This window comes from Rhyacophila brunnea, unplaced genomic scaffold (genome assembly GCF_057557595.1).
Source record: "Rhyacophila brunnea isolate RB1 unplaced genomic scaffold, BYU_Rbru_1.0 scaffold_1, whole genome shotgun sequence".
NCBI lineage: Eukaryota > Metazoa > Arthropoda > Insecta > Trichoptera > Rhyacophilidae > Rhyacophila > Rhyacophila brunnea.
Window position 1 is genome coordinate 49,356,601 of NW_028232751.1, and position 72,089 is coordinate 49,428,689.

The window sequence follows — 72,089 nt, forward strand, 5'->3', positions numbered from 1 at the left end:
AGCACATCAGTCGGAATCCAGTGTATACAGATTCTAGTCCTGTCTGGCGTCATATTTTTTCAAGCGCCAATGTCTCCGAGGTGTTTTCAAATAATATAAGTAGGTAGGTATATTTCATCAGCTGAATGCAGAGCTACATCAAGTCTTATGTCGGTGTTATAATCATATCTTAAGATTCAGTTTAGACGGTGTCCTACCTAGTTATCTTCGTGGAGCTCACGTGGCACAGGTCCTGGTGGTTATCGACATAGGATAATGACGTAATCGTGACATTAGTATCATACAGTTACCTATGTCCCTAGGTGCTGGGAAAATTCTGAGGGCAATTATCCACTTTAGTTGCTTCAACAGGGATGTGGCATTTATAAATAAATTTGTATTAAATAGGATATCCAGTTCCAATAATTAAGTAATTAATTACAAAACAAAATTTAAATATTTTTATTATTTTTGGCGGTGACAACTGACATTGCAGTTAATCCCTTCAAACCAAAATCAGCCACGCATTACACTCGGTCTTAATCGAGCGTATCACGTGGCCCTACATTGGCGATGTGAAGCATCTTGTTTAGTTCAGGCCGGGAATGCCATGGGAGAAGAAACCCAGGACTAAGGTCGCTACGCTCAAAGTGAGCTCTGACTGAGTTTAAAGAAGTTACTTTGAAATGCAAACTGCCGGGGAGAGAAGGGCACAAGGAAATTATAAAAATAAAATTGATTCTAGTGTATAAATAACAAAAATAATGAAACTAATCATACGGACAGCAAAAAATATGTTAAGAGTCTGTCACGTCTGTAGTAAGACGCTGCAAATTTTTAAAATGCAAGATAATTGGCCTTAGAGCAACCAAGTTGGACGGCCCGATGGGCCCAATAGCTGGTTCGACCGACCTGAGCATCTCCTCTCGTTCGGAGCGCATTCTGACAACTGATAGATGATTTTGACGTTAGCTGGTACCTACGTAGAAAAGAACAACCTCTATGTTAAGATATATTCATAGACTCTATATTATTATATTGCCGGCTGAAAAAACACATTAAATTATTTTTATTTATAGCTCAAATAGACTCTGACGATCGGTCATATAAGTGCCGAAAAACCCGTCCCTTATGTTGGCGTCCTGTGTCACAGGTTGTCACAAAGTGTAAATACAATGTCATAGCTGTCATACAATATGTATGTATAATATGTCGGAATGGCATAGATATGATCATAGACACTAAATCGCTCTTAGCATATATGTGCCCGATCGTCATATAGTCTATTTGAACCTTTACCTTTGAAAGGTTAAAATGAAAAATAAGTAGGTACCTAATAATTTTGTTTATAGCTTGTTTTGATATTGAACGTAGTAAAATTGGGGTTTTTAAAGTTTACTAGCGTTGAATATCAGCTTGCTCGTTATAAATTAATTTACAAACGAAACATTTATGCACACAGGATATCTAACGATACAGTGAAGGCCGTCAAAATTTATTCAAATATATAGGTAATATTATAAATGTTGTATTTTTTTTAGTGCGTTCGTTTGTGTGTCGCTATTGCACGTTTGTGCACGCACATAGAGGGGGGACATGCTAAGCGTAGGTCAAAATGAAGCTTTTGTTCTATTTTCAAAGCATGATCCTGGACATATCTTAAACGTCGTAGATAATCTATTTATATAATTTTGAAGCCTTATTATCCTTTATATTTATTTTAAACATTTGATGACTACATAAAGTATTTTTATTACATAAAATAGTATTAACCTCTCGGTCTAATGTTTTAGAATATAGTCATATTTCAGTACATGCATGTGCAGTGGTGTTAAGATTTCTTACATTTATTAATTTTTAAACGCATTTATAAAAGCATCCTTATAATTTATATCGACATTATTATAGTTAAATATTTACGATAAAAAATTATATTGATAATCTCTGTGATCCCAAATTTGACAAGAATTAGGGATTTTATTATTCAAAAATGGGCAAGATTAACACATTTGAAGATAATTCTAAAGATACTCATTATAAGCTATGTCATTGACCATTCAAGTGTGATAAACATTCTACGAATAATGATTGCTTTATAATAATTATTGGCCTAAGAATAAGGTAGTTTTTTTGAAATACGCCATTTCTTTTGGCATTCCCCAGTGGTTAAGCTACAACATACGGCCGTAGCCATATATTGACAAACTATAATTAAAGTAGGAAGTAAAATAATGTTAACGCGCGTGTTTGAACATGTACCTAAGCGAATTTTTTTTTTCGTTTTTGTAGCACCGCTGTGCAGAGTGAGCGAGGACCAGTCACGGCGTAGTTCTGGTGAACCCATACAACAAACTGATAACTTTTGGGAAATCTTTGGAAATAAGGGATGCATCTCAAGTCATAAATTTAATTTCACACTACTAATATATCTTGGCCCAAAATATGTTTATTCATCGATTCCATTTGATAATTATGAATTGGATCAATATCATCATCAGCCAGGGCCAATCCACTGCTGGAAGAAGGCCTCCCCAAGCTTCTTCCAATTCTCTCGGTCCTGTGTCGTTTGCTGCCACGTATTTCCCCCGAACTTATAAAGCCGATCAATATAAAGAAGCAAAAAATAAAACATCGGGTAGATCGTGCTTACTAATGAATATGAAAAGGTATTTTACTGCTACAATTATTTAAACTTTTAATAGTATGGCGGTGGGTTGATCAATGAATTTAAAGGCAACAATCTGTCAATCGAATATAATACATAAACAGTTCTAATTACGTTTTATAATAGGTACTAAGTTTATAAAAAGCGTTCTTAATAATAAGAAAAACACGTCACATTTCCTTTCCGTCATCCACTTGTGCTTCTAATAAGAATAATATATGTTTTTCTCACTGAACTTAGGTCGTCGAAATCGGACCCATAAAATTAAGCGCCTAAATATGGTTCTGCGTCGCGTTCTTAGATTATTTGGATGGGCACAGCATCTTCGGTCCTTTCTGCGAGATTTTTTTACAACTAAAACTTTGCATGCAGTTATATTTGCTGTATCAGTTTTTTTTATGGAATATTACATCTTTATTTATCTTGCGGTACTTTTTGACTCGCATGTGGAATCATCAGTGAGGTTGAGGGTTATGCGACATTCTAATTATTACAGCTACGTATCCTGTTAGTTTTTGTTTGGGAATCTGTATCTCAATATATTGGTAGCTAGGTATCATGTTGTATGCTAGATCGGAAGCAAGTCTAACGATTTTGGTTAACTGGTTTTTCACCAGTATGTATCATTTTATGTCTTTTGAGATTACCAGTTGTCAGGAATTTCTTCAAACAAACATCGCATTGATGTGGTTTTTCACCAGTATGTATCATTTTATGTATTTTCAGTGCACTATTTGTAATAAACTTTTTAAAACACACATCGCATTGATGTGGTTTTTCACCAGTATGTGTCATTTTATGGTTTTTGAGATTATCAATGTTAACAAATTTTTTAAAACACACATCGCATTGATGTGGTTTTTCACCAGTATGTGTCATTTTATGTATTTTAAGATCAAAAATTTGCTGGAAATTCTTTAAACAGACATCGCATTGATGTGGTTTTTCACCAGTATGTGTCATTTTATGTCTTTTGAGATTACCAGTTGCCAGGAATTTCTTCAAACAAACATCGCATTGATGTGGTTTTTCACCAGTATGTGTCATTTTATGTATTTTGAGAATACGAATTAGCTGGAAATTCTTAAAACAAACATCGCATTGATGTGGTTTTTCACCAGTATGTGTCATTTTATGGTTTTTGAGATTACCAGTGTTAACAAATTTTTTTAAACAAACATCGCATTGATGTGGTTTTTCACCAGTATGTGTCATTTTATGTATTTTCAGTGCACTATTTGTAATAAACTTTTTAAAACACACATCGCATTGATGTGGTTTTTCACCAGTATGTGTCATTTTATGGTTTTTGAGATTATCAATATTAACAAATTTTTTAAAACACACATCGCATTGATGTGGTTTTTCACCAGTATGTGTCATTTTATGTATTTTAAGATCAAAAATTCGCTGGAAATTCTTTAAACAGACATCGCATTGATGTGGTTTTTCACCAGTATGTGTCATTTTATGTATTTTGAGAACACTAATTAGTTGGAAATTCTTAAAACAAACATCGCATTGATGTGGTTTTTCACCAGTATGTGTCATTTTATGTATTTTGAGAACACTAATTAGCTGGAAATTCTTAAAACAAACATCGCATTGATGTGGTTTTTCACCAGTATGTATCATTTTATGTATTTTCAGTGCACTATTTTTAATAAACTTTTTAAAACACACATCGCATTGATGTGGTTTTTCACCAGTATGTGTCATTTTATGTATTTTGAGAACACTAATTAGCTGGAAATTCTTAAAACAAACATCGCATTGATGTGGTTTTTCACCAGTATGTATCATTTTATGTATTTTCAGTTCACTATTTGTAATAAACTTTTTAAAACACACATCGCATTGATGTGGTTTTTCACCAGTATGTGTTATTTTATGTATTTTGAGACCACTAATTAGCTGGAAATTCTTAAAACAAACATCGCATTGATGTGGTTTTTCACCAGTATGTATCATTTTATGTATTTTCAGTGCACTATTTTTAATAAACTTTTTAAAACACACATCGCATTGATGTGGTTTTTCACCAGTATGTGTCATTTTATGTATTTTGAGAACACTACTTAGCTGGAAATTCTTAAAACACACATCGCACTGATGTGGTTTTTCATCAGTATGTGTCATTTTATGTACTTTGAGATTACCAATTCGCTGGAATTTTTTTAAACAAACATCGCATTGATGTGGTTTTTCACCAGTATGTATCATTATATGTATTTTCAGTGCAGAAATTTTAACGAACTTTTTAAAACACACATCGCACTTATGTGGTTTTTTACCAGTATGTGTCATTTTATGTATTTTGAGTTCATTATTTGTAATGAACTTTTTAAAACACACATCGCACTGTTGTGGTTTTTCACCAGTATGTGTCGTTTTATGTACTTTGAGATTACCAATTCGCTGGAATTTTTTTAAACAAACATGGCATTGATGTGGTTTTTCACCAGTATGTGTCATTTTATGTTTTTTGAGAGTACTAATGTAAATGAATTTTTTAAAACACACATCGCATTGATGTGGTTTTTCACCAATAATACGAGTTTTGTATAACTCAAGATGGTGAGACTTCGTACATAAAATATTGTGACTATTTAGATGATCTAGAGATTCAAACACTCCACAACATTCATTGCAAATAAAGTTACGTGGAAAATATGTAACCCTTTTCAACACAATTCGAACCACTTTTGGCAAGTATAATTTATAAACCTCCTTTTTGATGTTTTGTTCATCTATAGTAATCTCTGAATGCTGTATCATATTTTTGATTTTATCGGTTGCTTCTGCTATGTTGATGTTTTCGAGGTTCTTTTTTCTCACGATGTTTAGTTGTTCATATGTGATACATTGATCGGATGAACCCTACAAAAAGAATAGGCTTGGTATATATTCAATTCAATATTAAAATAAATAAAATTTCATAATGTACCTTAATGTTGCATAAAAATATGTGTTTGCTAGTTATTTGTTATAAGTAACAGATGGATTTCTTTCCTTGGATAGAACGTACGGAAGGGTTAACAGCCAAACTGATATGTGATTCTGTGCTCACTTTTCACAACAGATTACCAAATTGTCCAAATTAATATGAAAATAAGTCATATACAGTCAGCATTGCTCGAATAATTGTGGCCTAAATTGAACTACTATGGCTACTATGACCTATGTGTCAACGTTGACGAGACCAAAACCATTGCATTGAATGTCTTCGAGAGAAGGGTGCTGAGTAGGATATGCAGCCCTAAATTAGGCCCTTCTAAAAGATTGTATTACCAAAAGGCCAATCTTTGTACCTATATAAATATATAACGTATTTTACTGCATACAGGAAATGAGGCGTGTACTTTCAAAAACAACTTATTCCACTACTTGACGAAAATGAGTTTTGAATGCCAAAATCTAAAGGAGACAATATTGAACAAGTATTTTTTGTAACAACCTAATAGCATGCAATCTAGTAGAAAAATCAATTTCAAAATCGCTATTGGTTACAAAAGACACTTATTCCAGGAGTGTCGCAAACCATTTTCACTTATTCCAAAATTGACCAATAGGAAGACTTTCAGTTCAACAGTAAACACCATACGAAATTGCTCGCCCAATTTTAGATGAAACAACAGTGTTACAAGCCAATTATTATAATTATTAGTTGTTTAATATCAACATGGATGTTCAAGCTTCACGTGTAATACCAGAAAATGCTAGAAAACGAATACGTCACACAGAAAAATGGAAAAGAAATATCGCCAAAATTTGACAGTAAGTTCCTTATGTTACTGTCAATGTACTCTTAATGAATAAGTGAGAGAAAACACATAATTTCCAAAAAGTGAACGAATTATTGTTGATTCCAGCTATCCGAAGGACTAATATTCCTTCCCCAGGCTTTAGCCTCGCCTGAAAGTTGCTTCAGGGCCCTTTCGGTCAAATTTTCCCGCGGGTAATTAACCGCTTCAAAATAATCTTGACAATGTTTTAGAAAAACATCGGCACGTTGCCTTAGATTACCATCATATGTGGCGAAGAGTTCCGGCTTAGAATTGCAATGTATGTCCATCTTTTTATCCGGGGTCGCCGTCGGGCGTCTTATATGTGTTACGCCGAATGTGCGAAATTGAATATTACATGAAATGGGCAAAATTTTGCCTAAATCATGAAAAATGCAAGCCCGTTGTCTTATTCATGAATTAGACAAAATATCTGGAGAGTGCGTGAAATTGGCAGTAATTTTTCTGCCTACTTCATGTCTTGGACAAATTAGATACTAGCGCTACGGTGGTATTTTTTGCAACTAAACTAAATGTGTGAAATGCTCGTCGATTGGTCAAAATATACGTATATTGTCTATGGTCGAAATAGGTGGTCGCGATCCGGTGGTATTTTTTGCAACTAACCAAATTTGTGTCAAATGTCATTGATTATAATATAAAAATATACCAATCAATAACTAAAATGACGTTCATGTCCATTTACTATGCGCAAAAAAACTAGAACTATAATATGATAACGGATGAATTTTATTTAAAGGTATTTTCGCGATTTGATTCGTGCTTGGGTATCGTACATGCAATGGTCGATTGTATTGTTGACACTTGTTAGCTAACCTCAAAATGGACATTCAGTTGAATAATTCAGAATTTCAAAACCTAATCTAACCTAACCTAACCTAACCTAAGCCAACCTAACCTAATAATATTATATTATGTCCAATTATAACTAATAAAATCATCCGTATTATATTTACTTTTTCTGCTGTCATGTTGACAGTTTAAGAATTCCATGCCCTGGCGACTTCATGTACTCGGCAGAAAATTTACCTTATTCATAAATAAGGCAACAGGCTTGACTATTACATGAATTAGCCAAAATTTAGCCCATTTCATGTAATAGTCAATTTCGCACATTCGGTGTAACATATGTATAGCACTTATGTCCGTGCGAGGTGTCGCAAAGGGGAAAAATGTCGGGTGATGGCCCACATTTTATGGCCGTGTCAGTAACTAACATTGAAATGAGTTGTTGGTTCATATGGTGTGGATGGGGTACTGGCGAAATGGTGGTCGTGTATGTACATCACTTATAATAAGCACCGCACTATTTATATTTTGCAAAGATAAAACCACAATAATAATGCACAAAACGCGCGCGGCAAGCTCATACTGGTTTGAGATCCCCGCACACTGCCGAGCACATTGATAAGGGCATTATCATCGCAATGAATTTGAAATTGTATTGTCTAAGATCAGTGACACCTTTATCGTCACGACTGATTTGTTACCTACAATTGGGTCTACAAAACTGTTCAGAAAACAATCCTAAATCAGTCAGTTAACTAATAGTATGAATCTATTAATAATTTATTATGTTTTAAAAACTAACCTCAAAATTGCATTTGACATCGTCGTCATTTTCTTGTTTTATATAAATGTTGGCGTCCGGACTGTCACCACACGAATGTTGCCAATTTGCATCAGTTTCTAGTTCAGATGGTTCACAATTTATATCCATTTTACGTCTTTAATAAAAGCAAAAATAATGCGACAAAGTATTTAAGCCACGTGCCGGTATAGCCGTGAGTAGTATTATAATGTTAAGTGCAGGGGGGTGTATCAGGCATACACCTAAGAGGTATTAAATGATTTGTATGCAGTCCAGACCGTAGAAATCTGTTGGATCGACTGCTTAACAAAATGGCGGTATGTCATGTGACTGGATATTGTAGAAATCTACTAGAACTACTGTTACAAAATGGCGGTGATAAATGTGACCAGCTATCATAGATGTTATCCAGCTATATTGTACATTTATATTTGCCATGTGTAATAAATATTTTTTTTTATTCAACGAATAATAAAATTACAAGATTTAGAAATGTCATACTTACGTAATTTTAAAACACTTCTGAAAAATATATAACTACTAGAAAAAATCTTTTTGAAACAAATACGACACCCAGCAGGATCGTGAAGGATTAAATAATCATTATGTTTATTATCTCTTCATTCTTTATTAATGTTTCTTTATAAAATAAATATATTCTTTGAACCTTGTGTTTATCAAGTTGAGAAATCTTATTTCAATTATTTCCAGTTATTTAATTATCCTCTAGATAATTTATTAATAATATTTCATATTACAGAGTTTTTATTGTGCAGCATGTTTATTAGGTATATTGTTATAATTTATAATAAATTGTGACATATTATTTAATTTGTGATATATGGATGTTAGTATTGTTGCAAAAAAATACAATACCTACTATAAGTGATATTATATTTATATACATATTCATATCGTTATCATCATCATCATCAACTAGGATCAATCCACTGCTGGATGAAGGGTTCCGCAACCTGATTCTACTACTAGCGGTTAAACGAATTTGTGATAGTATACCTATTTCTATCATCCTTATCGACATCGACCTGAACCAATCCACTGTTGGATAAAGGCCTCCCTACCCTGATTCTACTCCTTTCTGTCATTTGAATTGCTATATTCGGTTGTATAAATGATATATCGGTTGAGTGGATTTTGCGTTAAAATCAAACGGATAGACAGATAGAGATTACAAGTTTATATCATGGGCCAAACATAAATATACGTCAGTAAATTTGTACCTTAATCTCGATTCAATTTACTCTGTGACCATATCGTGCTTATTGATTTAATAAGTGTTTGTCGTACTGTATATTTTTATCTTTTAACATTTTTGATGCACCATTTTTTTTGATCTAGCCTTTCTATTTTAAATAATAATGTGTAAATTGGCGAAGTCTTCACTGAGCCTTTTTTAAAGAGGCACCTAGCGGAAAAATACGAAGCTTGCAATTTGAGACATTTTTTTGATAATTTACAATTTCAACTGTATTAATGAATAAATATGTATCTGTGGGTCTATTCTATGCTTATCGACCGCTAAAGTGATAAAGTGAAAAATATTATCAAACTTAGGGTAGGTTTGTATCAAAATATTAGCACTTATTGTAACAATTACACGAAGCCGGTTTTTATTGTTGCAATAAGTGCTATATTTTAACAGCACCTATCTTGCTGCTGTTAAAATATCGCACTTATTGCAACAATAAAAACCGGCTTCGTGTAATTGTTACAATAAGTGCTAATATTTTGATACAAACCTACCCTAAGTTTGATACTATTTATCAATTTAGTGTTCGATAAGTATAGAATAGACCCACTGAAAACATTAAAAATAAAAATATTTTTTATTTTAAGTCGAAGACAAACTTACAATTGTAAAAAATGTAATAAAATGTGAATTTGTTCTATCGGTCCGCACCCTATTATTACATATATTTTAAGGTCATATTTATTATTAAAATTTAGTTTATTAAGTTTTCTAAGCATCACCTAAGCGATTTTTGACAATTTCATAGTTTTAATATTTTTTATATCTATTTTAAAAAACATCGATTTTTATAAAAAATATAAATGTGTATAACTTGAAATCCTTTTTATTTATATCAAATCAATTATTTTTATAAATATAAATAAAATATTTATATTAATATAAATAAAAAGGATTTCTAGTTATACACAATTATATATTTTTATAAAAATCGATGTTTTTTAAAATAGATATGAAAAATATTAAAACTATGAATTTGTCAAAAATCGCTTAGGTGATGCTTAGAAAACTTAATAAACTAAATTTTAATAATAAATATGACCATAAAATATATGCAATAATAGGGTGCGGACCGATAGAACAAATTCACATTTTATTACATTTTTTACAATTGTAAGTTTGTCTTTGACTTAAAATAAAAAATATTTTTATTTTTAATGTTTTCAGATACATATTTATTCATTAATACAGTTGAAATTGTAAATTATCAAAAAAATGTCTCAAATTGCAAGCTTCGTATTTTTCCGCTAGGTGCCTCTTTAAAAAAGGCTCAGTGAAGACTTCGCCTTAACTGACTTACAAATAAATAATTATTCATCATTCGCTTAACTCCAGATCATATCCAAAATGAAAACACCCATGAATCCATGAGGTATTACAAAAAAAAAAAAAACAGTGTGACTTTCAACAGATGGCACACCGATCAGGAATCAAACGTATTAACCATACGTACTCTGCTCTGAGACATTCGCAGCAGAGAGGTTAAAATGGAATATAATACATCATAATATTTATCCTATGAAAATAAGTTTATTAGGTCGAGAGTTCTTATTTTGAATATTTATATTTTGTTTACTGGATTTTTCAAATGTCAAATGAATATGAAACAAAACACAACCGGATTGGTGAAAAACACATTGAAATCTACTAAAATGTGTGTGAAATTAAATATTTTTCGTAATAATTGACTAGTAATAATTAATATTAGATAAAATTTATTAAATAATGTCAAAGGATAGGTGTGCAGTAAAAGGGTGTGATAATTTACCAACCACGAGTAAGAAGAGTTAATAAAACATGAAACGGTGGTGAAATTCTGTCGATCCCAAAGACTAAGGTGGGCTGGACACGTTGAGAGAATGCCTGAGCACAGGACGCCAAAAATCATGACCAAGTGGATCCCACAGCGGAAACGGTCTAGGGGCAGACCAAAGAAGAGGTGGGCTGACTGTATCGAAGAGGACTGGAGAAAGATGGGGAGGGCTGGAGACTGGAGAGGGACAGCCAGGGAAAGGAGCGTGTGGAGGACAATTGTAGAGGAGGCCAAATCCCGCCCCGGGATGTAGTGCCGAGAAAGAAGAAGAAGGTACCTACCTATTTATACATAAGGATAAAAATTCTCATGATTTTTGATAAATTTGATATTTTAAGGGGTACTTTATCATAATATAATACTCTTTAAGAGTAAATGACATTTTATCATTTTGAACCTTGAATATATAAAATAAAACTACATGAATTAATTTGTGTAAGTATTTAAATTAACATGGCGTTAATCGTCTATAATGAAAATGTACCTATTTATTTTTGCAATGTTTTCCGCTCATTTATCAGTGTACATAGTTTCAATATTGCATTGCAAATGGAATTCTTCCAATTAAATGCTATCTCATTTAATATAAATTGAAGATCTTGGCATAAAAACAGCAAATGTCACAAAACACTTTTTTTTCAGGAGAGGGTTAAAACATAATATCTTGGTTGTCAAAAGAAATTTTATTAATTTGACAATGAGAAATTATAGAGAAACCGTATATGCACTATATGAATGTAAAAAAAATATTAAATTTATTTCGGTTAAATAGATATTTAAAAAAGAATGAGTGTGACATTTGCTGTTTTTACACAATTTTTGGACATTTGTTGTTTTTATTGCAAAATTGAAAAGATCGAAATGTAAATAGTATGACTAAAACTATAATTGTATTAAATAAAATAAAAAAATATATATTTCTGTTATTTTTTGATCATAATACAACTTTTAATAAGGTTTGGACATATTATTTACCTATTAACAAACGACTTCAATGTTTCTAAAAAATCAAGAATTAAATATTTGATGTTTTAATCATGTGCGGGTTAATACTGATTAGTTTCATATTATTATTATTGATTTAATTTAATAAAACACATTTTTTAGTATCTACTTATTCCACTTTTAATAAATAAATCTGGACCGGTTTCGTCCGCCTCTGTTTTTCTGCCAACTGTTTTCAACAGTTGAAAATGTCCCTATAAGGTGGACGAAACCTATCCAGATTTATTTATTAAAAGTGGAATAAGTACTAAAAAAATGTGTTTTATTAAATTAAATCATTAACATAATGGATTTCTACCATGAATTGATAGTTAACACGAAAAAATAAAACCGATGAGTCTCGTCTGACACCTTCACTATCAGCAAATTAAACGATACATTTATTGGGTTTTGTAAATATTTAGCTAATTTTAAAATATTTTTTTATTTATCTCCTTTCAATGGAACTAATCCACCATATATGTTGTTTTAAATGCAATCGTGACTTGCATTTGATTTTTATTCACTACATTGAATCTATCCCACAGCCTAGAGAGAAACTGAAATGTTCGCAAAGCAATTCTCCCTTACTAGCCTGGTCTATTTTGTACATTATAACTAGCCTACAAATTTTTACAGAAAAATGTCAAAGTTTTAACCTATATTTCATATTAAAAAAATCTTTTTCTCCGGTCTCTTTAGATTTTATAATGAAGGGCCCAGAATTTTCCTTATTGCATCCAACTGAACAATAATAAATGTCACCGTTATTTGGTAAAAACGTTGCATAGTTTTGTTAATTTTTCTCTTTCGAGACGTTTCAGATGTCTATGCTAGTAATATTCATGATAAAATATAAAAACAATCATTAGAAAACGTTATAAAAAGCAATAATTAAACGAATCAAGGATAATTTACAGCTCAGACACTAAATTGTATGGAATGTATACTAACATTACTAACGCCGCCTGGTGATAAAAGTGTAGAACTACTGGACCTTTGCTGTTTTCACACAAAAATGCCTGGACTATTGCTGTTTTTAGAAAAGTGGCATATTTTTGAAAGCAGATTTGAGGGACTTATGATTTTTTTTTTAAATTTATCTTTGCACAGTTGTATGTAATCATACACAGGGAATATAGAAATGCAATAAAATGAAAATGGAAAAAAGTGGACATTTGATGTTTTTATGCCAAGATCTTCAATTATATATGCCTTCAGTAAAATTTCTTGTGATTAATTGAAAAATGTTAAACCTTACTTTGATTTAAGATTTTATTGAATTTGTCATATTACATTCTGTTTTCGATAATCTGATGATATTTTGTTGTAATATTATGTATTTATATTTTTATTGTATATGCTGTTCTGTGTATTTCAAAAAATAAAATGTCAAACATATAATATTTTTTTGTTTTTAATTACCGCCTAAGTCCCAGTCCAAGATTCAAGCCACTTTTTAAAACAAAGACCTCCAGTTCAAGATTCGAGCCATTTTTTAAAACGAAGACCTCCAGTCCAAATTAGAGAGAGATATATAGAGAATGATTTTGAACCACTTCTACACATTGATGTGGCTTATCTATAGTATATAGTATATTAGTCTATGGTTAAGTGGTATTTATTAGTCTATTGCAGTCAGGATCAGTGCTGCCAACGGTCGTTGACAGAAACATGCCTGCCGGCTACGAAAACAAGCTAATAGGCAAGAAAGACGTTTTGATTAGGTACCTAGTACCTATGTGATTTTGTGAAAATAAAATTGCAAGTAAATTTACTTTATTTAATATGAATGGATAAAATTCATTAGGTAACTACCTACCTACCGTTCCTTTCGCGTATCGAAAAAAGTGCAAACATGTCTATCTATACGTCTAAAAATCATCCATTTTAAGAAAAATATTATGTGATACATAATTCTATTACATTTAGTTTAGATTAAATGCATCTTTCGTAGTAAAGCCTCCCCAAACCAAAGCGAATATTCGCAGCGAATTATTCGCCAATCAAGCTCGTATTGGCTTACGGGACAGAGCACGCTTGCGCGACCGCCTTGCGTCTTCAGTGCGAATTTGCAGCGAATATTCGTTGCGATTTTCGGGAACTCTGTCGACAGCGAATTTATTCGCGGCGGACAGATTTCGCCACGGAATTAGTAAAATCAAAATGGCGAAGATATTGAGCAGCTGATCGAGTTGGTCCGGAAAATAATATCCAATCCTTTATGATTTCTCTGACAGTGACTCATAGATAAGATACTTATAGTGACTACAAAACATAAGAAAGAAAGATAAGATATGGGATGAAATTGGCAGGGAAATTGTTGAAAATGGTATGAAGGTCGTCATATAATATTATGTAGGTATCTTTGTCTAACCAAAGTATGTAAAGTTTTTTGACAGGATGAATACGCTATTATAAATAAATAACTTTAATCTAAGGTCCCGATATTTAAAAAATACATATTATTAATTTGCGTCATGCACAGCCTTTAATAACAGAAACTTTATAACTTTGATTGTTAGTGCACTGACAGTTCTAACTTATTGCGATCGTTTGACGTTTTGGTTTCGACTTTCGAGCAGTCATATCAATAATGTTATAATTAGGTATCATTTACAATACCTACTTCAATCATATTCGGTATCGGTCACGTAAATACCCATTTTATATTCGTCGATAATATCTTGATAATATTTTTTTAGGTTAGGTAGGTAGTCTTTAAGATTATTTTTTTGCATCTAACATTATGAAGCATTGCATTTCTATTGTGGCTAAAGATATAATATACATATAGGTAGATAAGTAGGTACTCCATGTCGTCATGGTAGTATTTTGTAAGGTTTTAGACCAAAAACCTTACACATCCTACTTACTATTGGGTTACCTACAGTACGACGTACCTAGGTTGTGTTTGTTTTTTGATCTCAAAAGACCTCAATCACAAAAACGATATGTACCTAGATACCTACTATATATTTCCTTCATTATGTATAGGTATATTGAGCTAATAAACTGGTTTTGCCCAGTTACGACCGCGAACCAAGATAACATCTACATGTTCCACGTACCTACTTAACATAACCAATGTTTTCTGTTTCACATTAATTTGTATACCTACAAACATTTTAAACTTAATTGAGATGTTCTTAAACTTATGTTCATGTAATATTATGTAGGTAGGTATATCTTGGTCTGCATTAGGCAATACGATTAATAATTTTATGAGCATGTAAATATAAAGGTCAGCTACCTCCTCTAAGTACATAATAATATATTACCATCATGGATACCTACCTGAATAATGTTGGAGATATACTAATGCTTTGTGATGAATTTAATTTTAGCAAAGATCTTCAACCTTTCAACGTACAAAGCACCAGAAGAAATTAAAAATGAAACCCCCCCCCGGCATTACCAGGATTAAAATAATATTTCATCATCAACATCAGTCGGGGTCATTCCACTGTTAGATGAAAGCCTCTTCTAGCTCCTTCCACTATTTTCGGTCTCTAGTTCTTCGCTGCTACATACTTTTATTGTACTTCACGGGAACAAAGAGATCAACTAAGTGAAGTGTCAATCAACAAAAGTGGCATTTGTGCACGATTTTAATGAATTTTCCAAAACAATAAGTGTGATAATATAATATACAAAGATGAATAAGACGTGGGCGAGGGCCAAGGTCCATTTTATGATTCCTCTATTGATGTACCTATTTTTATTAAGAAAAATGTTTGCCGTAGAATGGGGTGAATACTGAATAGACACTTTTTAAAATTTCTATTTTTCTGCTACACATTATTCGGACAAACATGAATGACTTAAAACCTGTTTCTATGGACATAATCATACTCTAAAATATTTTTCAACTACCATTTATTATCAAACAGCTAATTTTGTGTGATGTCTCTTTCTATCCAGCGTTGGGGTGATTATAGACATGGCGGGTGGATAGAATCGAATAATGGTAATTTCTTAATGTTAAAAATGTAATTAAGTACCTACTGTACATTACAAATTTATGTAGGTACATTTAAGTATGTAAATCAAAATCAAAAATATAAATTTAAATGTTATACAACACAGTATCATGTAAGTATTTAAAAAAACATATACTCACATAAACATCTATTTATCCAAGAATTATTTGATACTTGAATCTGTATTTTATATACCATATTCGATGGATGTATGTGGTGTATTTTGTAAAATATTTGGTACGTATTTATTATTTAACTAAGCGTATTTAATTTGCTACGTGACCTGTAGCTCTTTTATAATCACAAATTATTGTTGAATGTTCCGAAAATGAATTTATGTGCCGAAACAGCTGTCAAGGTAAATGACTCAGTTAAAGTAGAATTAACAAAAATAACTATATTTCAAAACCATTATAATCCATCTACCATGTAAACACCATTTCAAGTAATAAAGAAATAAAAAGTCACCTAATTAAATAATATTATACTAGAAAAAATATACTATCTATATACCCACTTAATTTTCATTTAAAGTTGTAAAACGCCCGGTTACTAAATAGAGGAAGGACAGATTCTTCTGGCACGACCGAATCACATTGGACCGGTGTTATTGTCATTTGAAAGTAACAATACTGACACCTAAATGAGTCGCCTACTCTGCCAGAATCATCTGAACCCTGCCTACCTATCTATATACAATTTATTGTTATTTTTTTTCATATTTGTCCATTTTATTACAATATCGTGTTACTTTTAAAGCTCATTGTAATTCTAATAATTATATAAATATTTTTCTTGTATTCTGTGCAAAAATGATTATTAAAACTTTCTTAACTTAAACCAAGTATTTTTTATTGAATGGTCCTGCAAAAATATTCAAGTACAGTTAAGTGACATATTTTGTTTTGGTGTATAAGCCATAAATAAATATACATAAATTATATTTAATATATACATGTATACTGTATGTATAGCCACGGTTGGTCTTGCACTTGTTGCTGTAGCTATGCGATCTGGTGTGGTCCATTATCCAAAAACACTCAATCACATCCCTGGTCAAACAGCGGGCAGCCGTGTAGTGAGTCTGGCTGGCTTATGGTGGCACTAGAATGATTTCAATATACACAATCTGTTAATTTGAATATGTTTTCGACTGAAAGTTGTAAAAATATTAGAAATCAGGATTTAAATAATTAAAAAACTGTTTCATTACATATCATATTCATACCTATGCAAAATTTTGATTCCTTTGAAGTACCTATACAAAATACGGATGAATATAAACAAAAAAAAAATATTTGTTACTGGTACTGCCATAGTAAAGTAAAGTTTAACATACTTCCCTAATAGAACAAAATTCCCAATTCTTGTCGTTCTGTAGATGTTTCATTTCAGTTTTTACCAACGATCCACTAAATATGAATTGGTCATAAACACTCAAAGGAAATCTGGCACTCACTGCCAGAATGTCCATGTCAGATACCTGCATAAAAATAAATGTCATGTTATGATATTATACGTAATGAAAATGAATGTATCAGAAACAACATAGATTTTATTACGAATTTCACATTTACAGAAAATTTTCTGCGCTCATTTTTGAAAGTCTCCAAGTATGACGGGTATATTCGCACATGGGTGCAGTTAATGCACCCAATGATTTTCGGGAAACCTGCCCTTTCTTGAAGTCTGAAATTAAAAAATATTTTTACCGACACAAAATAATATTCCCGTTAAATTCTTATTGAGTAGGTAATTTACTTGTTGTGTCTATGCGCAGTTACTCTAGTTACATGACATGTACATTGTAATATTGTATAAATTGATCAGAGGGTATCAACACAACACTAAAGACTGTCAGCGCTGTATGGCGACTGTATGTACCTAAGTATTACTAAGCACTGCTATTATAGCATCGAACACGTTTCCTATGCATCTGCTTACTGATGCCTGGCTCATTGCGCAGAAGACTTGGCCTACCCGTTTTTGGTACGCTCCCTCTGCGTAGAAACGCAAAATAGTCAAAACCTACAATTCAAATAAAGGAGACATGTTATTTCAATAGCATATTACCTTCAAATCCTGTTAACTCTTCATGGTAAATGCTTATTTATAATATGTGCAGTTATGAAACTGAGTAAATCTATCTTACCTATGAGCCATGGCAATCTTGCCCGGTCATAAAGTAAGGTTATATTAAATGTTGATGTAATTTGTCGCACGCCATCTCATTATATCTTCAGCGTGTAATAAGCATTCAGAAGACGTGTACATTTTGTCAACAAACAACTGTCACTTTGACATTCGTATATGTATTTAGTCTATGGCTGCATCCAATGCTGCCACCTTGTTTCAGATAATTAAAATACACTTTACGCGAAGTGGGTAAAAGTTGTAGCAATTCTGAAAGCGCTATAGTGTAAGTGTATTTTTTATATTTAATTCATAAAAACTATAGAATAATTGGCGTAAATTATTAACGATATTTACAATTTTAAATCTGGCGCGTAAATAAAATTATTTAGTCTATGGCTGCGTCGCTGACGCTTTGGTGTGGGGCCAAACGCGAAATTCGCATCAAACCCAAGCGGTAGCGATAGCGACAGCGAGGGCGTTGCGAATTCGCTGCGAATATTCGCTTTGGTTTGGGGAGGCTTTAACGTCATGTAAGGTTGCATTAATTTTTGTTTTCTATCTTTTGTCTATGGCACAAGCAATCATTGTCTACTATCACGGCTGCCAGATACCGCATTTTAAGGATTGCTACATACAGTTTATTATTAATTGTGACACGATAATCTTTCAGAAGTGAGCGATTTACAAACGGAAAATGAACGTAAAACGTAAAGCGGGTCATTTCGAATCTGATGCAGTGAACAAAATCGGTTCGATGTGTCCTCACAGGGAAGTCACCAGGAATTAAATACTTTCATCAAACAAGAGTGTGATATCTATCCCAGCAATGCTGTCGAGGTTAGTTTTTCATAGGTTATTTATTATTTTCATAGGATAAAAAATCTCCAAAGAATCAACAAATATCGTTGCCAACAATATAAGTAAACGGGAATAATAGTATATTTTTGTATGACCTATTTTGTATGACCCCAGATTTTATTTGAGCAAGCATCGCATTCTTATGGTTGTTAACCTGTATATTTTGCTTTATGCAATTTTGAGGTTTCTGGACAGCGAGAATTTAGATGAGCAAGCATCGCATTCATATGGTAGTTTACCTGTATGTTTTCCTTTATGGAATTTTGAGGTTTCTGGACTGCTAGAATTTGGATGAGCAAGCATCGCATTCATATGGTATTTTACCAGTATGTTTTCCTTTATGCATTTTGAGGTGTGTGGTCTGTCAGATTTTATTTGAGCAAGCATCGCATTCATATGGTTGTTAACCTGTATATTTTCTTTTATGCATTTCGAGGTGTGTGCACTGTCAGATTTTATTTGAGCAAGCATCGCATTCATACGGTAGTTTACCTGTATGTTTTCCTTAATGCAATTTTGAGGTTTCTGGACTGCGAGAATTTGGATGAGCAAGCGTCGCATTCATATGGTATTTCACCAGTATGTTTTCCTTTATGCATTTTGAGGTGTATGGACTGTGAGATTTTATTTGAGCAAGCATCGCATTCATATGGTAGTTTACCTGTATGTTTTCCTTAATGCAATTTTGAGGTTTCTGGACTGCGAGAATTTGGATGAGCAAGCATCGCATTCATATGGTATTTCACCAGTATGTTTTCCTTTACGCATTTTGAGGTGTGTGGACTGTGAGATTTTATTTGAGAAAACATCGCATTCATATGATTTTTCACCTGTATGTTTTCCTTTATGCAATTTTGAGGTTTCTGGATTGCGAGAATTTGGATGAGCAAGTATCGCATTCATATGGTATTTCACCATTATGTTTTATTTTATGCATTTTGAAGTCACCAGACTGCGAGAATTTGGATGAGCAAGCATCGCATTTATATGGTATTTCACCAGTATGTTTTCCTGTATGTATTTTGAGATGTAAGGACTGTTAGATTATATTTGAGCAAGCATCACATTCATATGGTTTTTTACCTGTATGTTTTCCTTTGTGCAATTTTGAGGTTCCTGGACTACGAGAATTTGGATGAGCAAGCATCGCATTCGTATTTCACCAGTATGTTTTCCTTTATGCATTTTGAGGTGTGTGGACTCTGAGATTTTATTTGAGCAAGCATCGCAGTCATATGGTATTTCACCATTATGTTTTCCTTTATGCTTTTTGAGGTGTGTGGACTGTGAGATTTTATTTGAGCAAACATCGCATTCATATGGCTTTTCACCTGTATGTTTTCCTTAATGCAATTTTGAGGTTTATGTACTGCGAGAATTTGGATGAGCAAGCGTCGCATTCATATGGTATTTCACCAGTATGTTTTCCCTTATGCATTTTGAGGTGTGTGGACTGTGAGATTTTATTTGAGCAAACATCGCATTCATATGGCTTTTCACCTGTATGTTTTCTTTTATGCAATTTTGAGGTTTCTGGACTGCGAGAATTTGGATGAGCAAGCGTCGCATTCATATGGATTTCACCAGTATGTTTTCCCTTATGCATTTTGAGGTGTGGACTGTGAGATTTTATTTGAGCAACCATCGCATTCACATGGTATTTCACCAGTATGTTTTCCTTTATGCATTTTGAGGTGCGTGGACTGTGAGATTTTAATTGAGAAAACATCGCATTAATATGGCTTTTCACCTGTATGTTTTCCATTATGCAATTTTGAGGTTTATGGACTGCGAGAATTTGGATGAGCAAGCGTCGCATTCATATGGTATTTCACCAGTATGTTTTCCTGTATGTATTTTGAGATGTGTGGACTGTCAGACTTTATTTGAGCAAGCATCGCATTCATATGGTAGTTTACCTGTTTGTATTCCTTTATGCAATTTTGAGGTTTCTGGACGGCGAGAATTTGGATGAGCAAGTATCGCATTCATATGGTATTTCACTATTATGTTTTATTTTATGCATTTTGAGGTCACCAGACTGCAAGAATTTGGATGAGCAAGCATCGCATTCATATGGTTATTCACCTGTATGTTTTCTTTTATGCAATTTTGAGGTTTCTGGACTCTGAGAATTTGGATGAGCAAGCATCGCATTCATATGGTATTTCATCAGTATGTTTTCCTTTATGCATTTTGAGGTGTGTTGACTGTCAGATTTTATTTGAGCAAGCATCGCATTCACATGGTATTTCATCAGTATGTTTTCCTTTATGCATTTTGAGGTGTGTGGACTGTCAGATTTTATTTGAGCAAGCATCGCATTCATATGGTATTTCAACAGTTTGTTTTATGTTATGCATTTCGAGGTGTCAGGAATGCGAGAATTTTTATGAGCAAGCATCGCATTCATATGGTTTTTCAACAGTTTGTTTTATTTTATGCATTTTTATGTGTCAGGACTGCAAAAATTTAGAAGAGCATGCCTTCATTCAAATGGTTTTTCACCAGTTTGTTTTCTTTTATGCATTTTTAGGTGTCTGCACTGCTAGAATTAGGATGAACAAGCATCGCATTTAAATGGTTTTTCACCAGTTTGTTTTCTTCCATGCATTTCAAGGTGTCAGGACTGCGAAAATTTTTATGAGCAAGCATCGCATTCATATGGCTTTTCAACAGTTTGTTTTCTTTTATGCATTTTTAGGTGTCTGCACTGCTAGAATTTGGATGAGCAAGCATCGCATTCATATGGTTTTTCAACAGTTTCATTAATTTTATGCATTTTTATGTGTCAGGACTACGAGAATTTGGATGAGCAAGCCTCGCATTCAAATGGTTATTCACCAGTTTGTTTTTTTTCATGCATTTCGAGGTATCTGGACTGCTAGAATTTGGATGAGCAAGCATTGCATTCATATGGTTTTTCATCAGTTTGTTTTCTTATATGCATTTTTAGGTGTCTGGACTGCGAGAATTTGGAAGAGCAAGCTTCGCATTTAAACGGTTTTTCTCAAGTTTGTTTTCTTTTATGCATTTTTAGGTGTCAGCACTGCGAGAATAAGGATGAACAAGCATCGCATTCAAATGGTTTTTCACCAGTGTAACGAAGAGGAATCTAAAGTTGTTATAATTTAATAAAATAAATAAGGCTGAAAGATGGTTATTAATACTTACGCCGGTCTTATAACATCAATGATGTGTATGCCGACCACACTCTCACATCCACCCACCTTTTTGCCACCTTTCGGTGTAGAACATGAGGTGATCTTTCTCAGGGAGGTGGATCTGGGCGCTGTTCAAAGCAATGTCTTCCATGGCGTGGACTCCCAGACTCTGATGGAGTCTGGAATGAGGGTTGCATGTCTCACTAAACCTTTAGGCGACCTCCATCCCACCAGGATGGACGCCAGCAAGCTTTTCTTTGTGAGGGAAACAGCTGCAAAAGACCATGTATTTATAGGGGACTCTAGGTGGTTAATTGAAAGATAGATTTGCAATATAGGTCGCTGTACAATACAACATATAATTCAAATAATAATACAGCGACGGTTACAATCTGTTACAGGGGAAAATAAACGGGACGGAGATCGCCCTACGCGCATCTCCGTCGCCAACCATTAAACTAACTTTTAGCAATACATAATGAGAACAAAGACAACATATGATACATGCTGAAGCATTGCGGACCTAACCAAGTCCTTCAAATCGGTTTGCACATCACATCTAGAACATCTGAGGATTTACGTACTAACACACTTTTATCGAAAACACTTTCCACACCTAGCACGTGTCCGAGTAGCGAGACGCCTCTCCCGCGGCGCGGACAGCCCGCCGGCACGTCTGTCTCGCACCACTGTAGAAAGAAGAAGAAGGAAAGGGATCCGCTTCGCATCTCACTGCCGCTCGCCTCCGCCCGCGACCCCTTCCACCTAACTGATTCGGTTGTCGTTGCTCGCGGACAGTGACGTTTATCGACGGGTGATGCCACCAGAGAAACTAATATCATGATTCTCTGTTGCAACGGTTACTCGTTACATTACCCGCCTGGTCAGGAGAAATTGAAACACAGTTATCAATTTTCCGCTGGGGTCATCCTTTGCTGCAATTTACGGCAAGGAGTTGGTTCCTTCCGACGCTTTGGGGTTGTTCAGTCGCACGGTGGGTTGGACGGGGCATGTGGCGGAGTTGCTGATGGCGATCCGGTGCAGACCCTGGAGTGTGTGGTGGATCCGCTTGCTGATGTCGCCTCGGCGCTCCTTGCTCCCTTCAACCATCCTTCTGGGGGGGGGGGGGGGGGGTACCTTGTATCACAGTTTTTTTTAAACAATGAACTAATTGCACATGTGTATCTATAGAATGACATACATTGCTGACTACTTTACTCCCAACTCTCACTATTGAGAAGCTGTTTTCTTCGTTATACAGACAGTTTGACCTGTCTCCCTACGCCGGCCTTGCATTCAGAGATTCTCCAATCTCATATTATTAACAATTGAAATTTAAAACAAGAATGGTTTTCTAAACCATCTCCACGCTTATCGCGGCTATTAGGCGGTGACGATAAGTGCAAGTTTTCTGAAAGACATGTTACGAAGTGATGCAATCTGAAGGGGTACTGTGCGCGGCGGGCCCGGACCTCTCACTGAAAAAGAATTTAGTGTACAAGAGAAATACCAGTTATTGCCACGTCTGCCTACTAAGTTACGTATATCTAAAATGATTCTTCTGATTAGGCGCGCAGAAGTTTTATTTTTATCATGAATCTATAATCTATAAACTTCTATCAGCGTTGTCTAGCTGTGGCGTTGACAAAAACTAGAGCTCTATCTTCATCAGTACTCTATCCTTGTGTGTGGTGTGTGCTTACAAACTAGATTATATTTATACTCCACTCCGGTTCCCACCAGACCACACCAGACAATCCGAGAGTTACTGATGTCCCTCTGAGGCATATGCCCCCCTTGACGCTGCTTAAAACTAAGGTGATCTTACGCTAGTGCGCCAAGGTCACAGATGTATCAGAGCAACAAGATGCTGTAAGGAATTTACCCAGCGATCAGCCAGATCCCCCACATCACAGTCCATCCTCAAACTTGCATCTGACTCTAATGTTAAATTTTGTGATGTGCTGAGTGACACATCTTTTTGACCGGTCTTTATGCTGAGTCGTTTTTCCAAAATTTACTAATTCTAGATGCTTCCAGCTTATAAGGAATAAGATATGAACAATACGAATTTTAATAAGCTAGTAAGAGTTAGTTCTTTGGGTCCCCACTTGGGTTAACTTGGTCGTGCACCCTCAAAATTGATAGATCGGACTTTTCCAGTTCCTTTCTATCACCAGTCAGATCACAACGCACAGTAGGAGAAAAGCCCAAAAACGTGGCCAAAACCCCAGAAATGAATTTTCGAAATGGGGATACTTGAGTAGCCAGTCAGGTAGAGGAGTAATGACTGCATATCATTGTGAAAGGGAAAGCGTTTTGACCGTATACTTTCTTCGCTGCGACAGTTGGAAGTTAGCCTTCGCGGAGAGTGTACGCGTCGCGTGCTAAACAGACGAAAATAACGGTGATTTCGAAAACCCATAACTTTCAAGCGAAGTGTTCAATTTCAATTCTGCGACTTGAATACGACTTTTGGAGATATTTAGACAATATTTTTACATTGGTTGAATCTAAACTTAATGTATAAATTATTGAAATGTAGTATAAATATCTGCATAAATAAAATTGAATAATTTTGAAAACTTGCATTTTCAACTATTTGAAAAGTTATATATTTTGTCACATTTTGCAAAGCTCATAGTCTAGGCCTTTAGTTTATTGTATAACCTTGCGAAATTTACAAAGTTAGCTGCGGAATAGGTGCGTTTTGGGCTTGATAGGCCATTTTGTTTACTATAATTTAGCTTTTGAATGCGTAATCAGTGACCTTCAAAACCCGCATATACCAATTTCTGTCATGATCTGATACTTTTTTAACATCCATGTCCGCCATTTTGGATCGGCCATTTTGTTTACAATAGTTTAGATTTCGGATTCGTAATCAGCGATCTTAAAAACCCGTATATATCAATTTTTGTCAAGAACTGGTACCTTTTTAACATCCATGTCCGCCATATTGGATCGGCCATTTTGTTTACGATCATTTAGATTTCGGATTCGTAATCAGTGACCTTGAAAACCCGTATATACCAATTTTTGTCAAGATCTGGCACCTTTTTAACATCCATGTCCGCCTTATTGGATCGGCCATTTTGTTTACGATAATTTGGCTTTTGGATTCGTAATTAGCGACCTTCAAAGCCTCTATATGCCAATTTTTATTCAAATCAGGGGCCATTTCAGGTTTTGGCCACGATTTTGGGCTTTTCTCCTACTGTGCAACGCCAGGACACACTGCTTTTCCCAGCTGGATTGACCCTCAACCAATTACACGACTCATAGCACAGAGTCCGGTGTGCAATTGGAGAATTTACCAAACAAAACAGAGCAACTGAGCTTAGACCTCTCAGTTGTCTTTCTCACAGCTGCCAAGCTCTTATCTTAAATGCTTTAATTAAACTAATTTACAAATTTTTGACATCTCTGTGGCATCCATATCGATTTCATCTGTATCGTGAGATCGGGTGTACATCTCTGGTACAGATCTCGTTGCGTGTTCGCAACATCAAGGTTCCTTTGTGGAAGAAACACACTCTTTTTACGGAGTAATGTCGTAAAAACCATTTGCATGCCTTACATGCAAGCTCAACGTTTACAATATTTGGGAAACATTACAAAGAGGTCAACTTAACTTTCATCTGGGATTCACAGCACAGGCTGTGACGTGCACGTCTCAGATCAGCAGGAGTTCAAGCGCATTTCATGGCTTCAATGCCGCACATGTCGCACAATGTCCGCCCGTATGCCACACATATCGTCGCTATAGGATTTGTTTCCCGAATATCCATTTTTGTCGAAATCGACATTTTAATGCAGTTCAATTTCTTTTATCGAACTCTACCGAAATCATTTATAAAAACAATATATTTTTATCTAGGAACAGAGATATTTAAAAAAAAAACCCGAATACGCCATGTTAAGTTACAATTACTCCGTGGTGTTCTCCCGAATGTCCAACTATTCGTACCTGAATATCCAAGTAAATTTCGGTCAAAATATATCTCTGGCTGAGTGTTTATTTCCCGAATATGACTTTAGCCAATCAAACCGCGCTTACGCCGTGCATCTCGCTCCCATATTCACGCTGTCTAGCTCTAAAACAATCACGCCCACTCTCATATATTTCGGCCGTCGGGAGACTTCTTTCAAATTTCGTCTTATTGATATTGTTTTTAACGTTACTATTGTTTTAATAGTGAATTCATCAAATTTGAAGAGATCATTCATAGCTGATACATCACCAGTTTGCCCTGTACTTACAGTAGAGTTGTGGAAGTGAGTATTTTAACCTAAATAACTGCATTATGTTTTGATAAATGACACAAAATCCCAACGGTTATATGAATTCTACAGTATGACCCGGCAACTACTATGACGTAAAAAATAATTATTATTTCAAATTATTATTAATCAAACATTGTTTGTCTTATCTTTTTAATCGAGGTATTTCTATGAAAATAAAGGCGATGCTATTATTTATTTTTGAATGCGCTGATAGTTAATTTAATTTAATATGTATGTTAATAACTATTTATATGGTGGATATTATATACTTAGGATATTGGTACCTACCTAATATTAGCAGCCAATGGTAATTAATTTATACATGCTATTATTTTGTGTTGTTATTCCTTACAATAGTAAATATATAATATTTATTTGGTGGTTTGTAATAAGTTTAATTGTCAATTATAGAAATATATAGATATAATAATATACAGATATATATTAAAAGATTTTTTTTTTTTTGGAAAAAGTATTAATATAAAATTGTTAGCAAGTACGAGTAAGTACCATCATAAAATATTGGAGAAATGACCGTGACGTCGGTTAGTAATTGAAGTAGTAGATACCTTATAATATATTTTCTCAGAAGTGATTTAAAAAAAATATGTAAGTATGTTTAATTATTAGAATGGTACATTCTTAAATCTTGTGAATTATTCGTTCAATAAAAAAATAGTTAATTACTTAAAAACTATTTTATTACTTAATCCGAAAAAAACCGAAAAAGCGATTGCCGCATGTTATTATTACATACGAACTTGGGTAATTACGATCATTAAGTATTTAAATAGTAGAGGTAATTATTAACAATTATCGTGTAAATAAATATAACATTTGAGGCACGTACTTTTTGACCACTCAGTAATCTGTGGGCCGTGCAGCAATACGCTACGGTCTTAAATCCCGAACGTCCATGTTTTTTCCCGAATATCCATTGTTCTGAGAGAGCGCTAAAAATTTCCCGAATATCCACAGTGAGTACTTGTAAATAAAACGCATTTTTTGTGCATTTAATGATTTATACCAGTATATTATTCTTGGAATCTATTTTTAGATACTGTTGCAATCATACAGTATAGAAAGAATGATTGATACATCTACTGATATTAAAATATACGACAGTGAAATTTGTTTTTCGTCTCCTGTAAAATTGACATTTGGTCTATTCGGGAAACAAATCCTATAGCGACGATATTTCAATTTATTTATTTTACATATTGTGGACATTACAAATTATAAGTTTAAGACGTTCACAACATGACATTTAGAAACAAATTTAAAACAGTTTTATGTACATAACTCAAGAGATAGATCAGTATTAAGTTATTCTACAGTATAAATGTGTAAATACAAAAAATATTAAGTATATAGGTACAAGGAAGTACACCGGATGAGTTAAGCAGAACCTATTTTAAGAATTTAAAAAACAACATCCACCTAAATTCACCCTCACGTAAGTGGAATATATCAATATCCGAAGCGATTTCATTAAACATGGTCATTGCCCTCCCAATTGGCATTACTAATGGCAGGTTAGTTCTGCACCGTGGGAGAACAAACAACGGATGCCCTCGATTCCTAAGGTAATTATCAGAGACACACAAGCCAACACAAACAAGAATGGCAGAGTTCACATTTACGCCGCGTATAAGTCTGAAAAAATATGTAGCTAAATAAAGATCCCTTCTAAATTTTAAGCTACAGTAATATGTAAGCATCCCTAAGAGAAAATCAGTCGGAAAATAAAGGAGTCTTAAAAATTTCTTTTGGACTCTCTCCACCATAAGGCCGTATTTCAACTGATGCGGGGCCCGAACGACAGACCCACTCTCAAGTTTGCTTCTAACTAAGGTGTTAAATTTTTAGTACAGTAACATCCGAAAAGACCCGGGAAGTACGCAAGACAAAGCCCAACATCTTTAGCTTCTTTTTACAAATGGTATCTATATGACCACTAAACGTCAGTTTACCGTCAAACGTAATTCCAAGATCTCTTACAGATGATATTCGCGAGAGAACTCTGCCATGCATCGAGTACTGGAAAAACAATACTCGTGAGGCTTTAGTAAACGATAAAACATTGCATTTATCATTATTGAAGTCCAGTTTGTTACGCCTGCCCCAATCTAATATAATATTATCTATATCAAGTTGGAGCTGACGACAATCGTGCAAGGTGACAACTTCCATGAAGAGTTTCAAGTCGTCAGCAAACAACAAAAACATAGCATATTTAATTACCAATGCTACGTCATTTATGAAAATCGTGAACAGCAATGGCCCTAAGTTTGAGCCCTGGGGGACACCAGAAAATGTGTAAAAGGTCTGTGACTGATAAAGGCCGTACGAAACGTATTGTTGACGGTTCCTAAAATAACTCCCGAATAGCTTCAAAAATCGATCCGACAATCCAATAAGTTGGAGCTTTTCCATTAAAATATCGTGATCGACTTTGTCAAATGCCTTCGAGAAATCATTGTAAGAACAGTCAACCTGGCTGCCTCTATCTAGTACTGACGACACATAATCAGTGAATACCATCAGGTTGGTTTCCGTTGATCGGCCTGCCTAAATCCATGCTGTTCATTCATTATAAATGACTCAATTTTTGGAGAAATCATACTGTGCATAGTCATCTCCAGAACTTTTGCTGGTGCAGAGAGAACAGCTACCGGCCTGTAGTTTTCTACTGACGACTCTGTACCACTCTTATAAATTGGAGTCACCTTCGACATCTTCCATATTTACGGAAAGATACCTGTCTCCATTGTAAGATTATATATAATATGCAAGTGGGCCTTTGACAAAATCAACACACCCCTTTAAAAAAAATGTAGGGACGTTATCCGGTCCCAAAGAGCGCGTATTCTTAAGTTTTTTAATAAATCAAAACACGTCACCTTCATCAATTGGGAAGATGTCAACGGATTGGGCACCGCACGATCGTTTTCTTGACGTTGAGGCGACATCCAGATTCGGAGTACTACTTGCGTAGACGGACCTGAAATGACCAGCAAATGTTTCTGCCATTCTATGTCAAGTCACCTCTTCGCCCTTCCAAGTCATCGAATTGGCAAATCCACCATCCTGTCCAGCGCTCGAAATGGACAAATTTTCGAACCGGAGCGGTCGACACTTTTCTGAAGATATTCACATATTTATCAAATTGTATGTGTTTTTTATAAAAATAAGTGTATTAGATTTTCTATTATATGGCTTATTTAGCTCATTCGGTCAAATTATTTTTTCCACGAGACGGAGCGATAATTTTACCGATTTCACGAACAGGAACGGCGCTCCAGTGCGCTCCGGTCCATTTCGAGCCCTGATCCTGTCTTAATGATTTTATATAATCCCAAAACGATTTAGGATTTTCGCGAATGCATTGCACAGAAGAGCGCGGCCGTAATGAATTATTGTTAAGGAAGAATGACGTAGACGCAACATTATGAGGACCCAAATATTTGCGTAATTATATTTATGTTTAATGATAATATTGAAAATATTATATGGGTAGATCATATATCTACCTACTATTCAGTAATTATCATAAACCAGTAAATAAGTAATCGAAATTAGTGAATCATAAAAATGCTCATCAGTAATATTTTAGCTTGAAAGTATCAGGACGACATAAGGTTTAATAGATAGTCAGTAAGTTGTTGCTGTTTCAAATCCATATTGCTGGCTGTGCATTTTGCATTTGTTCAATGTTTACATAACAATCAGTGTGAAACACTAATACAATGAAAAACGTTCAATGCAAATATTGAAACGTTTCATATTTCGATATATGCACACAGTTGCAGTGGCGGCGAGTAGGATTATATATTTTTTTATTAATGTGAAATTAATTACTAGAGCGGGATTTTATGATCAAATATTGCAAAACTTTTTTTGGACTATCGGTAAGTAAAATACTATCGCACTAATTAATAATATACTTATTAAAAAGAATATATCTTCTATATAACAGGATGATTATAATTCTTTATATAACAAAATATCTTATAAAATATATTCTTTACAGAAAGTAACATAAAATCAGAGTTAAAAAAAAAAATTACCATTTTCTCTCCCCAGTGGCGTATATCAGCCACCACAGGTACAAAATACCTTTTCATGAAGAATGGTTGTAAGGCATAATATGTTAAACCTAACGGATCCTTTCTCTGAATAACAAATTTATTGCAAAATATAACAAGGTTTTTTTGTCAGACGTGAAGTCCAAGTTGCGAGCACATGGCTTCGTAGACGAGCGAACTACCAACTACGATACCGAGGAGCTTATTATTTATACGTATGTACTAATTATATTTTATAATAAGATGTATACAGTTGATAAAATATTGTGAATTTAGTCAATTAGCAGATAAATATAACGATAAAGTCAGTGAATTAATTATTATTGTTGTTTGCTTTCATAACCTCTGAGGCGGACGAAACCGGTCCAAATTTATTTATTAAAGTGGAATAAGTACTACAAAAGAATTTTGGGTTTCATTAAATTAAACAAACATACAATGCAGTTCCACCACGAATTGACAGTTAACAAAATAAAAGGAATTAATTATAAATGAGATAATTATTTTTTTGAGATCCAATTATTATTATACTTATATAAATTATTTAACGGCCCGCTAATGTGATGAGTGCACTTAAAATGCATATGTATAGGTACAAGTTTGTGATTTCACTGATTTCAATCCTTCAGGTATAATCAATGCGTGGTCGTATTAGTAATATTAATTATTTAGTGTGATAGAAATCGAGGCTTTTCGCGATCCTTTCTAAGAACTATAAGCTATAAATATGTTATATTCTTATAGCTACGTTAAAGGTTTTAGCAACGTTTATTATGTCGCATACCTTTGTTTTGTTGTACCCTGCAAACTTCTTTTTAACTACCGGTCAATCCATGTGGTGCCAATCAAAAGCGATCCATGTGGTGCAAGGATGTGCAGAATGTGAATCAAGGCAACTTTGTGATAGGGTGAGGTACATACTGTAGATTTAGGTACATAATATATATATTATAGATATTATATTATACATAAGTGCTATATTATAGAACGAATTTATGGATATACCTGTTATCATTTTCTATTTTTAATAAACATTTTATTTAAAAAAAATAGCAATAAAAAGTTGTTCATTAATTCTTTTAGTTTATTAAATCGGAAAATTCATTAGATTTTGTAAAGTAACGTTACCTTGATAATATCAATATTAAAATATTTTTTGAATGAAGATCATTTTTACATACTTATAGGAAACTTAATGGCAACGCCTGCTGCACATGCATTAATTTCACTGTGTGATAGTATAGGTACGGTTGCATGTGTGTGTTGCAGTTACACTTATCCCTATCATACAAAATTTCTGTATACCTCCTCGGTCTTTCTGGTCCCCTGGTAACTCGGATGGACACTGAGTTCACAGACGTTCAACTGAAGCTTAGTGATAATACGATATTGAAATGTTGTGATGATAGATAACATTAAAAATGTTTTAAATTACGTTTTATATTAAACATATTAAACTTTTTTCGAACTAAAATCTTAAATTGTGATAAATCTTATGATTTTATATGAAAAAAAACATGGCTACCACGTTAGAAGGTACAATAAATAAAACTTTTAACCTTGTTGTTGCCCAATTTTTCTTATTATGCCATCCCTTATGGAAGATAGATCTTCACTCGACTGACTAAACTGGCTGGAAATTTTGAAAATATTGTAAATTGGAAGCTTTTTTAGTATTTTTAAAATTGTCTATCGTCACAGCATTTGGGTTACGCTATTATCACTTAGTTTCGGCTGAAAAATACGAGAATTTTCATCCGGGTAACATAATCACCGAGGAGGTATACAGTATGTGAAAGAGATGACGATACTTTCATCTGTCTTCATAAAATAGGGGCGTTCTTATACAATAAATAATATAAACTGTATAATACATAATATCAACAATCAACATATTATAGATTGATAGGTAGGTGCATTATAAATTGAAACGGTTATCATCTTCAGACAACACATAATGAACTTTCATGATGGAAATTTAAAAATAAATACTTATGATTTTTCCTTCATGCATCTTTAAACGATCTTACATACAAACGCACTATATATTTTTGAATGTAATATCCATACTTATAAAATATAGAAATACTGGAAAAGCAATATTAATATAGTTTTCAAGTATAAAGTGAAAAATTATCTGGCAATTTATTTTTAATCTAATTAACCTGTGCCCTGAGAAATATTTTTGCCCATACATTAAATTATTTTCGACACAGAATGCAAAAACTCGCTAAAATAAATAGGTTTACCAATAAATATCTTAAATACAAAAGTAATGACTACTAGTTTACCTAAAAGAGATCCTTGTCAATATCACGTCGTCTTCTCGCATATAGGTATTTCTTAGATTTGTGTTTTCTATTATAACGTTCATGCATCTACATATTATTGAAAATGCTAGATATTATAGTTTTTATTAATTTTACACTTATAATCATGGCCCCCACAAGGGGGGGGGGGCTGACAAGGCTCTAGCCTGGGGGCCCGGGCTCAGGAGGGGCCCGGTGAAGTGAGATAAACTCACTTCACAAATTTGCTTTAATAGTAAAAAAAAGACTATTTTCTTGCAATAGTGTTATTATTAACAATTATGTGGTTGTACGATATAATTTTTAATTGTGTGTTGATACTCGTCAACACCATATATGGATGTATTAAAATATACAAAAGAAACACTGAATATACACATTAATTTTACCACGTACACAGGGCTCGAATGGACCGGAACGCACCGGAGCGCCGTTCCGGGTCGTAAAATCGGCAACATTGTCGTTCCGTCTCATGGAAAAAATAATTTTACCATTTGAGCTAGAATGGCCATAATATAACAAAAAATCACACACTCATTTTTTATAAAACACATAAAATTAGATAACTATGTTAATATTTTCATAAAATTACCGAGCGCTCCGGTTCGTGAAATTCTCCATTTCGAGTGCTGCACGTACACCATTTGGAAAAAGCTACTGTAGTGCGTCACACTGCTTTTATCCTTAGCGATAGGTAGGGGGGTCCGCCAAAGATCCTAACCAGGGGGCCTGCTTCAGGATGTGGGGGCCATGCTTATAATTCTAGCTAAAGATAATTGTATATACTATAGTAAAGTCATGAAGATTACATTCCTATTTTATTTAGACATTACCTTGATTCTTTTACGAAAACATATATTTGGATTATTTTTCTATAATTTTGGATAATATAATTTTTTGAGATTCTGTATAACCAAATAGTTACCTACATTATTTAGACGTTAGTAAATAGTAAATAAAACTATTTACTGATTTACTCATTCATTAACCATAGCAATCCATGGCAACGCTGGGTACTTGGGTAGTCTGCACTAACGTTTTTTATTTAAGTATCAGGGTAACATGGTATAAATGATCGGTAGCAGCTGTTACAGATTCAAATTGCAAGCTATGCATTTTGCAAGCCAATCAGCGCGCGTCACAAATACCGTGAAAACACTGCACACTGCAGTATACAATATAATATTATTAATGCACTGGTAGGTATATAGCAGTGGCCCTAAACAAAAAAGATAAAAGTCTTAAATTTTTTTAAAAGAGTCATATGAACCATTTCATATTCCCGCTCGGTCATAATATGAGGTGTATTGCCGTGTAGGTACTTTTGCAGAACTTAACCGTAATATTTAGTCGGTCTAGTATTAATAATTCTTATTCTCTAGATACAGCTGCTCTGCCGTTGGCCTTTAGCGTCGAGAGTCCCAAATTCTAATCTTGGGTCTGACAAGTACCTACACAATATATTGTTTTTCAATTTGTGTGAGTCAGAGTATGGATCTGATTGGTTAAGCAAGTGGCTGACATCCATTTCTCGTAATAAAAAAATCTGTAAATACATACCTACCTCCACTCTCTGGAGACCCATATGATCTTTAAGATCGGACAGGGTCGGGAGTATTCACTAGGACCTAGGTCTACCTTTTCGGTGTCACTGGATGACTAGATTTGTATAGCAATAATTAATTGTCCAGCCGATTTCCATTTGAAATATTTATAAAACTCTATTAAATCATATACTGTTGTTTGTTCCCTTATCCAAACCTTCGAATCTTGTGCTTGTAGTTTCACTATAACAAGTGTACCTACCTTTACATACGACGTTGTGTTGCTCTAAGTTACCGAAATTATATTATCCTGTTGGTCATATTTCACACGTTTTGTGTAATGCCGAATTATTAATATACCAAAATATAACATTTCTTTCTATCCTGCTAATCAAAATTTTTATTCGAGTAATATGAAATCATATTATTTATGTTAAAATTCATACAGCTCTAAAAAAACAAGTAAGTATATTTTTATAATTTCCACAATGTCTCTTAAAATTTATGTCACCATTTTTTAAAAATCTGAAATTTGTATAATACGTACCTAAGTCATTAGTAATAATAATAAAAGTAGTAGATAATTTAGCATTTTAGTTAATGTAAAACTGTATTCAACAATGGATAAACATTAAAATAAAACTTATGAAAAAATAGTTGGATTTTATTATATTTTCCCATAATATTTATAAACTATTTTACGTAGCTACTGCATATTATGAGTCTGACATAGAAATATGAAGACTGAGCTGGATCATCAACACACATATTAAAATATTGAAGGAGTTACCAACAAGTGGGTCTACTCATTCCCAGAGGGTAAAAAAAGACCCAGAGAAAGTTTCTGGATGAAGCTGACGAGGGGGAATAATAGTACCTAATTGTGTTATTATTTCTTTCATTTCAACAATAAAACATTTGTAACCAGCACTGAATAGTAAAAAAATCGGTGTGTGTACTTATGTACGCGCGTTAGAAATTACACTTCTTTGGCGTAAGAAAACAAAAATATGAAATCAAAAAAAACTATCCCGCGTGCCGATATTTTACGTAAGTGGAAAATACGATAAAATAATTGAAGAAAGATATTTAATACAATTTATAAAGTTTTGATGAAATGCGTAATCAAATTAAAATGATATTTATTTGTATGTAGTTAAATTATTTTTACACAATTCAACAAAATAATACGATAATGTCACAAAATCTTAACTTCAATAAACCTAATTACTTAACTATCAATATTTTCATATTGTTATTAGTAATAAAGAATCATTTAAAAATGAGACCTCATTATACATAGAAACAAGTCAGTATCAGCTCAAATTAAATCGTTTTATTTCAAAAATTCAGTTTTTAGTGGATTTATGCAATTTGTAACACGTTTATCAAGATAAAAGACTAAGTCTCACTTACAATTTATTGAAATAACTATCGATTAAACACTAACTAAACTATGTATTAATAAATTTAAGTACACAAGCTTGTTTAAAAGGAAAAGTTTTATTAATTTTATAAATAGGTACAGATTGTTATTTAAATGATTTATTCAATATTATACAATATAAATATACTTACAATAATATATACCTACAATGTAAACAAGAAATATTGAATTCATAATTTAAAAATGATATTTCATATTTTGGATAAAACAATATCAATTCAAATAATATGAAAAAATAACACCATACTTTATGAATTCTTTTCGTAGATCAGTTGAAGCGTTAATTCGATTACATAATATTGACATTGCTTTGAATAAAATTATAAATCAATATTATAATAATAATATATTGATGTTCTGATTTAACATACCTGATTTATAACAATGTTATATATATAAATATAGTAAGATTTCTGTCAACACTTACGTCTTTCCTATGTACACATTGCAGTACATAGGAACGTTCATATGTGTGCAATAACTGTTGAAATTATACTCATCGCAATCACACAAAACTATCTCGACGGTGATTCTACTCGCCTGATACCTCGGATGAAAAATCGGCTCCAGAAATGCAAATTGAAATGCAGTGAATGTATCTACCCACATGCTGTGAGGATAGTAAAGCTGAAAAAACTTGAAATGCGTCATTGTTGTATTTTTAAGTGTCTATGCACAATATTGACTCGTTGTTTACAACAATTTCATTTACTTCTGTAATGTAGGTATCTATTGTATGCTGATAAGAGGGTCGGGTCAAGAAGTGATTACCAAGTTGTATATTATTGCTTAATCGATATTTATTTCTTACAAAACAAAATTGACGTTTGTTTTTATATTATCATGTTTCCTACTTTTATTATTATTATGAAGATATCGACTAATTGTCAAATAGTGATTTATATTGATGTATTGAGCGAATGAAAAGTAATATAATCATTTAAGTACTTTATACTTATATATATTTTTTACCCCTTTGGCTGCTACGATGTTGTGCAAAATCCAGTCGAATATGGCTACCAATAATTGTCGATAAATTAAAGTATTGTATTATTTTTAGACACCTTACCACTCTAATTGATTCTGCGAAATCGGAATATTATGAAAACACGTTTTGTAATTAGTTTATCGTTTTGAATAGATAATGAGGCTATTAGATATTCCCCGCTTCGTCTGCCTTTAAAATTAATTGAAATTCTCTTTCTCGCTCTATCATACTGACGACCACGTGTGCCAGCGAAACGAACTATCGAGTTTTTATTTTTAACAACTATTGAAAACAATTGGTTGTGAAAAAGGTCTTCACGGTGTTTGCTTATCGGAACATTTAAAATATTGCAAATGATTTTTATTTCATTATTTTTTTTATAAATGAAATTGTTTTTATATAGTATAAATCCACTTCAATTTAATAGAAAATCTACGGTCCCTTCAGGGAGTCACGATCCGTGTAGTTTACTTTAGTAAATTAGAAATAAGTAAGTTAGTATTAATTGTGTAAGTATAATCTTTAGTATTTTTAGGGAAACACTGTTCTAAAATACTTTTCCCACTGTTTCAAATGTATAATATTAAATAAAATTGTCATTCGACCCAGAATTTTACTGTAAACAAATAAAAATGAAATGAATGATGAAATGAATGAAATGAATGAATGAATGCATAAAAATGAAATGAAGCGCTCAATTCAAAGGCTGCTCCTAAAACAATGCACGAGCAAGTATACCAAGCAACACTAGCCTTGGCACTGGCTATCGGAGATATGAACGCGAACCTTTTAAAAGCAGAACATCTAGCAGCCTCCCGAGAAATAGAATTAGAAAACCTGAGCCTTCGGATGGCATTAATGCAGGACTTGCTCTCAGGAAAAACCAAAACAATTACAGCCTCGTGTGCGGAGATCGAAGTCCTCAAGACTTCAAATATTCACACAAAGCACCAGTTGAAGCCTCAATTAACCATCCCGACCTGGTCAACGGTAGTCAGCCGACGTTCAGTGCCTCCTTTAGCTCCACCACCACTTAGCCAACACCAGGCTCGTCCGGGTGTTTTATTATTCCCAACGACGGAGGGCAACAAAACCTCAATATCGACTAAAACTATTTTAAAATCTACTGTTGCCCCCTTAGCTTTGGGCGTTCAGATCACTGGAATCCGCAACATTAGAAATGGTGGAATTATTGTCCATCCCCGGACAGAAGATGAGGCAAAACGCCTACTCACTGCCCCTGGTATTGCCGAGGCTGGCCTGCGCGCTGAAATCGCCGGACGCAAGAAACCCCGAGTATTTATATTTAACTTGCTGGCGACAACAACCGAAAAAGAGCTCCAGGAAACTATATTTAAGTCCACAAAAGACAAATCGGGCCTTTCAGAAGCAGACTGCGTTAAGGAAATCAGCCTCAGCCATAAGGCAGGTCCAAAGGGCACGGAAAAGTGCCATTTTATTGCATTTGTCCCACCCATTGTAAGGCATGCCTTGATTGCTGATGATCGTCTCTTCATGGGATGGGAATCTTACCCAGTCCAAGACTTTCTGAAGGGTTATAAAATGTTTTAATTGCTACTTGTACGGAAATATGGCAAAACTGTGTTCCGCCAAGTTTCCAACGTGTGCTCACTGTACTGAGGTAGGTCACGATCGCACAGACTGTCCCGGAAAAGAGATTGCTCCAAAATGTGTCACCTGCCACCGCCATAAACGTCAAAATGATCATCCGACTCACAGTACTTCTTGCCCAGCTCGTCTGTATGCGGAGGAACGAGAACGGGCAATGACAGACTATGAATTAAAATGATTTGCTTTGCTCAACTAAATGTGGGCAAGGGAAAGGTCAGTACACTGGAGTTTGAGACCTTAATGCTCAAGAAGGGCCTGGATGTAGCGCTTGTGCAAGAGCCATATCGCTGGTGCTCTAAAATGGGGTTTGGTTCCGGCAGTGTCGTCAGTGCCTCTCCTTCATCCAAAGCCTGTATCTTTGTTGCTGACCCTCAGTTAGGGGTACTCCACCTCTCTCACCTTTCAAATGAATATATTGCGTGTGCTGAAATCACCGCCCCTGGAGGGAGTGCAGTTATAGCAATCTCAATGTATTTCAACTATATGAGTCCGACGGAAGAAATCGCCATGCTGCTAGATGCAATACTCCGCGATATCAGCGACAGAGACATCGTCATTGGTGCCGACGCTAACTCGCAATCTCCACTTTGGGCACCTGTTGACCATCCCACGGGTGGCAGCGAATATATCGAAAAACTGATAGCAGAGCGCGATCCCTCAATTATCAACAACGCTAACAGCCCGCCTACTTTCGTAACGAGGCGAGGGAGTTCTCATATTGACATTACGCTGGTGTCTGGTCGAACCCTCAGTCGAATCAGTGACTGGCGGGTGGAAGAAGACTTCTCCATTAGCGATCACAAATTGTTAACATTTACGCTTAATATGTGCTCCACACCGGTTGGTGTATCTGTCGCATCCCCAGGACTTGAACGACGATTTCGATCAAAACATGGGGACTGGGAAAATTTCGAAAGTATCATCACTAGAAAACTAGATAGAGCTTCCAGGAAACCTCTTCCCAATGCTCATATGGCCGCTTCACGACTGTCTGCCATCATTATTAGTGCTGCAGAATCCTCTTTGGGTCGTTGCAATCCCAAACCTCCAGGCCTACCAGCCTGGTGGACGGAACACATCTCTGATCTCCGAGCACTCAACAAAAAAAGCTAGGCGGCGACTCCAATCTGCGCACCGCTCCAGACTACCACCGCATACCATCGAACTGCCACTGCACACAGATGTACCAGACGTAAATACAAGGACGCCATTCTCCAAGCAAAAAAAGATCACTGGCGCGACTTTGTCACTACTGAGGGTGGCTCGGACCCCTGGAGTCCACCGTATCGCGCGATTAAGATTGGACTTCGCCCAACGAAGATCGTTAGTGGCATTGAGCGACCTCTAGGTCGTGGATTCACCACTACGCGGCTTGAAACAGCCACGCTATTACTTGATGCCCTCATACCACAGGATGATCCTTCCACGGATGATACGATTCTTCAGCAAGCCTGTTTTGTAGCAGCGCTCCCATACCAAGTCACATCTTCGCCATTGCCATCCGAGCATGAAATTGGTGGCATTTTTCAAAGCCTTCTCGCTGGGAAAGCACCTGGCCATGATTGTATTGACAATTTGATGGCCAAGCATGTTTGGGCTGTTGCAGCGCCAGAAATAACGTCTCTTTTTCCGAATGCTTTTCCAGTGGTATTTTTCCGGATTGCTGGAAAAAAGGAAAACTTAGGATAATCCCTAAAGCCGGTAGCTGCCCTCCCTCTGACCCTAAGGCCTACCGCCCTCTGACACTCTTGCCTACATTCAGCAAGGTACTGGAGCGTCTTATGTGCACACGACTTGAGACTCACCTCGCAGAGACTGCACCACTCTCCCCGAACCAATATGGTTTCAGGCCGGGTAAATCCACTGAGGATGCGATTCGAAAAATTATCAACTCTACACCTAAACAGCAACAAGTAAATACGTACTAGGCATTCTTTTAGACATAGCGGGTGCCTTCGACAGTGCTTCCTGGCCATTAATATTGTGTAAACTTCGATTAAAACGTGTACCGGGAGACATATGCACTAATCCAAAATTATTTCAGTGACAGATCTATATTATATGATACTGGCAATACAATAATATCTAGGAAATCCACAATGGGGTGTCCCCAGGGATCAGTTCTTGGACCCCTTCTATGGAATATCCTTTTTGATGACCTCCTGTCGATCACGCTTCCAAACGACTGTAGTATTATTGCCTATGCGGATGACGCGTTTCTCCTTGTGAGTGCGAACAACCGCAATGGTCTTGAGCTAGCTGTTAACGAAGCTTTGGAAACCATAATGACCTGGGGTTTTACTAACAAACTCACTTTTTCTCCGCATAAAACAGAATCCATCCTCCTCAAGGGAGCAGCCAACCTCACTTCAAGGTCGCCCACCATCCGTATGGGTAGTACTTTAGTTAAAGTCAAAGATAAGGTTACATATCTAGGCATTTTATTGGATGACAAATTATCATTTATGCACCACGCCAAAACTTTGGTGGCCCAAGCCAAAGCAGCTTACCATCGGGTCTCCTGGCTTACTGGAAGTAATTGGGGTCTTAAGTTCAGATCTCTTAAAATAGCTTATGATGCAATCTTTATGAGTTTCGCTGGATATGCCGCCAGCACGTGGTATCATAGATGTAAGTTATTGTCCATCTGGAAAACTCTTCTCAGCGGTCAACGCTCAGCATTACTTGCCCTCACTAAGGCTTATCCGTTTTTGTCAGCGCTTAAAATGGATTATTTTACGAACCGGAGCGACAATATTAACACAGTTATCTAATTGCATGTATATTTTATAAAAATAAGTATGTTAGATTTTTACATTATATGGCAAATCTAGTCCAGACGGTCAAATTAATATGTCTACCAGAAAAAGCGATAACTTTGAAAATTATGCAAACCGGACGGCGCTCCGGTGGGTTCCGGACCATTTCGAGCCCTGGTTTTTGTCGAAATCTACCTTTTAATGCAGAATATTTTTTTGTATCTAAATGGACTAGAACCATCTTTTTCTTTAAATTATTTTGTAATGGCAATGAATACATCATTCATATGCTGTAAAAAAGACAATTTAAATATCTCCATGTATTTAAATATAGTATTATGAAATTTGTTTTTCATTTCCTAAACATTTGGTCTATTCGATAAACCAATTCTACAGAGACGATTTAACATAGATAACTTGAAAACACCTCAGATATATATACCCATTAGAAAAAATCATATTTGAAAAAAATACGATGCTCGACGTGTTTCAAATTCAATCCTAATTGAAGAATTATTTTTTTATTCTTGACTACACTTTATACTTTTTGTTTATAGTTTAAAATTCACAAGGAAAATGTTAATAATACTGCATTATCTCGTTACTTTTTTGTAAAATTTAAAATTACTTACCTATGTCGATGTCATTCATCCATTTAACTAGAATCCAATATCTTATAAGAATTATTTTTACATCAAAATTTTTCGTTTCTTATTACGGTAGGTATTTATTGTATAACACAAAACATTTTTCTCTGTCCTATTATAATCGCCATTTCGTCGCTGTAGGATGGGTTTGTCGAATAGACCAAATGTTCAGGAGACAAAAAACAAATTTCATAATCCTATATTTAAATACATGGAGATATTAAAATTGTTTTTTTACAGCATACGAATGGTGTATTCATTACTATTACAAAGTAATTAAGGATGGTCCTGGTCCATTTAGACACAAAAAAACATTCTGCATTAACAGGTCGATTTTGACAATAGGTAACGGATATTCGACCAACCAATCCTATAGCGACGCAAAGCAAAGAAAGACAACTAATTTTATAAATACCTGTTTATACTACCGGATTCCGGCATCTTGGAAGGCCGGATGAAGTATACAGCGGAGCTACGGGATGCTGGTTTGATATGAAACGATGCAAGAAGACTGGCGAGGGACAGAGATTTGTAGAGGTGCCTCGTAGTGTCCATAGGTTCCTACTAAGGGGCGGATATGGCTTAAGAAGAAGATAATTCTATTGTACTACTTGCTTGCCCTATGCCCTAATGTTGGGTCGTGACAGGGTGAAAGAAGGAGATCTTCTCTTTATAGAAGGTAAACCATAGCGCACTACCAGAAAATGCTATTCTGAAGACCACCGGCCGCCACTGCTTGAGGTACCTATTGTCATATTAAAAAAATGGGAGAAAAAGTGTATAAAATAGTAAATAGTATGATAATAGAAATGAAGTTTAATAATTGTAATGCACAATCGTTAAACATGGAGTGCCAACTAATTCAATCAATAAAACATGAAATATTTAGTACTATTAATCTCACAGCGTATGAGATTCGGCTTTCTGCCAACTTAACCTTCTGTAAAGAATGCTTTATAAATCATTTATCTACCTCAAATAAAATGTCACTTGTAAACTCGTTGAAATATTAAATTATAATTTTTGGGCGTCTTAAAATTTGTGTATTTACAAATTAAATATAACAGTATAAAAATAAGAACACAGGTTAATCGTTAAAAGTGTTATTTAATTACACACAACCAATTTACATTGAAATTTAAAATGATACGAATACAAATACAAATTTTAATACAAATTTGAGAAGCGTTCCTTGGTATGGACATAAAGTATATCTTTTAAGATGGTAATGATTACTTAGCTTTATGTTTAAAGTGTGATGGCTGGAGCTTCATCTTGGCTGGAATCTGCCGCCTTGTCTTCTACCTTCCCGTCCGAAAGAAAGAAGCGTCATCCTGCGTTGAAACTGTTTCTATTATGTTAACCGAGCACGTCCTATCAGTACTGAATCTAATCCCGGAGTGAAATCTTCTGGGCGGAAATTAGTTGTTTGTTGACATCACGCTTTCAAAAAGGCGGGAAGAAACCCCATTGGTTCATTTTTAACCGTCATTGTTTTAGAAACAAGGGTTGACACATACTTTTAACAAGGTTGTGCCAAATTTATTGTTAATTAAATTAACATTATTTATTTAAGTCTGCGTTTGAAATGTAGACATGTCACGTGAAATGTAACATGGCACTATGGATACTATCCGTGGCTTTATCCAACTGACTTTCTCTGAGGTAGGTTTACATACTGCAGTCTGCAATTTAGAAGGGATCTTTGTTTGGCTACCTACGTATTTTTTTCGACTTATACGATGTAGGTATAAATGAGAACTCTGCCATTCTGGGCTGTGTTGACCTGTGTCCCTGATAATTATTTTAGCATCAGTTGTTTATTCTCCCAAGGTACAGAACCAACTTGCAGAGGGAGGGCAATAACTATGTTCAACCAAATTGCTTCTGGTATTGATATATTCCATATGTGTGACAGTGAGCTTAAGTGAACGCTATCTTATAAATTCTTAAAATAGGGTACCTTAGCAAACTCGGTCTACTTCTTTGAACTTCTATAGATGTATTAATGTATTTTCACTGCTTTTGCATGTTTATTTATAATGTTCTCTATTCATAATTCATATTTTAATTTTTATCGCTGTTATTACTTTTCTTTATAATAATGTTTCATGTCATGTTGTGAATGTCTTAAACTTATAATTTGTAATGTATACAATATGGTAAAAAAAAAAAATGAAATTATCATTTGAGAGAGAATTATCATAAGCACACATTACAATTACATGGTTTTCACCATTATACCTACTTTACAGCATGTTTACATCGTCGGGTCTCCAGAATTTAGATGAAAACACGTTGCATTGAAGGGGTTTTATATCAATAAGTATTGTTACCAAACGAACAAATTCCTAGTCCGCGACAATTTCAAATTCAAAATCCACAATCTAATCAAAGTCCTCACTAGGAGGGCCCCGACCGAAAGTTTGGCTTCCCTGCTGTGCGGGATGGCGTCCTCGCTTGATCGATGGTTTCTAAGAAGGGCCTCTCCGGCCGATTCGCGTCCAAAATTTACAGTTCGAAGCTGCGATAAATAACCCGCCCCGCACCCCTCGGATACCGCGCCTTCCGAGCGCGAAAGGGCGCCGATCCCTTAGACCTGTGACTTAGATAATTGTCGGACAGTGCAAATTCTCCGGCGAAAGTGGAAGGTACCGAGTGCCACGTGCTACGTGCCGCGTGGCTCGCGCGGCTTTCCTCAATACAAAAATGCAGGCCGCGCTTGTTCCTAGTTCTTTTCAATTCAGTGAACCCCTGTTACCATTATTACAACAATAACGGTTCATATAACCACCCTTAAAACGAATCGCGTGTCCGACAAAGTGTTTCGGTGTTAATCCCGGTAATGTGCCCAAATAAATTAATTCGCCTCAGTGTCAGCGCCGAATAAATTAAAAGTGTTACGACAATGGCCCGTTATAATAAGGTGTCTTCTCTGTTGTTACCTGAAATGTAACCAATAATGTAATATCAACCGATGTCTGTATAATTTAGTGAAATTAAATGTCTCCGTACGGAGGATCTGTCAAATCAAAAGTTTCTGTGTTATGATGTACCCTGTTAGTAATGATGCCGCACACACCCTATAACTGAAATAACGCTGAAGAAGGTTCCACCATCTACCTACATGTGAGTTCCTCCGCCATTTATTCCCGGTATTAGTATGTGTTCTTTTATACGTTTTCAGATTACCAAACCCCGAGAATTTTTGTAGGTATTCATCGTGGTTATACGGTTTTTCAACTGTATGTGTCGTTTTATGCGTTTTAAGATTACTCAACTGCGAGAATATTTTTAGGCACACATCGCATTGAAATGGTTTCTCACCAGTATGTGTCATTTTATGCTTTATCAGACTAATGGATGTTGAACACTTGTATGCGTAAACATCGCAATGAAACGGCTTTTCACCAGTATGTCTCATTTTGTGCGTTTTGAGATTACTCGATGACGAACACTTATATGTGCACACATCGCAATGAAATGGTGTTTCGCCAGTATGTCCCATTTTGTGCGTTTTAAGATTACTCGGTGACGAACACTTATATGTGCACACATCGCAATGGAATGGTTTTTCACCAGTATGTGTATTTTTATGTATTTTAAGACTACTGGACGACGAGCACTTATACGAGCAAACATCGCAATAAAATCGTTTTTCACCAGTGTGTGTGATTTTATTATGCTTTGCCAAATTACTGGATGACGAGCATTTATATTATGAATGAACATCACAATGATCCAAATTATCACCGTCAGGCATTCTTTTGTTAATATTGAGATCACCAATATGAATCGCTTTATGTGTTTTGAGACCTTTAGACATCATGCATAAAATATTGTGACTCTTTAATGAGATTTCAGATCCACATACTGCATAGCAATCATTGCAAATAAAATTTATTGGAAAATGTATTACTCTTGTCAGCTTAATACGGACCACCTTTTGCAAATAGGGTTTCTGTAATTCTTCTTTGATGTAATGGTCATCTATGGCTATCTCTGAATGCTGTGTCGTCCTTTTGTGGAGCTCTTTTGATGCACATTCTAAGTATTTGAGGCGACCTTTTATTTAAATTTGTTTTAAACTTGTTAAACTTGTATTTAAATTCACGCTAGGCAGTGGACCGTCACACTTCGAGCCTCGTTCTCTAAACCATCGCTGAGTAGAATTCTGCAAAAATATTTTGAACACCTATTGCATTATTTACAGTAATATAAAGACATATTTTTAATTAATTACTTCCTTTATTCAACGAATAATTCACAAGATTTTTAGAATGTAACATTTTAAATATTTAAAATACAAAATTTTTGATAACACTTCTTCTGATGTGTATATGCATGGGATGTTATCAAATTATGTGTCTTCAATATATAGAATGTTACAATTTCAAATCTCGTGTCTTATTCGTTGAATAAAAAAGAAATGGTTTATTCAAAATACATAACTTAAAATGTCAACTTAGGTAGGTACTTAATGGCCCACATGCTCATCGTAGGTTAAAATGGAGCTTTTATGGTATTTTCAGAGAATAGCCCTGGACATTCCTTAAACGTTGTAGCTAAATATAATTTTAAAGCCTTATTATTATTTTTTATATTTATTTTAAACATTTGGTGACTGCATAAAGTATTTTTATTACATAAAATAGTATTTTTTTAACCCTCTCGCTCTAATGTTTTAGAATATAGTCATATTTCGGTACGACCATGTGCAGTGGTGTTAAGATTTATTAATTTTTAAGCGCATTCACAAAACCATCAGTAAAATTAATGTTACATTATATTTATAGTAACATATTTACGATAAAAAATTATATTTCATAATCTTTTTGATCCCAAATTTAACAAAAATAATTAGGCATTTTATTATTAAAAACTGGGCACGATGAACACATTTGAAGATAATTCTAAAGATACTATTATAAGCTTTATCTTTGACCATTCAAATGTGATAAACATCCTACAAATACTATTATTTGCTTTATAATAATTATTGACCTAAGAATAAGGTAGTATATTTTTTATATACGCCATTTCTATTGGCATTTCCCATTAGCCATAAATTGACAAACGATAAATGAAGTAGGGAGTAAGATCCTTACCTGTACCTAACCGATAACCGATAGAGCAATCATTATTCGTATTATGTTTATCACATTTGAATGGTCAAAGACATCGCTTATAATTAGTATCTTTAGAATTATCTTGAAATGTGTTCATCGTGCCCATTTTTTAATAATAAAATGCCTAACTCTTGTCAAATTTGGCATCAAAAAGATTATGAAATATAATTGTTTATCGTAAATATGCCACTTTATAATGTTAACATTAATTTTACTAATGCTTTTGTAAATGCGTTTAAAAATTAATAAACCTAAAAAATCTTTACACCATTGCACATGGACGTACCGAAATATGACTATATTCAAAAACATTAGAGCGACAGGTTTAACAGAATACTATTTTATTTAATAAAAATTCTTTATGCAGTCATCAAATGTTTAAAATAGATGTAAAGGATAATAAGGCTTCAAAATAATATAAATAGACTATCTACGTTTAAGGAATGTCCAGGGTTATGCTCTGAAAATACCATACAAGCTTCATTTTAACCTACGCAGAGCGTATGTGCCCTTAATAACTTTTGGAGGCAAGGTCATGGTATAATAAATTATGCACCTGCATACACCCAACATAAAAAAGTGAAATAGTGTTACAATGTGTGTATAGCGGATAGCCGATTCGACAGGATGGATAAGAAGAAATAGCACATATTCAATTGAACGTACCTGATCTTTTGGTCTGTATTCTGAATACGAACAACTTGGTTGAGGGTCTTCATCATAGGTTGAGTGTATAGTATCTTCAACAATCTCGCGTTTGACATCAACTTGCTGAAGGTCAGTCTCAGGTTTAATATCAACTAAACCGGGTGCAGGGTGCTAAAACAAAATCAATATCATGTAATCACAATATGATAAAATCACTTTGAGCTCATCGAATTTAAAAGAAGTATAATATACTATATTATAGTATATAGGAGGTAGGCTGTTAAAATCCGTTATAAATAGTGCACACTAAACTTTGCCAGTCATACGTATTTGTTTTTATTGAAATAAGACTACAATTATTTACAGATGGTGTCGGATAGTTTTTAAAATTAAATTAAACACTGCTATAATAAATAGTCAAAAAATACTCGTCTATCTATAAAATATCCAAAATTATGCAATTAAATCATACATAACTTTAGATATTTATTATAGATAGATAGATATTATAGATAAAATAATATTTTTTATCTATTATAGTTTGGTTGAGATAACATGTGTTATATTATGTATTCCTAATCTAACGACAACAAATAAGTATGAATGAAAATTTTCGCACAATTTTGTCGTATCGCCCGAAGTATACCAAAACTATTATGGTTTGGTTAATGCAAGGTTAAAGGCTATACTTCAGTTGAGGCATGGTCTAAAAATATCGTGGCTAGGCGATGCGCGGATTGTGCAAATGTCACGTGCCGAACGAAATATAATTTGTTATATAAATCCAACATGCGTCCATTTAATGTTCTGTTTATTGTTCTATTAGTAACAATAGTAATATATGCATTGATATGTTTTCTTTTTAAAGTAAATGGGTAACGTTTTTTAGCCATCTTTACACGATTTAAGAATTAATAACTCCGTCGCCATCACGAAACAAATTGACGTGTTCACAGCTCGACGTTTGCTCTCCGATTGCCAGCGAGTCTAAAATTTCGTCGCACCTATAGTTGAAAATTATTTGCCGTTTCACTAAAGTACCGTCTTAATTCATTTTTAAAAACTAACTAAAACCATCTGTAAATTGTAGTTTTAGTTTAATGAAAACAATTAGGTACGTATGACTAACAAAGTATAATGTGCACTATTTATGGAAGATCTCAACAGCCAACCTCCCTATTCCAATATAATATCGTGTCCGGAAACATGTACGTTTGCAGTTCGCCGTATCACACTTACCGTGAAAAATGTTGTATCGGAAATAATATATGGCCGTATATTAAAGACCGTCCAACCAAACTCTTTGGGTCGTATAGTATAATATACCTACTGACATAAAATTCATGTCTATATAAAACACGGTTCTTATCGGTTTACACTTTACAAGAAGCCAGCAGCAAACAAATTTTGAAAATAGCCGATGTACTGAATTATTTGTTAGGTTAGGTTTCATTATTGATTCATGAATTTAACCAAAATTAGCAATAAAAATTGAATTAATGTTCATATTGAATCTAATAAGATTGGAGACCGAACGATATGTGTTGTTATGTTCAAAATGAACATAACTAACATTCATACCTCTGGCAACCCCAACGAATATTTATGGTCACGTCATGGAGCGTACGCCATTGCACAGATGTCGCTGACAGAATTTCCGGCCGCAACGGACGTCGCGAGGTGTGAAAGAAGCAACAGGGCTTTTTGATTCTGTCTGTCATCCAGTATAGTCGTGCTCTGCTTTGGTTTTACCCAACATTTATAATGGACGTTACTTAAAGGAGCACGATTGCAGCCGCAGTGCTGGAAGCCTCTGTGTCGTTCCAATTTGGTATTTTAAAACTATTATTATTTGTTTCACTACTCTTTCAATGTTTCTTTTCTAACTTAGCTGCTCGTATTTCTTTTAGTAATTCCAAATTTCAATATTGAGCCGCTTAATAACCTTTTAATGTAATTCTAATTTCTTGCTTTGACGATAATATAGTTTCTGTCAAGTATATAAATTGATCTTTTATTTATTGTTCCCGCTTTATTCCACACTGTTATAAAATTATTATCTTTCACGGTTTCAAGATCGTGTGGCGCCCAGAACATTATTATTCACATCTTAAACCATAGATTGCACGTGCCTTCAGCCGTGTAATGCCTTCTTGTTTTCTAATTTAATTTTACAGTTGTCAGTTGCGAGGTTACGGAAGTAATTATTGTTCAGCTTGAAAAGGATGCAGGTAACCCATGGCCCTTCCTTGTTTGCCTATGTCTCATGCTTCTCTCTTTAACTTTATACTCTATTCTAAATCCCATCTAGAGAGACTCTTTCTCTTTTATTTTGTAGTTGTGACGATAAGGATCACAACTACAAAATATTAAGATATCAGTGTGTATATATATCGCTTTCCGATAAGAAAGCTCACGGAAAACTGTGCCGTGGTGAAATGTATAACATACAATTTAGATGTAACTTTATAATAATATATGCACAGTGGATTCTTATAAAACGAAATCGTGGGTATCAAATTCAGATAAGGTTATGTTTTGAAAGACAAATTTAGATCCACAAGCGTTATTAACAGTTTGTATAAAATAGAAAAAAACATTACGCTTGTCGTTCGTATTCCGTGATTGTCTATACAATTAAATCAGGAAATATAAACTAACCTCAAAATCGTAACTGGATTCGTCAGTATTTTGTTTCTTTACATAAATGCGAGTGACCGGACTATTTCGATGACTAGTTTGCATATTAAACAAAAGCTCGCTTTTTGTATCATATTGGTTTTCATTGCATTCTTGCTTTACATCCATGTTTGTAATTATACGAGGAACAATAGCTACGTCCCCATTTAGTCACTTCAACGCCGACTACCCTTTCAACTTTTAAATTCTGGTTTTACACCGAGAAGTTTTGTGCATGCGCAGAGGAGATGAATCCGTTTTACTGTCTACATTCATTCATCACAGCTTACACTTCGTTGAGTCATAGATTATACATCGAAATAGATTCGCAGGTGATGAATAAAATTATTCACGGTAATACAGCGCCACCACGGAGCGTACGGGAAACGAGTGTAAAAACTTAAAAGAAAACAGTAAAATTTGGAATAACAAATACTTAATTATATTAGTTATTTTTTAAACTTATTATGACAATCATATTTGTAATAAATAAGCATAATTGAGTGTGTCCTAACGACAAAACAGTCATGGAACTAGCTTAGTGCCATCTATCGGCGCACTTTGTATTACATTAATGTTATTTATTCTTCTATGGATATTCACCCTCGCAAATAAAATATTCTATGCCCGAACGTCATATGAATAATTCTGATTGTCAAAATAAATATTACAATTATACTAGGTATATTGTAATTACATCAATTTAAGTTGAAGAGATTTAAATTTAATGATATAATATATTTTCTGACTACTGTTCGGAATAATGAGGGCAACAGAATCGAATGAAAACGTCCTTTTTCAGAACTTTACACGGATGTCAAAGGCAAAATGGATGTCAGCCACTTGCTCAAACTACCTATTAAGGTCTTACCCTGACTCACACACAAATTGAAAAATAATATGTGTACTTGCCAGACCCAGGATTTGAACCTGGGACCCACGGCATAATAGTCCAACGCTTAAGCCGCGCGGCCACCGTGGGCGTTATACATAATACGACACATCAATACTACAATATGTCATTGAATAGGTACCTACTATAACTAGATAATATATTCGATACAACACAACAGTGACTCGTATGAGAACCACGAGGGTTCATTTTTGCTGTAGCCCCAGCTCCACTCCTTGTTGTTTCCTTAGTCTTGTGGAGCTCCTTTGAAAAATACGAACTCAAGCTCTCAATTTTATTTTTAACCCCTATTATCGGGCGGCTCTAGTGGTGCAGTTGGTAAGGCGCTCGCCTTCCACCCGAGGGTTCCAGGGTTCGATTCCCGGTCATGACAAAAAAAACATGTATGTGTTTTTCTCAAAGCCTGGGTGTTTGTGACTGTTCAAAATTACTAACAACCACCTTGTACGAAAAAGCAAGGACATGGTTATTAATAATTCTAAAAAAAAAAACAAAACCCCTATTATCCTATGCCATTTGACTCATATGCAAACCACGAGGGTTCATGCTTGTTGTCAGCCCCAGCGCCACTCTTTGTTTCCTTTGTTGTATGGTACTCCTTGGAAAAGTAGAACCGTAAACATTTTATTTTTACCCCTAAAACTGACATTCCAAATTTTCCTGCCAATAATATGTAGGCATCATTGCGCTTCAGTTTGTTCGTATAGTCTTTATCGTTATATCCCATAATGCGCAATGTGCCCTTACTCTCAATAAAATCCATTGTAATCATTTCAGTCGACATTTTGCAAAAAATCGTAATATTCCAATACTAATATGCATCCAATATGATCAAATAGACTCAAATAAATACATTTATTGACAACGCGCAACTGACAGCCAAATGCACGAACGACCCGAATCTTACCGAAAAAATACGAAGCTGCTGGGGTGTTGAACAGAAATCCAAGCCGGTCGGATCGCAGTGCGTTAGTACTTTCATCACAAAATGGCGGCCATTTTCAAACCGATTTCAAGGTCGCCGACGCATTCCCTGAGTTCAATTCGTGAGACGTATGGAAAAGTCCCGAGTGTAGACCCGGCTAATGCGACTTCGCCGATTTCACTCTCCAATAGACAATGTAGAGAAGCGGTAGCATAGATAATGCTGCAATAATACCTACCATATACGAGAGAATATACTCTTCTAGGTAGGTACCGTACAGAATACAAATTAGGTATTATTATAGGTATTATAGTTAAATATTTATTTTCTAATTCGCGAAAGCTGTGAATTTTCCAAGGATACCTACTTTTTTGATCCAATAGTATTTAAATCTTAAATTGTGTTAAAAATTGTACTCACTCCCTATTTTTACCTATCTATCTATTATTATTATTTATTTTTGGCTATGATACCTAAGTACATTTACACAATTTTGAAGAGGATTATAACTTTTCTGTCAAACATACTCTCAAATTGCAGTTTTAAGATTGTGGATTTTTTTTATAAACTAAGATGCCGGCACTTTTCAACGAAGCGAACGCATCGTCTACTACATTAAAAACCGCCACACCTCTCAAAAGCTGCAATATTCATAATATTCGTTTCTTCATTTTCCACCCCTAAGCAACCCATTTCATGCCATCCCTACGGCCCTCACTGTAATCATATTATTTATTACCTATATTGTATTACCCTAGGGACGGCAGGTTATATGAAAGTATGGTGAGGCAGGCTTATAATCAAGTTATGGTAGCACTTCAACGTGCGTCACATTGACGCTCAGTTTGCATTGGTAAGTCAACGTGAAAGGTTCACCTGAGGTAGGTAATATTCAGTAAAAATGGTTGTGTGTAGCGTGTTAAATTGTAAAAACGACAGCAATGAAAAGAATAAACGCTTAGGAGCCGTGACGTATCACAAATGTGTATGTTTAAATAAATTTATACATGTTAAAATAATGATCTTAAATAATTTCGACTGCATTACGCGTGCTGAAATTCGTTTCGTATTACTCTGTTTACATAGTATTACACAGCACTCGTGTATGTGTTGCTCAGGACCGCATTAAGTGAAAGCATTGATTATTAATATTATAATTGAATATAATAAACACATTTTGATTTTATCGTATATTTGAGTATTGTTATACCATTGTATGCGTTGATACTTTGATATTATTTTCTGTTAATTCTTCGTGGAATCCCAGTACACAAGATTTTTTAAGATATATAGGTATATATTATATTTATTTTGTTTACCAAATTAATCGATTATGAGACGTGTTTGTGTTCAGATATTTATAATCCATATACCTAAATATATGTACGTACTACTTATATTATGTTTTTGTATATCCGTGTTTCTTATTTTTAAATGATTAGTTGATGTTATTAATTCGAAAATTACTTATTAATTCTCTTAATATTTATCATAACAGAACTATTGGAAAGTTGGTAAGTATAACCTAATTAAGCCCGAACTAATTACAAATATGTAAGTTAACATTAATTAAGGCTGAAATAATTACAGTGATGGGATATTTGCAAAAAATTCATAATATTTTTCAGTGTGTATAACTTTATGTAAAGTTTATTTTTGATTATTATAATATGATGACATACTATATCCTTTTATAATTTTATTTACTTTAATTACTTCATTGCTATTATTATAATTACTTTATTACTTGTATTCCTTTTGAAAGACAATAATATAGGCAAGTACCTAAATAACCTACCAATCTTTTCATAAATTCCCAACTTTCAAATATAATTATACTAAAATCCCAGTTAATTAATTAATTATACTAAACAGTGTTATTATTTTAAACCTTCCTTCGCTGAACATTATACTATTATTATACGAGTACGTTATAACTACGGTCAAAGGGCCAACGTAAATCTCCGTGATGCCCTGCATTTTTTTATCCCATCGCTTTTTCTCGTAAGTTTTCGGCTATTGTCGGCATGCTTCATTCGATTGCATGAGTGATCCGTTTCTTTGCCTAGCCGCAATGTCATTCCACATTGTATGAAAGCCAAGTCAGCCCTATTTATACGTTAACGAGTCAAAGTCAAACACATAGAATGGATATCAAATGCGAACCAGCGCTCGAAATGAAAAAGTTTACGAATCGGAGCGCTCGAAAATTTTCTGAGGATATTAACATGGTTATCAAATTTATCAACATAACTGTGCTAGATTTTTTGTTATATGCCATATCTAGCTCAGACGGTCAAAATATTTTGTCCACCAGACGGAGCAATAACTTTACAGATTTCACGAACCGGAACGGCGCTCCAGGGCGTTCTGGTCCATTTCGAGCCCTGATGCGAACCAGATAATGAAGAACCTGAGGCAGAGAGACAGCATTGGTATGATGTACCCATAGAGCGTGCCGACATCCACATAAAGCAAGAGTATGCTGACGATTCCAGCTGTTGTATGTTTAAGGTACCTAATTTCTTCAAACACTTGACATTGGATAGGTACCTACTTTACAATCTTCTTATTTACTTAATTATGCGTCAATTACATTGAACTACTTTACGAGCTGCTTTTTGGAGAATTTAAAATCTGCCAGTGTCATCATCGAACAACCTAACAAGCAATTGTAAACACTCTACCGAGAAAAGTTGAAAGCCGGCCACACCGGCGTGTGGGCGTACTGCGTCTGCGCAGTAGAGCGTAGTAGCGACCTCCCGGTAAAAAACGAACTACGTTCTGTCAAAATAGTCGCTAACTTGTTAGCTTGTGTGTCATCATCACAACCTACCTACCTAGCTGAATCGCCCGCTTTTAAATTCGCGAACGAACAGCTCAATGTAGTTGACGCATTAGGATATGTGCAACTTCTGGGGCGCCTCGGCGAGCTTAGGCCTGCACCCCCTTTATAGTTACCTACCTATGTGGTTACTGTCTGGAGGGTTGCTTGAGTTTTGTTTCATTTGAGTGAAAGCTGGCCTCGGTGGCTTCGCGACCGACCGAGGCCAGTTTAGAGGTCTGAGTGAATTTATCTCTAGTAAGTTTTTTCTTGCGTTCAAAACAAGGGTGTCCGTCTGTTCAGGTCACGTCGTGCTTTTGTGCTTCTTGTTGGCTTCCGGCACTGCAGCTTTCGTTCGCTTTCTCGTCCAGGCTATCGTCTTCTTAGGATTTCTTTTTCCAGCAGAAGTCATCAGGATTTGTGATGTTTTACTTCCGGGTCGTGGGAGGTCTGTTTGAGGGCTTGTGCAGCATAGGTTGTCTTCATGCGGTTTTTAAGATCTCGGCGCTTGGATGATTGATGCAGTTCCCTCGATTAGCAATTCGTCTTTTTTGCTAAACCCTGATAATAAGTCTTACGAATTACATTTTCATTGTGTTAATAAGTGTGATGACTGATGACCTATATTATATTGTAGGTATGAAGATATATCAACTTAGATTTGAGAGTGTTTTTTTGTAATAATTAGGTGGTAGGTAAGTAATAATAATTATTATTAGTGTTCCCAGACGTCTTCTTTTACCAGGACAAGTCTTTTTATGTAGGTTCAACGTACGTGTCCAATATATTTTATTTTTTTTTACCGAATAATGCGTAATATGTCCTCGTTTTCTGCTGTGAGTATTTTATGCACATATTTTATAAAATCGATTGACAAAATAGTTTTTAGGTTACTAGGTACCTTAATAAGTATATTTTTATACGCAAAATTTACTCTACCTACCTATACGTAAGTACTAATTCTTGTTTGTTAATAAAAATAATAAATGATTAAGTATAAGAATACCTACTTACATAATTGTAAAATAATCGAGATAGAGCAAACATTGGCATCTCACGGTTCAATAATTCCAGTGGCAAAATACATACCAAAGACACTCACAATTATTGAGAAGATAACATTTGTAAAATAACTTATTTATTCATGGTCTGTTTTGTCGGGTTACCATTCTGAACATGTTATCTTTTTTGTCAAGTGCCTATATTGCCAAGATTTTGTTTTTGCTGTGTTCGGACACTATTCAGTTGCCATAATTAAGTAAATCACTCGCCAATGGATTGACTCCATTTTACAACGTTTTTCTTATGTCGTATTCTTATTTGTCCGGTGGTTGTTTGTCCGGTACAAATCTTGCAATTGATTTTTAACTAACTTCCCGACTTGCTAGACATTTGAAACTTTTAGAATAGGTATATCAGAACACGATGCCAATGCATTTTTAATACTTTTAACCATCTTTAGGTAGAATTGAATTTATTTTCAGTTAATTCTGTTTTGTATGAAAATTTATTTCGGAAGAAATCCGTTATCCCAACCACTACCTATAATTGGTTGCTAGGGGTCTGGGGTCCTAGCATATATACGTGCGTTACTATGGAAATCAATATGAAATGTCAAATGACATTTCAGTATTATTTCTATCAAAGACATTTTTTTTTGATCGTTTAAGGGGGGACATGCTCGTCAAAGGTCAAAATTGAGTTTTTATTTTTTCATTTATAAAACCATTAGTATAATTTATTACGAGATAATTTTTGTAAAATATTCACGATAAAAATTATATTGATAATCTCTGTGATCCCAAATTTGACAAGAATTAGGCAATTTATTATTAAAAAAATCGGCAAGATTAACATATTTGAAGATGATTATAAAGTGTGATAAACATCTTATGAATAATGATTGCTTTATAATAATTATTGACCTAAGAATAAGGTAGTGTTTTTTTGAAATACGCCATTTCTTTTGTCATTCCCTAGTGGTTAAGCTACAACATACGGCCGTAGCCATAAATTAACAAACTATAATTAAAGTAAGGAGCAAAATTATGTTAACGCGCGTGTTTGAACATGTACCTAACTGAATTTTTTTTATTTTTTTTAAACGGTACATGTTCAAACACGCGCGTTAATATCATTTTACTCCCTACTTCAATTATAGTTTGTCAATTTATGGCTACGGCCGTATGTTATAGCTTAACCACTGGGGAATGACAAAAGAAATGGCGTATTTCAAAAAAACACTACCTTATTCTTAGGTCAATAATTATTATAAAGCAATCATTATTCATAATATGATCTTTATTACACTTGAATGGTCAAAAACATAGCTTATAATAAGTATCTTTAGAATCATCTTCAAACGTGTTAATCTTGCCCACTTTTTGAATAATTCTCGTTAAATTTGGGATCACAGAGATTATCATTATAATTTTTTATCGTGAATATTTTACAAAAATTTTCTAGTAATAAATTATACTAATGGTTTTATAAATGCGTTTAAAAATTAATAAATGTAAAAAATCTTAACACCACTGCACAGTTATGTACCGAAATATGACTATATTCTAAAACATTAGAGCGAGAGGTTTAAAAGAATACTATTTTATGTAATAAAAATACTTTATGCAGTCATCAAATGTTTAAAATAAATATAAAGGATAATAAGGCTTCAAAATTATATAAATAGATTATCTACAACGTCTAAGGAGTGTCCAGGATCATGGTTTGAAAATACAATAAAAACTCAATTTTAACCTACGACGAGCACGTGGGCCGTTAAGCTAGTCAAGTCAAGTTTATATGATTTAACAGAAAATTTAAAAACCAATATAAAAAGTTCTTTTTATCTTGTAATGATTTAATCATTATATTGTTGTGCAACACGTTTACTTAGGTATTAAATTACTTGCCATTCGACTAACATACTAGCATAATATGAACCTGACTTTATTGGAAAAAATATATAATAATAACCATAGAGGCTGCTGGGTTTACTGATGAAACGACCTTTGATTTAGCTACCGCACAATGATTAAAGAAGATGTCTTAAAAAGCTTATAATAAAAATGTAAAAAATCGGTTATTACCGTCAATTATTGTTTAAGAAAATATAATTCATAGCTGGGTATTTTTTTTTTTAATATTTTCAGAACCCGCCAGAACTTTCCTCAACAGAAACCTTCTCAACGAGATGACTTAAATGGCGAGGTTGTTAAGGAAACAATGCACCCATTAGATTTCGAGGATACTACTTATGGATGCACTCAATCTGAAAATCAGGTACAAATTTAATTTATTAAATTTAAAAAAAAATTATTTAATTTAAAATCACCATACAATTAAAAGAAATTCAAATTTATTTACCTATTTATAATACACATTATAAATTTAACCTTATCAATGCCAGCCAATTTTTACTAGGTGGGCACTTGCAGGCCAGCTACAGGAATATAATAAATCCCTTTAAAAATATGAAATAGGAACAGAATGATGAATATTTGTGAAAAAATACCAACACAACATGTTTATCGAGTTTATCGTGAATATTTTCACACTAAAATGATAAATATTGTTTAGAAAATATACATAGAATGATTCAGTGCTCCAAATGGACAATTCTACGAACCGGAGCGCTGCATAATCTTCAAAGTATATCAAAGAGTGTTCGATTTTTTGTTGCAATCTTAAACCGATGAAAGAAATAAAAACAATCTTTGAACTTTTGACATTCACAGCATTATAATCAAGTTATGAGTATGAATACTTAAATTTTTTCCATAAGGTAACTTTGATAATTGTATCTATTTACATCCTTTATTGTCCGCCCTTTAATAAAATGGAACTATTGAACAATGCATTATCTGCATACTTTATCATACGTATGGCATCACAAGTCCTGAAATTTTGTTATATCACATTTTAAATATCTAACTTAACCGTTTTATGGATAAAGAAATTACAAGACCATAGATAAACTCTTTTTTTTTCGACCATGTCCGATCGTAATGAGATCATATGGGCCTCCACAGAGTAGAGGTTTATATTAACAGATTTTTTTTGTTTTTACGAGAAATGGATCTCAACCACTTGCTTAACCTATTAGGTACATACTCTTATACACAATATGTGTACTTGCTAGACCCAGGATTCGAACCTGGGACCAACGACACTATAGGCCGACGCTTAAGCCGCGCGCCCATCGTGGGTGTTGTATGTTTAAGATGTTGTAAATATGATATTATATAAGATATTAAGTAAATTCTCTACTAAAGAAATACACTTACTAAAAGTATCATATATTTAAAATTAATAATCATTACAAATAAATACATCTATAACCAGTGTAACATGCAAGAAAGCTTCCCTTTGTCAATATTGTCAATTGTTATTGTAATTTTTTGTTCCCGAATCTCAAGGTATAATAAATTTTAATACGTTGGAACGTCATTCATACAGTTTACTTTTATATTGGATTAATCTTGAACAACAAACAAATTAATTCACAACTTAACATTACCTGTTGTATTTACTGTTGTACTGTATTTTGTAAATAATGCACATGTTTTAAAATCTTGGCTTTATTGAATTTATACAATGCAATGAAACCGAGATTTTGAGCCGAGTTATAGACTAATTGTTTTCAATAAAAAATGAACAATACTGTCCAGTAAGACCACGTGGAGGTGTAAGCATATTCCTTACCAGGAAAGGAATACTGTAGGATGAGGGCGTTAGTGAGGAGAGGAGGGATCCAAGCAATACATTATTAATTATTACATTTACATATTATTATGTCTGTGCATTCATAATTATTATACATATTTATATATAGATAGATAGTATGTAGTGAAACGTAATAAATACCGATTCACCTTACATCTACCATGGCTAAAATAGATATAGGGTTATATAGGGTTATAAATCTTCCAGCGTCCAGCACTTAGTATTATGAGGAAATAATCAATTAATCACAAATTATTATAGGGGCGCCACTTGGCCTGACTCCTCTCCTGGCATATTACTATATAAGGAACAAATCAGGGCAAGAAAAATAATAAACTCCTTTGAGGATGGTCCAAAATGGACACTAAGCAATTTATTGGTACTAGAAAAAACACGCGGCCAAAGCCGAGGTAACAATATAAAAATTACATTATTAGGTTCGTAACCAATGCCAAAAGCCCTAACCACACTACCAGAGATACCGGGGGAAGGTTAATACAATTTAAGAGATAGGAGTCTAGTCCTTTAAACATAATTCGATACTATAAATACCGTAGAATCTTGTCGCCATCTTGATTGGCAGGCTCGCCGAGCAGCCTGCTCGAGAAACGTCTTTCCTTGCTCGTGCCTCACTATCAACTGTCACTATCTTCAGAGTAAAGCGTACGCCTCTTTAATTACGCGTGGCCAAGCGGCCAACTTAAAAGTTCTCCCGTTCACAGTATCGCCAATCTAGCGACGTCTCAAAAAATCCTCATTGAATGTTGCAAGTGTTTAAACGTCTATTATTCACAAGTCTTGTGAAAAATAACGTTACATTACTCCCCTCGTCGAGAAAGAAGGTCCGGCCAGAGGTTGGAACTTCTCCTGGCGTCGTCCGGTGGTAGTATGAGTTATAGGTAGTGTCGCTTCCGGAGCGCGGGTAACGTGGCCATCACTACTCCTTTGGGTGGAGGTGCGGTGAGTAAAGGTAAAACTCCCACTCTGCTTTGGTCGGCAGAGGAGTATAAATTCAGTAGAGGCAGGTAGCGCAGAAGTAGTTCACAAAAATATTTTCCAAATAATTCCCTCCGTTATATAAGGGCAGAGATAAGTCTTGAGTTATGTCGGTGTTCCCATCATGTCGGGCGGCGTATTCCGTGGTGTTCGGTCGCATATTTTTCCCTACATCTCTTCATGTTATGTTAACCGATAACTTCAATAATAATTTGTAAAAATTTGTAAAGTGGGGAAAAGCTAAAATACTATAAATTCTTTGGCATTGGTTCGTAAGGCAAAAAATTTTTTTTTAAACAAGTCAGTAGTAAAAGTAGTTACAAAAGGCATTCCAGTTTTATAAGTATTGGAATATTAAATCAGATCTTACAACCCATTACTATGGTATTCTTCAAATAGTTTTAATCAGTGCCCAGACAATGATGTACTGGCACAATTTTAAAGTCTAAGTTTGTAATCAATAAATTTGCTTTAATAATTGCTTACACAAATAACCGTTCATCAAATAGAACGTACAACAAGATTAATAGTCTCGTTCTCAGTACAAAAGACAACAATTAATTGTTTAATTTTAGATAATAAATATATGCTAAAGTAATAGTTAGCTTAGATGTAATCAGTACTTTTAATTCAAGTTAAGTCAAAGATAAGAATTTGCCAGCAAAAGGCAACAGTCAAAAGAATTTAACTTGAAAACAGAAAACTTTCCACAACCATGGCGTAAAGTTCAATACCAGTTCTTAATTTACCGCAGATGGGTGATCTTACGGAAATTATCTTTCAACAAATAGTCACACTATGGTTATTCAGGTATAATCTCATAAGTGGAAGTAGTAACAATAGAAGTTGCCATTTGACAATGTAGGCAACGTACCAACAGGTATCGATAGTAAACATATCATCTTATGTAATAGTAAACAATAGAAGTCAATATTAAACATAATAGTTAATAGTAGACATATTAGACAATAATAAACTGCGCTTTGATTCCTAGCAATTGATTTCAATTCTCTTTTCGGAATAAATTTACTGGTCCTGAATCCCAGTCCGAAGCATTTATATCATTTAATATTATATTACCAAAACAAGTGTCAGAACACTTAGTCAAAATAAATAAACTACTAGTTGTTGGAATCCCTGTAAGCCTAGCGTCCAAAAAATTATGACAAGAGATGAAAACACAAGCCGCTGCCTCAGTATGCGTGTAGAACTTTCAACAAGACAAACAATAATATTATAGTTGACACCTAAACAGAGGGAAGCTCTAATATATTTGAGATAATTTGAAAAATAATTATGAAATATTCTACGTTAGTAAGCTACGTTAACGTCTATCAGGTGTTATAAGGCGTCATATGTTCCAGATTACACGGTTCGATCTTCAAGATTACGCTAGGATGATGTACTAAAACTAAGATGTAACTACCACACCGCGGATCCTGAAACACATCGACCAAACAAAACATGAGACAGTATTCCTAAGTCCATTCTCTTCTGGTCGCAGTGTTCACACCTAAAGACTGCGAGGAACCCCAGGTGGAACCCATTAGAGCGTTGACTCGGATATCTAAAAGGAAGCTAAGAAAGTGCTAAACGTAAACCAAACAACGTCGAGTAAAATCAAAAATCAAGTCTGAAGCTATGAGTAGTTAATATAACCTTCACAGGTTGAGGCTTCTCACCTTCGAGTAAGAAATTCTCTGAAAATATAAAATTTAAAAAGTATGGCTACAGATGCCGTTTTAAACAAAACGTCCAACGTAATCTACAAAAGAAAGGTACTCTCCATTTGATATCAGGCTGCGATCTCCACATCGTCAAAGTAGATTCAAGCGAATCTCGAGGCCGGAATGACATTTGTATATATTATTCACATCGTGTCAAACCTAAAAAAACCCCCACCATTTCGTCCAGGAGCGCGATGGAATCATGAGAAGAACATGAATTCCAGAACGCAAAAGAAGTAGGCTTAGTCAGACCAATCAGCTCCAACCAGCGCTGCCTTATCCAGTGAACTAGAGAGAAAAGAAAGTGTCTATCTCCCTAGAGCGAAACGTTACAACTATTAGTGTCAAAAGGCACGACCATATACTGTCAGTTCCAGTCGGCGGGAGCAAAAATCATAACCGGTCCACCTTCAGTACCGATTCATGATCGCTAGAGAGAAGTAGAAGTAGAAAAACACACTAATAGTTGAACCAAAACAACAACATCAATCAATCGCCCAGCACCTGAATCAAATTACATCGGCGCGAAAACGCGAGTCCTCCTGCATACCTCTAATGGTATCAATATATTTTATATCTTAATTAAATTGAAAAACAAATAATCAAAATGCGAGAATCCAAAGCGTTAGCAGTTTTTTTTCAAATTAGACAGTTTTTTTCAAATTAGACAGTTTTTCAAATTAGACAGTTTCACCAGAGAAAAAAGTTTTGTTTCGCATCACCAATACAGTACATTACACTAAATAGTTAATTCACTCGCCCGGAAGGCTCTTCGACCAGCTGGTCCCTGCCTAATCCGTGGGTTTGACCCTCCTATTAAAGTTTACACAATGGATATAGTTTTTGATTACCACAGTTTCACTTGGCTGGAGACGAAAAGTTCTGTTGTTCTGTTTCTCCAGCCTCCGTTCGGAAAGATCACGACACCAGGATTTCTTGACAGCAGGGCACAGCAAAATCGAGGAGTCTCCACCAGGCACCATCAACAGTCATTTCTGAAAGCATTTGAGAATATCTATAGTATAATGCAAAACAAAAGTTAGCATAGTATTTAAAGGATGGAGAAAATGCTAGTTGAAAATGTGATTAATGGAATTAATCACGTATGAGTTAAATATTAAATCAAGGATTAAAACGATATACAGTAGATTGTCTGAATTCGTATGACATCGTTTTCCGGGAAGATTCCGGTGCATGACTTTATCCTTAAAGCTAAAATAGCATAATAGGTCTTAATTGAAAAGACAATGCAACAAAAGCACCTAATAACTCTTGTTTTCCATTATTTACAAGATTAATAGTACAATAGTAGGAACAATATAACTTGTTGTGTTAATATCTTCTAACTATATACAAGGCTTATAATAAACAACAGTTATATACAATCATATACAATAGAGAGATATAAGATTATAAACATATGTATTCCAAGTAACTATAAGGCATACATTGACATTCTTAATAGTTAATTTATTAAGTTTGAACGTGAAGTATCACGGAAACACCTCCCAACCAAAAATAGGAAGCACCTGTACATTATCAACGTCAGTCTTCAAGGAAAAGTCAAATATGTAAAGTACATTAATACACCAGCAAGGCGTTTAGTGAGTGTATTAATTCAAACAATTAAGTCAAGCGAGTAATCACTGCGGGTTCAGTTTTATTAATTACAATTCTGTTGTTAGATATAATATCAACAGATTTCAGTACTAACTTCAGTTAGTGTAGATCAATTCTTAAATAGGTTAGACATGACGATCTTTAAATCTGTATCTGTCAATTAAGATAGTTTCAATAAAAATAAGATAAATTCCTTTAAGGTATTGAATCAGGAAATTCAATAGTCATTAACGAGTTTAGTAGCAGTTCTAATACAATGCTCGAGTAATTTTTATATACTGGAAATAATGCATAAAAAATGTAAACTCAAATCTAAGTTAAATTTTAAGTCAAATTTTAAATCAAGTTTTTACTTTAATTTATTTCATAATTATCAATAAGTTATTTGTATTTACTTGGGGAACAAAAGAATCCCTTATCAAAATTCAAAATTAGTTTTAAATAGAATAGAATATTCTCACTAGTATATTGGAAGCAAAACTACCTAAATCGCATCAACTTGAAAAGTTAATGTTTCAGAATGTCCTTTATATGAAAGCGACCCACTGTTTTACCAGTGGTGTCTGCAAGTAAGTAAACTGTAGGAGAAAGTTTTTATTTAAAAAAACTAGTTCTGAAGGAACCGAGAAAGGGAAAAAAAAGGAGAAAATTTAGTAGCCAGTTTGACAGTTGAATTCAAGGCAACCTGGACATGAGGTAAATAAGTAGTTAAAGTTGTTAAAGAGGCACCAAATACATGGGGGTCTGAGAAAATTAAGCATGTACTGAATCGATATTCCCTTCGCTCCAGATCCAAAAAGGCAATTATAGGCTACAAAAAGAACACAATCCAGCACCAACTTGTAATATCTATAAATATTTATACTTGTAAAATATTCAAAGAGAGAAAAAAAATGCGCAAGAACGCCCATGCATTTAGTGATACGAATAACAACCTGACGGTATATACTTACTATATTTTTATAAGAAAGTTATTTATTCCTTTCTATTCAACAAAACTGTGTACCAATAGTTTGATTATATCAACTACTGCTGACACAAACATGAAACTTTTAATTAATTTAGAAAAGAGAACCGATTAGGTCTGCGAAAAAGTATAAGTAGTATCCAAACAATTGTTAATATTTATTAATTCAGATGGGAGTAGTTTTATTATGATAATAGGAAAATGGTTATTAAAATTCAGAAGAAAAGACTAAAGTAGGTATTTATGGTTGAAAGAAGCAAAAAAATGTGAAATTCCAATATGAAAATATGGACTAAAAATTGGAAATTTAATAATCAAATCTTAGATCAGAACCGCAGGACAAATTGGAATAACTCAATAAATTTAATTAAATAATTTTAATAAATTACTTGAAGAGAATACTAGGAATTAGTATAATACGCGGAAGCTAAAATACGAAAACCTAAATTGCAACGACGAAGTTTAATATAATACAAAAGCTAATAAATCAAAAGGATTTTAGTTTTATTAAACGCGTCAGTACGCCAAATCAGTAATTATACTATTTCGTTATAGTTTGAAAAAAATAAAACAAAGCCGACACTGAACGGAGCTCTGTCGTATTACGACACGATAATAATCTCTAATTAGAACAATCACAAATAGAATAGTAATTAAAATTATGGACTGCTGCTCAAAATTGTTCGAAGCGAATCCTATATATAAAAAAAAACCTACCTGCTCGGTATGTTGGCAAGCAGTTTATTGAAATGAATAACGAGAAAAAAAATCATCACTACCTAGGTAGAATGTATAGGAAAGTAACTTTTTTCTCTTTTTAAAATTGAAAAATATTAAATATTTCACAGCAGATACACAGGAATTGAACCTGTGTCGTTTCGTTTGCAAAGCCATGTTATGTTTGCAACGAACCCAATTTAATTAATCAGAAAAAAATATAAGCAACACAGCACAATAATAATTATAATAAGTTATAAGTAAACCCGTCAGCCACATTGAAACAACTTAATTAGTAATGCCGCCAATAGTTCCGAGCGACTCTTATAATAATGAAGAATCCTACCTACACGATAAGTTGGTAGGTAGACATTCATAGAGAGACAAAGAAAACCTATCACACACAAAATTCTCAACAGGAATTGAACCTGTAATGTGTCAATAATCACCTCTTCCCAAATTGAGGGTGACTATGTTCACATCGAGTAAAAAGAACATCCACAGCGTAGGTAATCAGTAAATTTCAACGCTGTCGATGGTAGATGAAAACAGGAATCGAACCTGTACTGTAACGATTGCAAAACCGAAATATTGTTTGCCACGCACAATTCAATACATCAAAAAGATATAAAAATAGGTAATCCCGCAACAAAATCGTGTGATGGGATATCTAATAAATATACAGGAACACTGCAACAATACGGCCCTGTATAATTGACACGCATGATTCACCGTACTAAAACCGCATGGTAATCACACAAAATTTTAAGAAAACACATCAATAAATTAAATCCACTTAGCTTTTGTTCGTCTTCGCTCCGCTATTTCTTGTTGCTGGAACAATCTCGACATGTGGCGAGCTGATGATTCTTCTCCACTCCCTGCAAACCCGGCAGCAATCGACGACCGCTGGATTCCCAGGAAACGAAAACTCCTCCGCTCCCTGCAAAACCCGGCAGGAATCGACGTCCGCTGCACTTCCAGGAAACGAGAACTCCTCCAAATCCCAACATGACACGAACGCGAAATAGACAGTAGGTAGCAAGCTATAGACAGGTTTGTAAAAACATATTAGTATTGAAACACCAATTAATTAATCCAAAACCAAAATGGGTAAATATTTAAATATTTCAAAGGCGTGCCGTATCGAATCGACACCAAAAATAGCGAAGCACTATTAATCATTTTAAATAAATATTTAAAAATGCTTAAATGGTTTAACTATTGAAAGTTTTTAAATATTGAAGAAGGCAAACAGTGAGAAGTATGTTGCCTGCTGCACGGTTCGTCAAGAAGTGTGGTCAAGATCCTATAAGAAGTTGTAACAAATTTAATTACCCGTGCTAGAAGGTAATTAACGAGACGTGTTACAAAGGTAACAAAACGTCCGGCAAAAAAAATATTCCGACCCCACAGAGCGTCTAGGTATCTGGCATTGGCAAAGAAGAAGAAGAGGATATTGTGTAAAGAATATATAAAATCACGAATCTGAACAAAAACTAAGTACTGGAACACTTTCCGATTTATAATATCGCAACCACAAAACATTTCGTACACCTCAACTGTGTGACGCAATAAAAATAGAAATGACGCGTTAGTTTATTTCGAAAACACTCTCACGACGCGCACAAACTATATAAAAAAAACGCGATGAAAAAGTTCGCCATGTAACATGAATAATGGAAAAAACATGCCCCACGTTGGGCGCCACTGAAACGTAATAAATACCGATTCACCTTACATCTACCATGGCTAAAATAGATATTAATCGTACGTTTACACATCCGGATCTAGCTCTATGCAAAACAGCGGTAAAAACATGAGGACCTCATCTCCGTAGGCTTTTAATACCTACCAACAGTTGGTCGTGGGCTTCTACGCAGTCTTTGGTTATAAATCTTCCAGCGTCCAGCACTTAGTATTATGAGGAAATAATCAATTAATCACAAATTATTATAGGGGCGCCACTTGGCCTGACTCCTCTCCTGGCATATTACTATATAAGGAACAAATCAGGGCAAGAAAAATAATAAACTCCTTTGAGGATGGTCCAAAATGGACACTAAGCAATTTATTGGTACTAGAAAAAACACGCGGCCAAAGCCGAGGTAACAATATAAAAATTACATTATTAGGTTCGTAACCAATGCCAAAAGCCCTAACCACACTACCAGAGATACCGGGGGAAGGTTAATACAATTTAAGAGATAGGAGTCTAGTCCTTTAAACATAATTCGATACTATAAATACCGTAGAATCTTGTCGCCATCTTGATTGGCAGGCTCGCCGAGCAGCCTGCTCGAGAAACGTCTTTCCTTGCTCGTGCCTCACTATCAACTGTCACTATCTTCAGAGTAAAGCGTACGCCTCTTTAATTACGCGTGGCCAAGCGGCCAACTTAAAAGTTCTCCCGTTCACAGTATCGCCAATCTAGCGACGTCTCAAAAAATCCTCATTGAATGTTGCAAGTGTTTAAACGTCTATTATTCACAAGTCTTGTGAAAAATAACGTTACAGTAGGTATACATTTATATATTTACTACAAGGTTTACGTATTGGCTATTACACGTTGATAAACAATCATTAAGAAAAATAAGAAATGCATATCCGCATTGGTTTGATTAATTTTTACAATAATTTCCACATGAGGTCGTACGTTTTTTCATCTTTCAATTCTCTTTTTCGACTTGCTGTGTCATCCGCTGAATGCCGACCTTTAGCCAACCATAACCGAACATATTTTTCAGGATTAAATTGCCTCAATGGTGGACTTACACTATTTATAAATAACAACGCAGCACACGTTTTAATATTAAGACATGATCTTAATGGTGTCATTATCTCATTTAAAGTGCTAAAATTTCTTTCGCATTCAGCTGTTGATATTGGGATCGTCGCTATAGCTTTAAGGAGAGGTTTCAAATCATCTGGAGTTTTATTAGAATCATCACTCATTTTAAAAAGCCGAAAACCACGTTTAATATCTAATTCATTTAAATGAAATTGATGTTATAATCTTATAATGTTATCCTCTCCATATCGTATGTCCACGCCGTCATCATCTGATTTGTGATAATTATTACGATCCAGTACTTGTATACTCTCTAATAAATTGTTATATAGATTAATGTTTTCCTGGTGAATGTTTGCGTTTCGACTGACATGCGATGAACTTGTTGTAATCATTCGATTTCTTAAGTTATTGGCTAGACTTCTATATAATTGAGAAATATTAATGGCTTTAAACTTTCCTTCCTGAATAATTACTCCTTTGTGTATCTTTTCATCTATGGCTCCAAGAGCGTCTAATAATTTTGGACCGGGATCATTCGCCATAGAATCAAGGACACGAATGGTGGTTTTAATCGCTTTATCAGCATCAACTAGTGTAATATTACGCCTTTGAAGATAATTCGATAAGTCACTTAATTCATCTAGTGCATCTGACATTGCATTTAAATTTCGAACAAATTCCACACTTGTTAACATTTTTCTAAGGCCACTATATTTGCATCGTTCTGTTTCATCCCTGCTATTATCTTCGGATGCTTTATTAAAATGATCGTATAGTGCCGAATAATTATTAATAACGGCATTTACTGTACGCATACTTGAAGCCACCCACCGCACTGATAAAACTCTTCCAATTTTTAATAACTGGGTTTCTAGTGAATTGGCCGCTTCTCTCAGTTCATTTTGATTTTTAGGTGATTGGTGATATAACGTGTATAATTTATCAATGAAAATTTTGAAATGATTTATACCGGCAACTTCTTTCACTACATCATTTACTGCTAGCTCCAGTCTATGATTGGCACAATGCCACACCAGTAAATTGGGAAATATGTTTCTTAGGCGTTTTGCGACCCCGGAATCTTTACCTATCATTACTGAGGCCCCGTCACATACGAAACTAATAAAACACTCAGCGAGGAAAGCGTCATCAAATCCGTGCTCGCGTAAACAAGATAATAAACTATTGGTAATATTTTCTGCTGACGTATCAAAAAGTTCAACTAAATCTAAGTTGAATACATAAGCGTCCCCTGGATAATCACCAAAAAAGGTTCTAATTGCTATTACTAATGTCGTTTTTTTACTTAACGTTGTTGACTCGTCGATTAAAATCGATATTTTTTGTTTCGATAGAATGATTTCGTTGCATATTGATTTTTTCATTTCTGATGAAATGTGAATAGCAACTTCTGCACACGTTTTATCGGAATGCAAAATTTTCCCTAGATTAATTCCATTCAACGTCTGTAAATCAACTTCCACCGGTAGATCTGAAAATGGCCTCTGATGCTTAACGATCCTGTACACGGTTCTAAATATTCTTTCGGTAGTTAAAAAAGATGATTGTTGTGCGTTTTGTACACATGCGATAATAGCGTTGTTATTAGAAGTTTGGATTATTTCCAATGCAGCGTTATGCGCTGCTGAAGTTTTATGTTCAAATATTTTTTTCCTTAAACTAGACTGTTGAGACGATAATGAAAAACCGTTATGAAATACAGAGCCCTGTTGCCACTGTATTGTCAATCTAATATTTTTATCGGAGTGGATACCTAAACAGATTTACATGAAATACAACCTAAACCTCCCTTATTTATATATAACCAGTCGTAATCATTTTTAAAACGATTGAATTGTGTTTGGGACCAGCATGATGGTAAATCTACAGAATATTTTTCAATAGTTTCGGTTGGAACTTTTCGATCATCTAATTTAATTTTTTTATGTGCGGATATATTATTTTCCTGTGAAATGTTATTGTCTGCTGCGATTTTTAGCCAACTTTTAAGAGAACCCATTTTCTTTAAAATGTAACTTACATATATATAAAACAGTTAAAATTTTTAATTAAAACACAAAACTCACCAGAATGTCGCCTCGTACAATTTTGAATACATCTGGCCAAATATCAACATCTTCTTTTAATCTAAGAAAAAGCCACGGCTAGTATCCATACAACCTCAAGTAAAGATGTCTCCAAGAAATATTTTAAACTAGCTCCACCATACGGTCGTATTTTAACTAATGTTAAAATACTTCTAGCTAAAGAATTTAAGACTTTTTTTGTTAATATTGCTCTCGTCAGCGTTTCCTCGTTTCCACTGTGCAAAACGCAAAGTGTTCAACCAGTGTGTGCTTCCCGTGATCACATGTGCGTGTGAGACATGGACCCTTAGTAAAAGAGAGATCCAGAAACTTACAGTAGCACAACGTGGTATCGAGAGGTGCATGCTGGGCAAAACGCGAAAGTACAAAAAGAGAAATGAGTGAATAAGGAAGCAGAAAAGGATTTGCGATGTAATAGAGTTTATTAAAATCCTTAAATGGAGATGGGCTGGACACATAGCTTGAAGAAGAGATAATCGTTGGACAAATCTAGTCATCCAGTGGTATCCAAGAAGTAAAAAACGTCCGCAAAGAAGCCGGTGGATCGATAAAATGAAAAAGTTCTGCGGAAGTACGTGGCAACGCAATGCACAGGACCGAGAGAAGTGGAAGCAGCTTGAAGAGGCCTTCATCCAGCAGTAGATAGATTCAGGCTGATGATGATGATGAAGCGTTTCCTAGTATAAATTTTTTTTTTTTTGTCTTTTTAGCCTAGCACGATAGATATCTCCAACATAAAGGTTGAACCTGTTTACCAACCGAACAACACCGGTGGAGATATCGTTGAATATGGAATGCGTCCATTTAAATATTACGAACCTACAGCTGGATGTTCATATTCCCAATTTAAACCAGTAAATCAGGTAACTCAGCTATTTATTTTAATTAGGTATGCCAATTTATTATTTAATCACCACATTCAAAAATAATCATTCCAACATTCTTGTAAAATAATTATTAAAATATTGTATGTAGGTATAATATTCGGTTGCATTTCATCACTGCAGACTAATAAATATAATTCCGATAGACTATCCACAATACACTACATTTTGAATATAAGAGTGTCCTACGAAAATGAACCACGCATTATAGACGTGCTATCGTGTGTGTGTGTATTGATACATACAAATACACCAATATTGAATGAGCGCCAGTGCATAAACCGAGAGCAGTTCGTCGCTACAGGATTGGTTTGTCGAATATCCGTTTTTGACGAAATCGACCTTTTAATACAGAATGTTTTTTTGTATCTAAATGGACTAGAACCATCCTTTTCTTTAGATTACTTTGTAATTGTAATGAATACACGTTTAAGTTTATCCCATATTCTTCCACACTCGAGATCGGTTGCCTGTTACTCCACA

The 72,089-nt window shown here is 34.4% G+C and overlaps 1 long non-coding RNA gene across 1 annotated transcript; it reads right to left on the reverse strand.

Annotated features, from left to right (window-relative positions):
• Positions 1 to 16,957: 16,957 nt before the first annotated feature.
• On the reverse strand, positions 16,958 to 18,365 carry LOC147079895 (uncharacterized). Its single transcript, XR_015070813.1, has 3 exons — positions 18,165 to 18,365; positions 17,431 to 17,574; positions 16,958 to 17,195 (listed from the first exon to the last, which is right to left on the reverse strand). It is a non-coding gene; the product is annotated as an uncharacterized LOC147079895 (long non-coding RNA).
• Positions 18,366 to 72,089: the final 53,724 nt, after the last annotated feature.